Source organism: Moschus berezovskii, chromosome 1, assembly GCF_049115385.1.
Source record: "Moschus berezovskii isolate FMDL1 chromosome 1, NW_MosBer_1.0, whole genome shotgun sequence".
Lineage (NCBI taxonomy): Eukaryota > Metazoa > Chordata > Mammalia > Artiodactyla > Moschidae > Moschus > Moschus berezovskii.
Window position 1 is genome coordinate 78,233,603 of NC_142460.1, and position 61,257 is coordinate 78,294,859.

Sequence of the window (61,257 nt, forward strand, 5' to 3'; positions counted from 1 at the left end):
AACTCTTCTCTAAATTTTTGGTCGAGTTCAGCTGTGAAGCCATCTGGTTTGGGCTTTTTTTTGCTGGAAGTTTTTGATTACAGTTTCAATTTCTGTGCTTGTGATGGGTCTGTTAATATTTTCTATTTCTTCCTGGTCAGTTTTGGAAAGTTGTACTTTTCTAAGAATTTGTCCACTTCTTCCAAGTTATCCATTTTATTGGCATATATTTGCTGATAGTAGTCTCTTATGATCCTTTGTATTTCTGGGTTGTCTGTTGCAATTTCTCTATTTTCATTTCTAATTTTGTTGATTTGATTCTTCTCCCTTTGTTTCTTGATGAGTCTGGCTAATGGTTTGTCAATTTTATTTATCTTCTCAAATCTCAGCTTTCAAATTTGTTGATTTTTGCTATGGTCTCTTTTATTTCTTTTGCGTTTATTTCTGCCCTAATTTTTGAGATTCCTTTCCTTCTACTAACCTCGGGGTTCTCCATTTCTTCCTTTTCTAGTTGCTTTAGGTGTTGTGTTAGGTTAGTTATTTGACTTATTTGTTTCTTGAGGTAAGCCTGTATTGCTTTGCACCTTCCCCTTAGCACTGCTTTTACAGTGTCCCATAGGTTTTGGGTTGTTTTGCTTTCATTTTCGTTCTTTTCTATGCATATTTTGATTTCTTTTTTTATTTCTTCTGTGATTTGTTGGTTATTCAGAAGTGTATTGTTCAGCTTCCATATGTTGGAATTTTTAATAGTTTTTCTCCTGTAATTGAGATCTAGTCTTACTGCATTGTGGTCAGAAAAGATGCTTGGAATAATTTCAATGTTTTTGAATTTACCAAGGCTAGGTTTATGGTCCAGGATGTGATCTATCCTAGAGAAGATTCCATGTGCACTTGAGAAAAAGGTGAAATTCATTGTTTTAGGGTGAAATGTCCTATAGATATCAATTAGGTCTAACTGGTCTATTGTATCATTTAAAGTTTGTGTTTCCTTGTTAATTTTCTGTTTAGTTGATCTGTCCATAGGTGTGAGTGGGGTATTAAAGTCTCCCACTATTGTTGTGTTATTGTTAATTTCCCCTTTCATACTTGTTAGCATTTGTCTTACATATTGCGGTGCTGCTATGTTGGGTGCATATATATTTGCAATTGTTATATCTTCTTCTTGATCCTATGATCATTATGTAGTGTCATTCTTTGTCTCTTTTCACAGCCTTTATTTCAAAGTCTATCTTATCTGATATGAGTATCGCTACTCCTTCTTTCTCTTGGTCTCTATTTGCATAGAATATATTTTTCCAGCCCTTGACTTTCAGTTTGTATGTGTCTTTTGTTTTGAGGTGGGTCTCTTGTAGACAACATATATAGGGGTCTTGTTTTTGTATCCATTCAGCCAGCCTTTGTCTTTCAGTTGGGGCATTCAACCCATTTATGTTTAAGGTAATTATTGATAAGTATGATCCCGTTGCCATTTACTTTGTTGTTTTGGGTTTGAGTTTATACACCCTTTCTGTGTTTCCTGTCTAGAGAAGATCCTTTAGCATTTGTTGGAGAGCTGGTTTGGTGGTGTTGAATTCTCTCAGCTTTTGCTTGTCTGTAAAGCTTTTGATTTCTCCTTCATATTTGAATGAGATCCTTGCTGGGTACAGTAGTCTGGGCTGTAGGTTCATCTCTTTCATCACTTTAAGTATGTCCTGCCATTCCTTTCTGGCCTGAAGAGTTTCTATTGAAAGATCAGCTATTATCCTTATGGGAATCCCCTTGTGTGTTATTTGTTCTTTTTCCTTGCTGCTTTTAATATTTGTTCTTTGTGTTTGATCTTTGCTAATGTGATTAATGTGTCTTGGGGTGTTTCGCCTTGGGTTTATCCTGTTTGGGACTCTCTGGGTTTCTTGGACTTGGGTGGCTATTTCTTTCCCCATTTTAGGTACGTTTTCAACTATTATCTCCTCAAGTATTTTCTCATGGTCTTTCTTTTTGTCTTCTTCTGGGACTCCTGTGATTTGAATGTTGGGGTGTTTAACATTGTCCCAGAGGTCTCTGAGGTTGTCCTCATTTCTTTTAATTTTTTTTTCCTCTCTGTTTCATTTATTTCTACCATTCTATCTTCTGCCTCACTTATCCTATTTTCTGCCTCCGTTATTCTACTGTTGGTTCCCTCCAGAGTGTTTTTGATCTCACCTATGATGCTAAAGCTGAAACTCCAATACTTTGGCCACCTCATGCAAAGAATTGACTCATTGGAAAAGAGTCTGATGCTAGGAAAGGTTGGGGGTGGGAGGAGAAGGGGACGACAGAGAATGAGATGGCAGGATGGCATCACCGACTCTGTGGACATGAGTTTGAGTGAACTCCGGGAGTTGGTGATGGACAGGGAGGCCTGGCGTGCTGTGATTCATGAGGTCGCGGAGAGTCAGACACGACTGAGCTACTGAACTGAACTGAACTGATTGCATCATTCACTGGGCTTCCCTGGTGGTTCAGAGGGTAAAGCGTCTGCCTGCAATGCAGGAGACCTGGGTTTGATCCCTGGGTCAGGAGGATCCCCTGGAGAAGGAAATCAGAACACTCTCCAGTACTCTTGCCTGGAAAATCCCACAGACAGAGAAGCCTGGTAGACTACAGTCCATGGGATTGCAAAGAGTTGGACACGACTGAGCAACTTCACTTCACATTGCATTATTCATTGTATATTGACTCTTTTTTATTTCTTCTAGGTCCCTGTTAAACATTTCTTGCATCTTCTCAATCCTTGTCTCCAGGCTATTTATCTGTAACTCCATTTTGTTTTCAAGATTTTGGATCATTTACACTATCATTATTCTGAATTCTTTTTTCAGGTAGATTCCCTGTCTCTTCCTCTTTTGTTTGATTTGGTGGGCAAATAGCCTGTCCCTCTACCTGCTGAGCATTTCTCTGCCGTTTCATCTTGTTTACATTGCTGTGTTTGGGGTGGCCTTTCTGTATTCTGGCAGTTTGTGGTTCCTCTTTATTGTGGATATTCCTTGCTGTGGGTGGAGTTGGATGGGTGGCTTGTCAAGGTTTCCTGGTTAGGGAAGCTTGTGTCAGTGTTCTGGTGGGTGGAGCTGGATTTCTTCTCTCTGGAGTGCAATGAAGTGTCCAGTAGTGAGTTTTGAGATGTTAATGGATTTGGTGTGACTTTGGGAAGCCTGTATATTGCAGCTCAGGGCTATGTTCCTGTGTTGCTGGAGAATTTGCATGGTATGTCTTGCTCTGGAACTTGTTGGCTCTTGGGTGGTGCTTGGTTTCAGTGTATGTATGAAGTGGCCACAGGATTGGAAAAGGTCAGTCTTCATTCCAATCCCAAAGAAAGGCAATGCCAAAGAATGCTCAAACTACCACACAATTGCACTCATCTCACACGCTAGTAAAGTCATGCTCAAAATTCTCCAAGCTAGGCTTCAGCAATATGTGAATCGTGAACTCCCAGATGTTCAAGCAGGTTTTAGAAAAGGCAGAGGCACCAGAGATCAAATTGCCAACATTCGCTGGATTATGGAGAAAGCAAGAGAGTTCTAGAAAAACATCTATTTCTGCTTCATTGACTATGCCAAAGCCTTTGACTGTGTGGATCACAGTAAACTGTGGAACATTCTGAAAGAGATGGGAATCCCAGACCACCTGACCTGCCTCTTGAGAAACCTGTATGCAGGTCAGGAAGCAAGAGTTTGAATTGGACATGGAACAACAGACTGGTTCCAAATAGGAAAGGGAGTACGTCAAGGTTGTATATTGTCATCCTGCTTATTTAATTTATATGCAGAGTACATCATGAGGAACGCTGGGCTGGAAGAAGCACAAGCTGGAATCAAGATTGCCGGGAGAAATATCAATAACCTCAGATATGCAGATGACACCACCCTTATGGCAGAAAGTGAAGAGGAACTCAAAGGCCTCTTGATGAAAGTGAAAGAGGAGAGTGAAAAGGTTGGCTTGAAGCTCAACATTCAGAAAACAAAGATCATGGCATCTGGTCCCATCACTTCTTGGGAAATAGATGGGGAAACAGTGGAAACAGTGTCAGACTTTATTTTTTTGGTCTCCAAAATCACTGCGGATGCTGATTGCAGCCATGAAATTGAAAGACTTTTGCTCCTTGGAAGGAAAGTTATGACCAGCCTAGATAGCATATTAAAGAGCAGGGACATTACCTTGCCAACCAAGATCCATCTAGTCAAGGCTATGGTTTTTCCCGTGGTCATGTATGGATGTGAGAGTTGGACTGTGAGGAAGGCTGGTCGCCGAAGAACTGATGCTTTTGAACTGTGGTGCTGGAGAAGACTCTTGAGAGTCCCTTGGACTGCAAGGAGATCCACCCAGTCCATTCTAGAGGAGATCAATCCTGGGTGTTCATTGGAAGGACTGATGCTAAAGCTGAAGCTCCAATACTTTGGCCACCTCATGCGACGAGTTGACTCACTGGAAAAGACTCTGATGCTGGGAGCGATTGGGGGTAGGAGGAGATGGGGAAGACAGAGAATGAGGTGGCTGGATGGCATCACCGACTCGATGGACATGAGTTTGAGTGAACTCTGCTAGTTGGTGATGGACAGGGAGGCCTGGAGTGCTGTGGTTCATGGGGTCGCTAAGAGTCGGACACGACTGAGCGACTGTACTGAACTGAACTGATGGAGGCTTTTGGATGAGCTTTTAACGATTAATGTTCTCTGGAGTCAGGAGTTCTTTGGTGTTCTCAGGTTTTGAACTTAAGCCTCCTGCCTCTGGATTTCAGACTTATTCTTACAGTAGCCTCAAGACTTCTCCATCTATACAGCACTCATGATAAAATATCTAGGTTAATGATGAAAAGTTTCTCCACAGTGAGGGACACCTGGAGAGGTTCACAGAGTTGCATGGAGAAGAGAAGAGGGATGAGAGAGATAGAGGTGACCAGGAGGAGAAGAGGGGGAAACAAAAGGGGAGAGAGCAAGCTAGCCGGTAATCACTTCCCTGTGTGCTCTCCACAGTCTGGATCCCTCAGAGATGTTCACGGAGTTACACAGAGAAGAGAAGAGAAGAGGGAGGAAGGAGACAGAGGTGGCCAGGAGGATAAAAGAGGGAGTCAAACAAAGAGAGACAGATCCAGCCAGTAATCAGTTCCCTAAGTGTTCTCCACAGCCCGGAACACACACAGAGATTCACAGAGTTGAGTAGAGAAGAAAAGGGGGAGATAGAGGTGATCTGGGGGGAGAGAAATTAGAGTCCAAAGGGGAAGAGAGCAATCCAGCCAGTAATCACATGCCCAGGTAAAAATGTTTACTGAAGATTGGGTTCTTAAAGGTACAAAATTGACAACAAATACCAAAAAGCAAAGATTAAAAATCTAGAGCAGAGGTTAGACTCTCAAAAATACAATATTTTTTTAAAAAGTCACAAAAATTACAATATATATATATATAATGGTAGATTATAAAAATGAAAATTAAAGGAATAATAGAGGGCTTCAGTTCAGTTCAGTTCAGTCACTCAGTCGTGTCCAACTCTTTGCGACCCCATGAATCACAGCACGCCAGGCCTCCCTGTCCATTACCAACTCCCGGAGTTCACTCAAACTCATGTCCATCGAGTCGGTGATGCCATCCAGCCATCTCATTCTCTGTCGTCCCCGTCTCCTCCCACCCTCAATCCCTCCTAGCATCAGACTCTTTTCCAGTGACTCAACTCGTCGCATGAGGTGGCCAAAGTATTGGGGTTTCAGCTTTAGCATCAGTCCTTCCAATGAACACCCAGGATTGATCTCCTTTAGAATGGACTAGAGGGCTTAAAAATGAAGAAAAAGTTTTTAATTTAAAAAATGATAATAGTAAAAATATATCTAGGAATTTCTCTGGAGCTGTTGTGGACAGTGTGGGATCAGTTCAGTTTCACATAGTTCCTTGGTCCGCCTTATACTTCTCAAGATCTACAGACCCCTTCCAATGTCATTGGTGCTAACTACAGGCTTTTAATCTGTTGCACCTATCACTTCCAAAGTGGTTTCCTCTGTATATTTTCATTTCTTCTGTTTGCTGGTCTCTTCAGTGTTTAATTTCTGCCCTGACACAAGGGGGTGAAGGTGGTCAATTATTTAGGCTCACTTGTTCAGTCGTGCTGTAGGGAGGGAGAAATAGTGCAAACAAATATCGCTGGCATGTATGGGGAGCGCTTGCAGTGTTTCAGCCACACTGGGTTTTCCTCCCGCTCACTGTGTGTGTGCTTTCATGGTCTACACTTCTCAGGCTCTAGGTTGCTCTGCTGGGAACTGTCTGAGGCAGACCCTGTGTTGCATGCGCTGTCCAGATCTAAGCCACTCAGGTTCAGGTTCTTGAGTACTCCCCAAAGGCACAGACTCGATTGGGCCTGCGTTTTGTGCCCTTCCCAGGTCCGAGCAGCTCAGGTGACCAAGTGTTGGTGAGTGCAGTTACCCCCAGGTGGGCAGTGCATCTTATTGCCTCCCCTGTCCCAGCGTTCATTTTTCTGGGTGTACAATGGGTGTGCCTTCTCAGGTGTGCTGTGTGTTTCTTCTGGGGAGGTGATCTCTGGCTGCGAACCTCCCGGCAGATGTCAACTGTCCAGAATCCCAAGAACTCTTGGTTAGCAACGGAGCCTGTTTTCCGTTTGGTAGAGGATGCCTCTCTGGGGCCGTGATTGCCCCTTTCCGGCTCTGGCTCCACCCTCCCCAACCCCTGCTTGTCTCTGGTGGGGGATGGGCCGGTCCGCAGCCTGCTAGCTCTTCTCTGGTGTTTGCTCAGTCTTTTGCTCTGTGAGCGGGCCTGGCAGTGCCTCAGGTTAGGGCTTTTCGCAGAATAGTTTTCTCTCTCTCTCTGGCTATATATATCACAGTTTGAGCTGATATCTTAGTTCCCGCAGATAGCCCTCAGGGCATTCAGCCCAGTCCTTACCCTAAGCAATGCAGCCCAGGCCTCCTGTTCAGCCCCCCCTTGCTGGTGGCGGCTGCGAGTGCTAGGAGCTGCCGTTAGGCATGTAATCTGTGGGTTTTAATTATTTATTTATTTATTTTTCCTCCCAGTTATGTTGCCCTCTGAGATTCCAAGATTTCCCACAGACCCACCGGTGAGAGTGTTTCCTTGTGTTTGGAAACTTCTCTTTTAAGATTCCCTTCCCGGGACGGATCTCTGTCCCTACCTCTTTTGTCTCTCTTTTTCTTTTATATTTTGTCCTACCTCCTTTTGAAGACAATGGGCTGCCTTTCTGGGTGCCTGATGTCCTCTGCCAGCATTCAGAAGTTGTTTTGTGGAATTTGCTCAGCGTTCAAATGTTCTTTCAATGAATTTGTGGGGGAGAAAGTGGTCTCCCCATCCTATTCCTCTGCCATCTTCTCTAAATATTAAAATGACATAATTTTCTATAGACTTTAAATAATTGTTTTCAAGTTCCACCTGATAATCTTCTAAAACTAAAATCTTTAAACTCTCTAAATTTGGTGTAAGTACTGATATGTTGGGATTTTAATCTACCATCTTATTATTTACTATCTGACCAGTTTTATGTCTCTTTTTCTCTCTTCCTGAATTCTTTTAGATTTATTATTTGTTTTTATTTCATTTCCCCCCTCTTTGTTAATTATACATTCCTATACGCTTTTGAACTGTGGTGCTGGAGAAGACTCTTGAGAGTCCCTTATACTGCAAGGAGATCCAACCAGTCCATTCTAAAGGAGATCAATCCTGGGTGTTCATTGGAAGGACTGATGCTAAAGCTGAAACTCCAATACTTTGGCCACCTCATGCAACAAGTTGACTCACTGGAAAAGACTCTGATGCTGGGAAGGATTGGGGGCGGGAGGAGAAGGGGAACGACAGAATGAGATGGCTGGATGGCATCACCGACTCGATGGACATGAGTTTGAGTGAACTCCGAGAGTTGGTGATGGACAGGGAGGCCTGGTGTGCTGTGATTCATGGGGTCGCAAAGAGTCAGACATGACTGAGAGACTGAATTGATACCCTTCTATACCTTTTAAGTGGTTGACTTGGAGATTGTAACATATATCCTTGAAATCTTCTCTTGCTATCAAGTTTTATACTGGCCATGATTTATTCATCTTTTGTAGCTGCATTTCCACAGCTTCAATGTCAACAGGGCTCTTGTCACCACATTCAAGAATTAATATGCTTTGATTCAAGTTTCCAGAAATTCAAAAAAGGAGTTTCCTGCCCTCATTGCATAGCCTTAAATATTTTTAACAGAAAGAGAAGGGCTCTTCATTTATCTGCCAACTAGAGTTCACAGAAGAAATCTACTATTAAGTGTTTACTATTTAGAGAGTAGTACTTCAAAGCCTAGGCTTTATAATGAGTGAAATATTTTCTTTCTTCAAGATACACATGGAGAAGGCAAGTCATTTATTACTGAATATTTTAGGGAAAAAACTATAGCACCTCTGCATATCATTTGCAGAAATCACAAGCTAATAACTTTTCCAGAATCTTATTTGACTGGACAGCTTGCGGTATAATTTAATGCTATATTCAGAGTTGGTGACAGTATTGAGTAAGTCACATCAGTTAGCCTATTTATTCTACTTTATTAAGATATCTTTAACATAATCTATATTTTTGGTTTTTATAAATGCAAGAAAATGAAAAGGGTAAAGTATCTCCATAATTTGTCACATCTACCCAAGAAACAAAAACATCACTAGCCTTCAGTGATGTTGAATCATAAATTTTAAATGAGTGAAGAAGACATCATATCTTTTGGAAATCTGACAGTTTTGTATATAACCAACTGTAAAAGTATTGAAATGAGTAGTCTAGCAAGCAGTCCAAATGAGCTAAATATAACCTCATTTAGGCCTAGGAAATCTCATCAATCTCTGAATTAAAAACAAAAACAAAAACTCAGGGCTTCCCAGGTTGCTCAGCGGTATAGAATCCACCTGCCAATTCAGGAGATGTGGGTTCAATCCCTAGGTCAGGAATATCCCCTGGAGAAGGAAATGGCAACCCACTCTAGTATTCTAGACTAGTAGTCTAGAATTGAGTTCAAAACTCAATGTTGTAGATTAGAACAAGCAGCTGTTTTCCTAGGGACTCTGGTGGTTATGCTAAAAGACCACAGGATCTATCCTATGGTCTTAGAATGTTTTTACATGTGATGATATCTTGCTTGTTATACAACTTTAAGCATCGTTCTGACCTCAGAACAAAGTATTTCTCTGTTACCTTGACCATCTATTGTTATTGCTGCTGCTGCTGCTAAATCACTTCAGTCATGTCCGACTCTGTGCGACCCCATAGACGGCAGCCCACCAGGCTCCCCTGTCCCTGGGAAACTCCAGGCAAGAACACTGGAGTGGGTTGCCATTTCCTTCTCCAAAGCATGAAAGTGAAAAGTGAAAGTGAAGTCTCTCAGTCGTGTCCAACTCTTAGCGACCCCATGGATTGCAGCCTACCAGGCTCCTCCGTCCTTGGGATTTTCCAGGCAAGTGTACTGGAGTGGGGTGCCATTGCCTTCTCCATTAAACAGGAATTGAACCCAGGTCTCCCGCACTGCAGGCAGATTCTTTACCAGCTGAGCCACAAAGGAAGCCCAAGAATACTGGAGTGGGTAGCCTATCCCTTCTCCAGGGGATCTTCCTGACCCAGGAGTTGAACTAGGGTCTCCTGCATTGCAGGCAGATTATCAGTTGTTATTTATAAGAAGCCAAATGTCAAGCTGATATTTTTGATAGTAAATATTACTTCTCATTGGTAACACAGACTCTTCTATTAGACTTTTGAAACTTTCTAGAGTTATTTTTATTAATAGTTGTCTTTTTAATAATCCTTTAATGTGATGGGCACTTATTTAGTAGGTTCATTCAATCCAGAGACTCAAATCCTTCAACTCTGACAACTTTCTCATATCTTTGAGACTTTCCCCCCATTCATATAATATTCTCTTTTGATAAACTTTATTAGGCAGCCATTAAAATATTTAGCTTGGATTTTATTTTTTCTTCAACATTTGTGTCTCTTTTCCTTTTCTTCAGACTACTGAGAAAGTTTCTAAAACTTGTCTTCAAACTCTTCATAAACTGTTTCCTTCTTTTAATAATCAAGTTTATAATTCTGAATTGCTTTTTATAATTTAAAATTAATTTTACAAATTATCTTCCTACTTTCTTCTCAAATCTAAGAATAATAATTTAGGGGTGCTTTAATTATCTTTAATTATCTCTACCTGCTCCTGCCTCACCTCCACTACCATGATTTTATGTTATTTTTACTCAGTAATTTCCACTTTGATTACAGGCTTTCTTCAAAGTTTACAGATTCTTGACTGGGAGTTTAAAATATCTTCATTTGGTTTATTGCATCTTGTGAAGAGCTAAACTTTTATTTGTAGAGAACAGGCAGCAATTAACCAGAAGACTCTGAAAGCCAGAGTGTAGAGCCTTTACTCTGATGCTCTGATCCCCTCTACCTTGGCTATTTCTGCATGTTTAATGATTACTTGAACCTCCATGATTTTTGCCTGAGGGGTAAACACTTGGCTGTCCAAAGTTATGCTTTGGATATGGAAGTGATGCTTTTGACTCTGACCTTTATTCTGTGATTCACTATTCCTTCCTTTGTCATCTGAATCCTGAGCCCCTTCCCCCAAGTCCTGCAGGGCTCTCTGTGCAGGAATAGTCTGCTTTGTACATACATGAGCTTTCAGCTTCTTTCATCCTGCACCTTCATAGCCCATTCTGTACTTTTTACATCTTTCATGCACTTGTTTAAACTTCTTGTTAATGGAGGTCTCTCTTCTGTCTACTTGTTATTTTTCATTTAATCATTTTAGTTTTGTTACTATTTTAATGAAGTCTCAGGAAAGAGTAGAGATAAGTATTTTAATGAAGTCTCAGGAAAGAGTAGAGATAAGTATTTCTGTTACATGTATCCTTTCAAACTGAAGTCAGTCAGCCTTTTTCTCCTGATAATTTTCCCCAAATCATGAGACTGAGTTATAGCAACTAAATGGCATATATATGTCCCATCAATCTATTGAGTAGATTATTATGGTTAATTTCACTTCTTTTTTAAAAAAAATTTTCTCACTGAGATACAAATGTCTTCAAAGTTGTAGCATCAGTTCAGAAGAGGATTTTTCCATGTTTATCTTTATGATGAGGCTAATGGAAAAGAACTCACCTGCCAATGCCAGAGACGTAAGAGACTCAGGTTTGATCCCTGGGTCAGGAAGATCCCCTGGAGGAGGGCATGACAACCTACTCTAGTATTTTTTCTTGGAGAATCCCATGGACAGAGAAGCCTGGTGAGCTACAGTCCATGGGGTCACAAAGAGTTGGACATGACTGAAGCTACATAGCACTAGCTTTATAGAACATATTTGGGATATAAATCCCTGATTTTGCTGAAATCTTATTTAGAGTTTCCTCCCCCGCCCCATTTTTGTTGCCATTGACTTCAGGTCTCTGTTCAAATTTTTGTGCCGGATTCTTTCCATTCAGCTTCCTCCACCCATTTGAATGAGCTATGCAGTGTCTCACTGAAAAAAAAAAAAAAAAGAGTTAAAAATAGAAACTGAGGCAGAGTGATATTTGACCAATCAAAAACAAATGGCATAAAGTTTTTCAACTAAAATCTGTGATTTTCTAATAGTACCTCAGGCATCACGGACTCTGTGGACATGAGTTTGAGTGAACTCCGGGAGTTGGTGATGGACAGGGAGGCCTGGCGTGCTGTGATTCATGGGGTCGCGGAGAGTCGGACACGACTGAGCGACTGAACTGAACTGAACTGAACTGAACCTCAGGGAAGAAGCAATTGCTAACAAGAATTTTTTTTTCAATGATAATAACTGAAGCAGCAAATTAAAAAGGAATGAGAGGTTACAATAAGCAGACAAATGACATCAATCTGACAAACAGAAAGAGGACAAAAACAAAGATGCAAAATACACAGTAGTTCATCCACTTAACATAAGTGAAAATTTCGTTAAGATCCATCCACCGTGAGATACAGGTTCATTTTTATGCTACACCTAAGAACTATTATTGATAATCATAATGATGGTCTTTTGTTAAACTGAAGTAATATATAAAATATAAATTATATTCAGAAGGCTATATGGAAAGAAGGAAAGTTTATAGTACAACTTAAGTACAGTGTAATCAAAACAGCTATTGTAGAAAACGTTGATACTCAAAGTTTTACCATTTGTGTTTTTCTTAAGTAAGCAGACCCTGGAATCAGACAGAGAACTACACTTGCTTCTCAGTTTTGCCACCTAATCACTGTGTAGTTTTGGGGCAATTTTCTTACATCTTCAGTTCAGTTCCTCCATTTTCCATTTTGTACCAAATAATTGTGCTCATCTAGTTGATGTAAATAATTATAGGAATGGAAAAGTTTTCCCTTCTTCCCTTTCAGGTTCTTTGGCTAGTCTAGTAATTAAAATGACACTACATATTAACAGGAGACAAAGAAACACATTTCAGTGTATGTATACATGGGAGAGAACCAAGAAAACAGAGCCTTTGAAAGGACTGACACCATCACCTTAAGCACTATCTTCAGCTTTTTAAAGAAAAAAGATGTTAGGGATGGGGAGTCAGTTATGGGAGGTTACCAGAAAAGACACTGTAAACAGCGGTAAGGTTGTTATGCAGATTTAAGTTGTTGCTTTCTCAATTGATAAGAATCTACGGATTTAGCATCATCCTCTTCTTCCTGGTACAAATGGAGATTTCTCTTACAGATTCTCTTACAGATTTATTTTTCTTATGAACATCTTTCTTACCAAAGAGTAACTTCTACTTGGTTTTCAGTTGTATATCCTGTTTTCAGCTTCTTAAAAAATCAGCCTGAAATAATCCTTATGTGAAAGAGATGTATTTCAGGGTGGCAGCTACTACTACCTTACATAATCCTTATGAAGTGTCTATGGCATCACTAAGAACATTAACTTAAATACTAATTATCATTGTAAATGTATTTTCTAAGGTTATTACAGAATCTTTGGAAATTCAATTTTAGTAACAGGATAATATTTCATTAAGTGACTATACTATATTTTGCTTAATAATTTTTAAAGTTATAATATCTAAGTGGATATTTAGGTGGCTATATATTTTTTTTAATTCTTGAGAGTGATAGAATGATAGTAAATATTGTCTGTCTTCAATTTGAATACTATTAGTATATTATTTTATAAAATGAAATGTGACAGTCTTATAATATCAATTTGAATGTCAACAAACCAATGGTAAATCAAAAGAACATTACAGATTAAAGGTACCAAAATGTCAGTATAGTATATAAAAAGAAGTATAGTCCCAAAGAACATGTTTCTGCTTTGTGTTTTCTAGGTACTGTAGGTTTTTCTTATAATTGGCTACGTACATTTGGTACATTCTTTACTGTTTCATGTATTTTATTTTTCATCTTCTGTATTGTTCAGAGAAAGAAAAAGTAAGTTTGTATTATTACTGCCTGTTTTCATAGAAAACGTGGATTAAATAGGGTTAGTTTTAAATCTGAAAAAAAATTCCAATGGCTCTGGGAAAATTAATCATGGAAAGAATTATCATGAAAAACTTTTGTATATTCTTGGTAATTTTTTGCAGTCAAAGGATTTATCTTTATTAAAATGACATGCTACTTGGGATTGTTACAGAGGCAGGCTGTTAGTAATCATTCATGCTTACAGTAAATAGAAGGTTTCCCAGGTGGCGCTAGTGGTAAAGAACCCATCTGCCAACGCAGGAGACACAAGAGATGGGAGTTCAGTCCCTGAGTTGGGAAGATCTCCTGGAGGAAGGCATGGCAACCCACTCCAGTATTCTTGTCTGGAGAATCCCATGGACAGAGGAGCCTGGTGGGCTACAGTCCATGCAGTTGCAAAGAGTCAGACCCAACTGAAGTGATTTGGCATGCACAGTAAGTTAAGTTTAAGATTCTTGAGGACAGATTTTGACAGGAGAGAATCATATGGACTTCAGACATCTGGTGGGAGGATGACCACTGGGTGGTAAAAACGGTGAGGACAGGAAACGAGATAAGTCTACCTGACAAAGCCACAGTAAGGTGACAGTGGTGTTACTTTATAAGACTAATATAATAAAATATTGATTCAGTTATTCAACAAATACTTCTTCAATGCCTATATATTGCTGTGCATTGTTCTCAGTGTGGGAGACAGAGTCACAGCTAAAACCTACAAGTTCTTTGCCTTTCAGAAGCTTGTGTCCCAGTGGGGAGAGGCAGTCAAGGAAAGATACAAGGAAATGAGAAAATACTGGGTAGAGATAAGTACTATTTAGAAAATAAACAGAATGATAAAATCGAAAGAAATCATGGGGCCAGTTTATGTTGAGTGGTCTCTTTGAGGAGGTGACTTTTAACCTGAGAACTGGGTAAGAAAAAAGCTGAGTGAGGTTCTAGCAAAGAATATTCCAGACAAAAAAGGAAGAATTAATATAGGTCCTCAGGTGGGAATGAGTTTGAAGTGTTCAGAAAATAATGAGAAGGTCAGTGTGACTAGAACAATGACTTAGAAATAGAAGTGGGCCAGAATAGGTGAGACCCACAGGCCTGGAAAGGCATTTGAGCTTTTAAGTATCTGCAATAACAATCCATTGAAGCAGTTAAAAGAGTAGAAGGATCTAGATTTATGAATCTGGAATTTACAGAGCATGAAAGACCAGAGGTATAAATTTGGTAGTATACAGGGAATATTCTCCAAGGATACAAATCATATCAATATATTATTAAAAATCAATGATCAAAAACATTATTGAAAAGATATTTTGATCTGTCAAGAGAATTTGAATCTCCCTTTTCTATTCGTAGCATGCTTTACAATATACTGCCACTAGGGGGAGTGTTTGGGTTGTATTCATCTAATGTATCCTCAGTCTGTATCTGTAGGTCTGAGAATGCGCTGGAAACCACACTCCAGCTGCTGCTGCTGCTGCTGCTAAGTCGCTTCAGTGTCCAACTCTGTGCGACCCCATAGACGGCAGCCCACTAGGCTCCTCCATCCATGGGATTCTCCAGGCAAGAACACTGGAGTGGTTTGCCATTTCCTTCTCCAAAGCATAAAAGTGAAAAGTGAAAGTGAGGACGCTCAGTCGTGTCCGACTCTTAGCGACCCCATGGACTGCAGCCTACCAGGCTCCTCTGTCCATGGGATTGTCCAGGAGAGTGCTGGAGTGGGTTGCCATTGCCTTCTCCGAGACACCCCTAATAAACCACACTCCTTAACGAACACAGGTAATTGGCGAATGTGTGACTTTTGCTGTCATTGTGTATATTTCAAATTTAAGACTTAACCTTCCATATTAAATCATGCCTTTGGTTGCAGCAATTGTTATTTTAAAAATAAATGGGAAAAAATTGTTTATATATAGTTTCATGAATTAGTAATTTCAAATGAGGTTATAGTGATAATCATGTCTTTGAATGTTTCATTCCCTGATTCACAGTCTATTCCCACCTCCCACTGTCACCAATTGAATGCTTTATCTGATTTTGGGTTTTCTTTTTTCATGAGTATTAATAAGTATGAGCATGCTTTATATAGGTTTCCCCTTCTGAGAAGTTATTGTCTACATCTTCATATGACATTGGGTTGGTTGTCTACATCTATAGATATTCCTTATATCCTAGATTCTGTACATACTAGATATTGATTACTTCTCCCTATTTGGCATCACTCAAAATAAAAGAAATCTTGAATGCTTTCATGCTGTTAAATTCATCACTTGTTTACCTAATAGCTTGAGTTTGGCATCTTATTTAAGAAGTCCTCATCTACCTAAACTCACAAAAATATAATCGTATTTACTAGCTCTCTATTTTTCTATTTTTTATTTAGGTCTTTAAACCTTTATACCTAATGTAGACTTGATAATATAGTGTTAATTTTCATCATATAATGATCCATATTTCCTGATATCATCTACTACATGATCTATCCTTTCCTTATAGATAAGCTTTATTTTCAGCTCTCTTAGGTGGACTTTTGTTCCACTGTTTTTTCTTCATGAATGCATATTTTTATTACTGTGGTCTTTTGTTATGTGTTAAAATGTGGTAGGGTGAGGTTTCCCTTTTTTCTTTTCAAACTTGATATTTCAATTGAAGGATACACAAAGATATAAATGTATCATGAAATAAGTTTAAATTCTTTAAAAAATATAACTGGAATTTTGGTTAGTCCTACATTGAATTTATAGACTAATTACTTTTGGAAGTATTGGTATCTTTATGGTGTAACTTGCTCAACCTACAAATATGTTATTCCTTTATTCAAGTCTTTATGAATGTTATTTAAGAAAGTTTAAAATTTTTCTCTCAGTTGGTTTTGTGGATCTTTTCTAAGTTAATTCTTTGGTACTTTTCATTTGTTTGCTATAATGAATAGTAACTTATTTTTTTAAATGAAATTTTCTAGCTTGTTATTAGTGGCTTAGGAACAGTTATTGATTTTGTGAGTTAACCTGTAGCTGGAAACCTTGCTAAACTGTTTATTTATTCAAAGTTTTTCTGTTGATCTAATGATTTTCCACATAGATCACCATCTTGCTTGTCTGTAATGACATTTTCGCTTTAAAACACTTCTGAATTTAAAAACAACGTCTAAAATTTCTCTGTGATATCTGCTGCAGTGTTTGGCCTTTAAGCATATTATCAACTTAAGGAGAAGTTTCATTATTTCCATTTTCTGTGGTTTTATCATATATAAGTTGTTGAACTTAAGTAATTCTTTTTGTACTTGCTGAGATAGTGACATGAACTTTCCAAAGTAGTTCATGAGTACAATAAATTCCATTGACAAATTTTCAAATGCTAAACCATTTGGGGAATTTTGTCTGCTTTATAAATGAAACTGGACTATACTTCTATTGTTTTGAGTCATCTTTCCTTTCTTTGAGATGAAATTTCAAATTGAGGTTTTGAAGTTAACACTCAAAGAAAGCTTAGTCATATAGTATTTCTCCTTTTAAAAACATGTATAAGATAGAGATTTCTATTCCTTAACAGCCATCTGGATTTATAGAACTTTTTTTTGCAGGGGAATTCTTTGATTTCAGTTGAGTTCCTTTCAAAGTTACTAGATTATTCCATTTTAAATTTCTTATAATGTATATAAATTCATTTCTATTTTTACATTTTACTTCATTGTGGTAAGAACATTTAACATGACATCTACACTCTTAATAAAAATTAAAAGCATACGATATAATACTATTGATTATTAGTACAATGTTGTAGAGCAGATCTCTAGAACTAATTCATGTTGCTTAACTTAGACCAATTAACTAGTAACTTCCCATTTCTCTCTCCCCAGCCCCTGGCAACAACCATTTCACTCTGATTCTATGAATTTGACTATTTTAGATCACTCACATAAGTGGACTTATACAGGATTGATCTTTTGTGACTGGCTTATTTCCCTCAGAATAATGCCCATAATGTTCATCCACATTGTCATATATTGCAGAATTTTCCTTTTTAAGGCTGAATAATATTCCACTATATGTAACACATTTTCATTATCATCTATTGATCTGCAGATGAATATTTAGGTTGTTTCTGCACCTTGGCTAATGTGCATCATGCTACAATTAGTATAGGAGTGCTAATATCACTTTGAGATCCTGGTTTCTATTGTTTTGGATAAAAACCCAGAAGTGAGACTGGATCACATATGGTTCTATTTTACATTTTTGGAGAAACCTCTTTACTGTTTTCCAGAATAGTTGCATCATTTTGCATTCCTATTAATAGCAAGAAAGGGTTGCAGCTTTACCATATTCTCACCAACACATGTTGTCTTTTGTTTTTTGAGGATAGCCATCCTGACAAATGTCAGGTGATATCTCATTGTGGTACTGATTTGCATTTCCCTGATAATTTGTGACACTGACTAATTTTTCATATACCTGTTGGGCATTGTATCTTCCTTGGAGAAATATCTATTCAAATTCTCAGCCTATTTGTCCATTGGGTTACTAGGGGTTTTTGTTATTGTTGTTGTGTGTGTGTTTGTGTGTTGCTATGAGTTGTAGGAGTGCTTTAAACATTTTGGAGATTAACTTTGTTGGATATACTGTCTGCAAAAAATTTTTTCCAGGGTTATGTTCATTGGAAGGACTGATGCTGAAGCTGAAGCTCCAATACTTTGGCCACCTCATGCGAAGAGTTGACTCACTGGAAAAGATTCTGATGCTAGGAGGGATTGGGGGCAGGAGGAGAAGGGGATGACAGAGAATGAGATGGCTGAATGGTATCACCGACTCGATGGAGGTGAGTTTGGGTGAACTCCGGGAGCTGGTGATGGACAGGGAGGCCTGGCGTGCTGTGATTCATGGAGTCGCAAAGAGTCGGACACGACTGAGCGACTGAACTGAACTGAACTGATGTTATCTTTTATTACTAGCACTGATTAATTTAAAAACACATTTGGAAACACATCCCAAAGAAAGTGAAAACTAATTTTAGAAGCTCATTAGGCCAGATGATATGACAATAAATGGAAGAAATAAGGTGCAGAAGCTCAGGATAGTTTCCTATACAAGCACTTTGGCTCTGAGGCAAGAGCTTTAAGATTGAGATGGAGGACAAACCCTGACGCTGACCAAATGTCAATGCTTATCCTGGAGCTACTTGTGTGTGTATCTGAGTAATTGTTTCCTCTTCCATTTCTGGAACATACACGAATGGGTTATGGTATTAAATGTCGTTAATGACACAGAAAACATTTGCATGCTTGTGATGGTTTTATGACTGTTGAAGACTACTGGAAGTATTTCTCACATTCTTTAGGTTGCACTTTCCCACTGTTCATTGTTTCCATTGTTGTACAGAAGCTTTTTAGCTTGATATAATTTCATATATCTACTTTTGCTTTTGTGGCCTGTGCTTTTGGTGTACATCCTTGAAATCATTGCTGAGACCAATGTCATGAAGTTTTTCACCTATATTTTTTCTAGGATTTTAACAGTTTCAAATCTTACATTTAAGTCTTTTGTTGATTTTGAGTTGACTTTTCTATATGGTATAAAGATTCAATTTCAGTCTTTTGCATGTGAAGATCCAGTTTTAACGTTATCATTTGTTCAAGAGACAATTCTTTCCCCATTGTGCATTCTTGGCACCCTTGTCAAAAATCAATCAACTATGTATAATATATGGGTTTATTTCTGAATTCTCTATTTAATTTATTCATATGTCTGTCATTACCACAGTTCCACAGCTTTAATTACTGTAACTTTTGTACTATACTCTAAAATCAGGAAATATTATACCTCCAGGTTCACTCTTCTTTCTCAAGATTGATTTGGCTATTATGGCTTTTTGTGTTCCATGTGAATTATAGATTTGTTTTTTTCTGTTTATGTAAAAAATACTACGGGAATTCTCATAGTCAATACATGAAAAACCCAATTCTACTCCTTAAGGAGCTAGAAAAGAAGAAAAAACTGAACCCAAAGTTAGCACAAGGAAGGAAGTTACAAAGACTGAAAAAATAGAAAATTAAAAAAAAAAAGTAACAAAACTATAAGTTGGTTTTTAAAAAGATAAAAATATTGACAAACCATTAACTAGACTAAGAAAAAAAGAAAGACAAATAAAATCAGAAATGAAGCAAGAAACATTATGATTGATGAACAGAAATAAAAAGGATCATAAGAGACTGCTGTGAGATATTATATGCCACAAACTAGATAATCTAGAATAAGTAAATTCCTAAAAACATACAACCTTATCAAAACTAAGAAAAAATAGAAAGTCTGAACAGATCTATAACTAGTATGTAAACTGAATCAGTAACCAAAAGCTTTCTAATAAAGAAAAGTTCAGGATAAGATGACTTCACTATTTCCCTGGTGGCTCAGATGGTAAAGAATCTGCCTGCAATGCGAAAGACCCAGGTTTAGTCCCTGGGTCAGGAAGAGTCCCTGGAGAAGGGACCAGTTACCCACTCCAATACATTCCCTGGGGCTTCCCAGGTGGTGCTAGTGGTAAAGAACCCACCTGCCAATGCAGGAGATGAAAGAGACATTGGTTTGATCCCTGGGTTGGAAAGATTCCCAGGAGGAGGGCATAGCAACCCACTCCAGCATTAATGCCTGGAGAACCCCATGGACAGAGGAGCCTGGCAGGCCATGTTCCATAGGGTTGCAAAGAGTTGAATATGACTGAAGTGACTTCTAAACATTTAAATTCTACCAAACAGGCACCAAATTCTACCAGACATTTAAACAACAATCAATGCTCTTTCAAGAAATTAAAAAGAAGGGAACAGTTCCAATCTTATTTTATTAGACCAGATTTACCTGATACCAAAGGTAAAGACAACACAAGAACAGAAATGTATTATATAACAAATATATTCAGTTCAGTTCAGTTCAGTTCAGTCGCTCAGTCGTGTCCGACTCTCCGCGACCCCATGAATCACAGCACGCCAGGCCTCCCTGTCCATCACCAACTCCCGGAGTACACTCAAACTCATGTCCACAGAGTCGGTGATGCCATCCAGCCATCTCATTCTCCGTCGTCCCCTTCTCCTCCCGCCCCCAACCTTTCCCAGCATCAGAGTCTATTCCAGTGAGTCAACTCGTCTCATGAGGTGGCCAAAGTATTGGAGTTTCAGCTTTAGCATCAGTCCCTCCAATGAACATCCAGGATTGATCTCCTTTAGAATGGACTGGTTGGATCTCCTTGCAGTATAAGGGACTCTCAAGAGTCTTCTCCAACACCACAGTTCAAAAGCATCGATTCTTCGGCGATCAGCTTTCTTCACAGTCCAACTCTCACATCCATACATGACCACGGGAAAAACCATTGCCTTGACTAGACGGACCTTGGTCGGCAAAGTAATGTCTCTGCTTTTTAATATACTATCAAGGTTGGTCATAACTTTCCTTCCAAGGAGCAAGCGTCTTTTAATTTCATGGCTGCAATCAGCATCTGCAGTGATTTTGGAGCCCAAAAAAACAAAGTCTGACACTGTTTCCACTGTTTTTCCATCTATTTCCCATGAAGTGATGGGACCAGATGCCATGATCTTTGTTTTCTGAATGTTGAGCTTCAAGCCAACCTTTTCACTCTCCTCTTTCACTTTCATCAAGAGGCTTTTGAGTTCCTCTTCACTTTCTGCCATAAGGGTAGTGTCATCTGCATATCTGAGGTTATTGATATTTCTCCCAGCAATCTTGATTCCAGCTTGTGCTTCTTCCAGCCCAGCGTTCCTCATGATGTACTCTGCATATAAGTTAAAAAAGCAAGGTGACAATATACAACCTTGACGCACTCCTTTTCCTATTTGGAACCAGTCTGTTGTTCCATGACCGGTTCTAACTGTTGCTTCCTGACCTGCATACAGGTTTCTCAAGAGGCAGGTCAGGTGGTCTGGGATTCCCATCTCTTTCAGAATGTTCCACAGTTTATTGTGATCCACACAGTCAAAGGCTTTGGCATAGTCAATGAAGCAGAAATAGATGTTTTTCTGAAACTCTCTTGCTTTCTCCATGATCCAGCGGATGTTGGCAATTTGATCTCTGGTGCCTCTGCCTTTTCTAAAACCTGCTTGAACATCTGGGAGTTCACGGTTTACATACTGCTGAAGCCTGGCTTGGAGAATTTTGAGCATGACTTTACTAGCGTGTGAGATGAGTGCAATTGTGCGGTAGTTTGAGCATTCTTTGGCATTGCCTTTCTTTGGGATTGGAATGAAGACTGACCTCTTCCAGGTTAGTGCAATGTAATTATGGTTTTGGATTGTGGATTTTAAATCATTATAACTAGGCTCAAACACATCTTTATTAATCAAAACAGTAACCATTAAAATCAACACATTTTAGCCAATATTCCTGTAACGTAAAAATCCATGCTTCAAGATTCAGTGAACTCTCGGAAAGCATTTTCTGCCTCCTGCTGGTTTGTAGAAGTGTTTTCCCTGCAAAAAGTTGTCAAGATGCTTGAAGAAATGATAGTCGGTTGGCAAGAGATGAGGTGAACATGGCAGACAAGGCAAAACTTCATAGCCCAATTCATTCAACTTTCGAAGTGTTGGTTGTGAGACGTGTGGTTGAGTGTTGTCATACAGAAGAATTGTGCCCTTTCTGTTGACCAATGCCAGCTGCAGACATTTCAGTTTTTGGTGCATCTCATTGATTTGCTGATCATACTTCTCAGATGTAAAGTTTCCACTGGAATTCAGAAAGCTGTAGTGGATCAGACGGACAGCAGACCACCAAACAGTGACCATGACCATTTATTGGTGAAAGTTTGGTGTTGGAAAGTGCTTTGGAGCTTCTTCTTGGTCCAACCACTGAGCTGGTCATCACCAGTTGTCATATAAAATCCACTGTTCATTGCACATCACAATCCAATTGAGAAATGTTTTGTTGTTGTTGCATATAATAAGATCACACTTCAAAAATGACAATTTTTTTGATTTTCAGTGGGCTCATGAGGCACCCACTTATTGAACTTTCCAATTTGCTTCAAATGCCAAATGACCATAGAATGATTGATGTTGAATTGTGCAGCAACTTCTCATGTAGTTGTAAGATGATCAGCTTCGATGACCACTCTCAATTTGTTGTTGTCAACTTCCAATGGCCAGCCACTGCATTCATCATCTTCAAGGTTCTTGTCTCCAGCAGTTTCTGGAACAAACGCATTGCTGATGTTGTGAGTTGTCTCTGATGCTTTATAACCCATTTTGAACTTGAGTATGAAAATCACTTAAATTTGCTGTTTGTCTAAAAGATGTCATTTCCCTAGTCTAAAATAAATATGCAATATACAGCGAGTAATGTCATTAGCAAAAAAAAAAAGCATAAAGTGAGAAATGTGCATTAAAATGATACATAACATAACCACATTTATTTAAGAATGTATTCCAATATCAAACAGCAAAGTTCAATAATGCAAAACCACAATTACTTTTACACCAACATAAATATATGGAAGGACTTCCCTGGTAGCTCAGATGGTAAAGAATCTGCCTGCAATATGGGAGACCAGGGTTCAATTCCTGGGTCGGGAAGATCCCCTGGAGAAGGGAATGGCAACTCAATCCAGTATTTTGCCTGGAGAATCCCATGGAAAGATGAGCCTGGTGGGCTATAGTCCATGGGGTTGCAAAGAGTCAGACATGACTGAACAGCTGAGCAGTAACAGCAGAAATACATGGAAAAGTCCTTGACAAAATACCAGAAAATTAAATTCAATGGCACATTAAAAGGCTCACACAGGCTTGAACTTGGCCAAGATAGTAGAGGAGAAAGGCCCTGAGCTCACCTCCTCCAATAAGCACACCAAAATTATAATTTTCAGAGCCACTATCAATGAGAACAACCCAAAGACTAGCAGAGAAGATCTTCTACAGCTAAAGAAATACAAATGGAACCACAAGGAGATGGATGGGGAAGTGGAGACTCAGTACAGTCGAGACCCATACCCCCAGGTAGATGCCTCACAAACAGGAGGAGAATCACAATTGCAGAGGTTCCCCCCAAGAGTGAGTGGTACAACTTCCATATTCAACAATCTACCCTGGGGGTCCTGCACCAGGAAGATGAGCCCTAGAAAATCTGGATTTGAAGGCCAGTGTGATGTGCTTTCAAGTGAGCCTAAGGGCTGTAGGAAGTAGAGACTTCATTGCTAAAGGTACACACAAAATCTCACTCAACAGAGACCTGGGGAAGAAGCAGTAATTTAAAGGAGTGTGGAAATTACTCCTTTCACAGAAAAAAAAAAGCATTTTAATAAATAAGGACAGTTTAAGAGACTTCTGGGACAACATCAAGTACACTAATGATGTCATTATAAGGGTCTGGAAGGAGAAGAGAGAAAAAGACAAAGACAGAGAACATATTTGAAGACATATTGGCTGAAAACTTCCCCGAGTTGAGAAAGAAAACAGACATCTAGGTCCAGGAGGAACAGAGTCCCAAATAGAATCAACCCAAATAGAAACACAAAGACATATATTGTAATTAAAATGACAAAAATAAAGAGAATATTAAAGGCGTCAAGGGGAAAGTAACAAATTATATACAAGGGAACTCCCAAAAGACTCTCCACTCACTATTCAGCAAAAATTCTGCAGGCCAGAGAGAGTGGTACTATATATTTAAAGAGATGAACGGGAACGCCTACAAACAAGAATACTTTATCTGGCAAGACTTTCATTCAGATTTGATGGAGAAATCAAAAGTTTTATGCAAAAGCTAAAAGAGTTTACCACCAAAGCAGCTTCACAAGAAATGTAAAAAGAATTTTTCTAAGCAGAAAAGAAATGAACAAAAACTAGAGGTTTAAAAATTACAAAAGGAAAAATCTCATTTGTAAAGGCAAATATACAATAAAGGTAGTAGATCAACTACTTATAAAGTTAGTAGAAAGGCTAAAAGGCAAAGGTACTAAAATCAACTATATTCACAATAAATTGTAAAGGGATACACAAAAGACAAAGATAAATAATAAAATGTCGAAACAGTAAATTTGGAGGAGTAAAAATACAAGGCTGTTAAAATGTATTTAAACTTAAGAGTTCAGCAACCTAAAATAATCATGTATATATAAATAATCTATATATAGATTCATATATATATATATATAAACTTCATGGTAATCAAAACCAAAATTCATGACAGATACACTCACAGAATGGAGAAATGAATCCAAATATAAAACTAAAGATAGTCACCATATCTCAAGGGAACAGAGCAAAAAAAGAAATGAATAAAAAAGGACCATAAAAGAACCTGAAAACAACTAACAAAATGATAATAAGTACAGGTGCATGTGTGCATGCTCAGTCACTTCAGTCATGTTGCGTTCTTTGTGACCCTATGGGGTGTAACCTGCCAGGCTCCTCTGTCCATGGAAATTCTCCAGACAAGCATACTGGAGTGGGTTGCCATGACCTCCTCCAGGGGATCTTCCTGACCCATGGATCAAACCTGTGTCTCTTACATTTCCTGCATTGTCAGATGGGTTCTTTATCACAAGTGCCACCTGGGAAGCCCAGTAAGCACATGTCTATGTCTGTGCTAAGTCACTTCAGTCGTGTCCAACTCTTTGTGACCCTATGGACTATAGCCTGCCAGGCTTCTCTGTCCATGAGGTTCTCCAGGCAAGAGTAGTGGAGTGGGTTTCCATGCCCTCCTATCAATAATTACTTTAAATGTAAATGGAGTAAATGCTTTATCTTTATTAAAAGATAAAGAGTGACTGAATAAAGAAAACAAGACCCATATATATGCTCTCCATAAGAGACTCACTTCAAATCCAAATCTACGCTAGCCTGAGAGTAAGGGGATAGAAATAATATCCCATGCTAATGGTAATCAAAAGAAAAAAAGCTGGGGAAGCAATACTTACATCAGACAAAATGGATTTTAAAACCAAGATATAATAAGAGACAAAGAAGGACATTACAAAATAATAAAGAGATCAAACAGCAAAACCATATAACAGTTATATACATTCAACATAGGAATATCTAAATATATAGAACAAATATTAACAAACATAAAGGGAGGGATTGACAATAATACAATAATAATGACATAATAATAGTAAGGGACTTAAACACCTCATTTATATCAATGGACAGATTATCCAGACAAAAACGTCAAGAAAACAATTGCCTTAAACAACACATTGGACTTAATAGATCTATATAGAACATCCCATATAAAGCAGCAGAATACACATTCTTCTCACATATGCATAGAGCATTCTCCAGGATAGATCACATGCGAGGCTACAAAGTAAATCTCAGGAAATTTAAGAAGGTTGAAAGTTTATCAAGCAACTTTTCCATCCACAAGGCTGTAAGACTAGAAATCAACTATAATAAAAAGCTGCAAAAGCCACAAACATGTGGAGGCTGAACAATATTCCACTAAACAACAAATGAATCACAGAAAAAATTAAAGAAGAAATAAAAAATACCTGGAGACAAAAAACACAATCCAAAAATATATGTGACATAGCAAAATCTGTTCTAAAAGGGAAGTTTACATGATAAAAGTCTACCTCAGGAAGCAAAAAAATCTCAGGTAACAATCTAACTTTACACTTAATGAAACTAGAAAAAGAAGAACAAATAAATGCCAAAGTTAATAGGAGCAAAGAAATCATAAAGATTAGAGCAGAAATAAATGAAATAGAGATTTAAAAAATAACAGAAAAGATCAATGAAACTAAGAGTTGGTTCTTTGAAAAGATTAACAAATTGCTAAACCGTTAGACTGATCAAGAAAAACAGGATGGGTTCAAATGAATAAAATCAGAAATGAAAGAGAAGTTACAACTGACACCACACCAATACAATCTCCTAAGACTGAAACAAGAAGAAATTGAAAATAAAAACAGACCATTTACCAGTCATGAAATTAAATCAGTAATTAAAGAAAATCCTAGCAAAAAAAAAAAAAGACCAGAACTAGACAGCATCATAGGTGAATTCTAACAAACATTCAGAGAACAGTTAACATATATATTTTTCAAATTACTTTTAAAAAATTCAGAGGAAGATATGCTTCTAAATTCATTTATGAAAACTAGAATCATTTGGATACCTAAAGCATACAAAAGCATCATAAAAAAGAAATTATAGGTCAATATCACTGATGAACATAGATGCAAATTTCCCCAACAAAATATTAGTAAACTAATTCAACAATACATTAAAAGGATCATATAACATGATCAAGTGGGAATTATCCCAGGGAGATAAGGATGGTACAATATCAGCAAATCAATCAAATGCGATACATCACATTAATAGATTGAAGAATAAAGATCAGGTGATCATCTCATAGATGCAGAAAAGCTTTTACAAAGTTCAACATTCCTTTATGATAAAAACTCTCAACAAAGTGAGTAAAGAGAGAATATATCTCAAATAATAAAGGTCATATATGACAAATCCATAGCTAACATCATACTTAATAATAAAAAGCTAAAAACATTTTCTATAAGATGAGGAACAAGACCAGAAAGACCACTCTTGCCACTGGTATTCGACACATTATTGGAAGTCCTAGCCACAGCAACCAAATAAAAAAAGACATAAAAAGAGATCTGGATTGGAAAGAAAGTAGGAAACTTATCACTGTTTGCAGATGACATGATACTATATAGAAAATGCTAAGGATGCCATCAACAGACTATTAGAACTCATTAATGAATTCAGTAAAGTTTCAGTATACAAAATTAATATATAGAAATCTGTTCCTTTTCTACACAGTAAAAAGGGATTATTGGAAAGAAAATTAAGGACATAATCCTATTTACAATTGCATTAGAAAGGATACAATACATAGAAATAAATCTAAATAAGGAGGCCAGACCTAGAGCCAGACATCCTGGAATGTGAAGTCAAGTGGGCCTTAGGAAGCATCACTATGAACAAAGCTAATGGAGGTGATGGAATTCCAGTTGAGCTATTTCAAATCTTGAAAGATGATGCTGTGAAAGTGCTGCACTCAATATGCTAGCAAATTTGGAAAACTCAGCAGTGGCCACAGGACTGGAAAAGATCAGTCTTCATTCAAGTCCCAAAGGAAGGCAATGCCAAAGAAAGCTCAAACTACCACACAATTGCACTCATCTCACACTCTAGTAAAGTCATGCTCAAAATTCTCCAAGCCAGGCTTCAACAGTACATGAACTGTGAACTTCCAGATGTTCCAGTTGGTTTTAGAAAAGTCAGAGGAACCAGAGATCAAATTGCCAACATTCGCTGGTTCATCAAAAAAGCAAGAGAGTTCCAGAAAAACATCTATTTCTGCTTTATTGACTATGTCAAAGCCTTTGACTGTGTGGATCACAATAAACTGTGGAAAATTCTGAAAGAGATGGGAATACCAGACCACCTGACCTGCCTCTTGAGAAATCTATATGCAGGTCATGAAGTAACAGTTAGAACTGAACATGAAACAACAGACCGGTTCCAAATAGGAAAAGGAGTACGTCAAGGCTATATACCGTCACCCTGCTTATTTAACTTATATGCAAAGTACATCATGAGAAACGCTGGGCTGGAAGAAGCACAAGCTGGAATCAAGATTGCTGGGAGAAATATCAATCATCTCAGAAACACAGATGACATCACTCTTATGGCAGAAAGTGAAGAAGAACTAAAGAGCCTCTTGACAAAAGTGAAAGAGGAGAGTGAAAAAGTTGGCTTAAAGCTCAACATTCAAAAAACTAAGATCATGGTATCCAGTCCTATCACTTAATGGCAAATAGGTGGTGAAACAGTGGAAACAGTGTCAGACTTTATTTTTTTGAGCTCCAAAATCACTACAGATGGTGACTGTAGCCATGAAATTAAAAGACACTTACTCCTTGGAAGGAAAGTTATGACCAACCTAGATGCATATTAAAAAGTAGAGACATTACTTTGTCAACAAAGGTCTGTCTAGTCAAAGCTATGGTTTTTCCAGTAATCATGTATGGATGTGAGAGTTGGAGTACAAAGAAAGCTGAGCGTCGACAAATTGATGCTTTTGAACTGTGGTGTTGGAGAAGACTGTTGAGAGTCCTTTGGACTGCAAGGAGATCCAACCAGTCCATCCTAAAGGAGATAAGTCCTGAGTGTTCATTGGAAGGACTGATGTTGAAGCTGAAACTCCAATACTTTGGCCACCTGATGCAAAGAGCTGACTCATTTGAAAAGACCCTGATGCTGGGAAAGATTGAAGGCAGGAGGAGAAGGGGACAACAGAGGATGAGATGGTTGGATGGCATCACTGACTCAATGGACATGAGTTTGCGTAAACTCCGGGAGTTGGTGATGGACAAGGAGGCCTGGCATGCTGCGGTCCATGGGGTCGCAAGGAGTCGGACACAACTGAGCGACTGAACTGAAGAAGGCAAAACACCTGTATTTGCAAAACTACAAGACAAAGATAAAGATGGGTAACAACACAAAACAAATAGAAGGATAAACCATGTTCATGAATTGGAAGAATTAAAATTGTTAAAATGACCATACTACCCAAAATGTGCTACAGCTTCAGTACAATCCCTAACAAAATACCAATGGCATTTTCACAGAATTAGAACAAATGTTCCTAAAATTTGTATGAAAACACAAAAAACCCCAAATAGCCAAATCTATCTTAAAAAAGTAGAACAAACCTGGAAGTATCATACTCCCTTATTTCAAACAGTACTATGAAGCTACAGTCATGAAGGCAATATGGTACTAGCACACAAACAGATACATAGATTAATGGAACAGAATCAGAGCCCAGAAGTGAGCTCACACTTATATTGTCAGTGAATCTACAACATAGGAGACAAGAATATACAATAGCAAAAAGACAGCAACTTCAATAAATTATGTTGGTAAAAGCTAGACTGCTGCTGCTAAGTTGCTGCTAAGTCGCTTCAGTCGTGTCCGACACTGTACGACCCCATAGACGGAAGTCCACCAGGCTCTCCCGTCCCTGAGATTCTCCAGGCAAGAACACTGGAGTGGGTTGCCATTTCCTTCTCCAATGCATGAAAGTGAAAAGTGAAAGGGAAGTCACTTTTAGTGACTTTTAGTGTCCAACTCTTAGCGACCCCATGGACTGCAGCCTACCAGGCTCCTCCATCCATGGGATTTTCCAGGCAAGAGTACTGGAGTGAGGTGCCATTGCCTTCTCCGAAAAGCTAGACAGCTATATTCAAAAGAATCATACTGGACTACTTTTTACACCACATGCAAAATTAAGCTCAAAATGGATTAAAGATATAAATGTAAAACTGGACAGCATAATACTCCTAGAAGAAAACATAGGCATTAAGCTCTTTGACATCAGTCTTAGCAATGTTTTTTTGACTCTGTCTCGTCAGGCAAGAGAAACAAAAACAAAAATGAACAAATGGAACTACATCAAACTAAAAAGCTTTTGTACAGTGAAGGAAACTAACAAAATGAAAAGGCTATCTACTGTTTGGGAGAAGATTATTCAAACAATATATCTGATAAGAGGTAAATATCCAAAATACATAAAGAACTCATGTAACTCACCATCAAAAACAACCCAATTAAAACTGAGAATAGGACCAGAATAGACATTTTTTCCAAAGAGCTAGAGATGGCCAACAGGCACATGACATCAGGATCAACATCGCTAATCATCAGGGAAATGCAACTCACAATCACAGTAAAATATCACCTCACACTTGAGAATGGCTCAATAGAATGGCTATTATGAAAGAAACAATGAAAAAATGTTGGTGAAGATGTAGATAATAGAGAACACTTGTGGAAATGTACAGTCACTATGGAAAATAGTGTGTAGGCTCCTCTCAAAATATTAAAAATAGATCCACCATATGATCCATAAATTCTGCTCATGGGTATATATCCAAAAAAAGTGAAAACAGTAATTTGAAAAGATATGTGCCCCTATGTTCACTGCATCATTAATTGCATCATTATTTACAATAGCCAAGATATGAAAGCAACCTAAGGTCTCATTAATAGATGAATGGATAAAATAGATTTTGTACTATGTACAAATCTGTACTATTTGTACAGATGTACTATTGCTAAGTCACTTCAGTCACGTCTGACTCTTTGCAACCCTATGGACCTAGCCTGCCAGTTTCCTCTGGAACCTGGATGGAACTCTGAACCTGCATGGAATTCTCCAGGCAAGAATACTGGAGTGGGTTGCCATTTATTACTCAACCATAAAAAGAATTAGATATTTCCATCTGTGACAACATGAGTGAACTTAGACTGTATTATGCTAAATGAAATGTCAGACAGAGAAATATCAGTACCACATGATTTCATTTATATGTGGAATCTGAAAAACAAAACAAAGGAACAAACATAACAAAATAAAAATAGTCATAGATAAAGAAGGTTGCCAGAGGGGATAGAGTGGGAGGATGAAAGAAACAGATTAGGGAGATAAGGATGTACAAACTTCCAGTTATGCAATAAATGAATCAATCACAGGTATGAAAGGTACAGTGTAGAGAATATAGTCAATAATTATGTAAACTTTTTATGGTCTAGATGATAACTAAACTTATTGTGGTGAACATTTTGTAATGTATATAAATATTGAATCAGTATGTTGCACACTAGGAACTAGCGTAGTGTTGTAGGTCTATTATATTTCGAAAACAAACAAACAAGTTCATAGTAAAAGAGATCAGATTTGTGGTTGCCACCAGCAAGAAGGTGGGGGAAGAGGGAATTAGATGAAGCTGGTCAAAAGGTACAAATTTTCAGTTAAAAGATAAATACTAGGGATGTAATGCACACCATGATAAATATGACTCTTTGCGACCCCATGGAATGTAGCCCACCAGACTCCTCTGTCCGTGGAATTTCTCAGGCAAGAATATTGGAGGGGGTTGCCATTTTCTTCCTGACCCGGGGATTGAACCTGAGTCTCCTGCATTGGGAAGCCCAATTAATGTGATACTTCACATTAACAGAATAAAGGATAAAAATCACATGATCATCTCAACACACTATAGAAAAAACATTTGACAAAATTCATCACCCTTTCATGATAAAAACTGAACAAATTAAGAATAGAAGGAAAGTATCTCAACATAATTAAGGGCATATATGAAAAGCCCATAGCTAATATCACACTCGACAATGAAAAAATGAAATAGTTACCTCCAAGATAAGGAACAAAGTAAGGATACCCACTTATGTCACTTCTATAGTACTGGAAGTCCTAGCCAGAGCAGTTAGGCAAGAAATAAAAAGCATAACAATCAATAAGGAAGAAGTAAAACTGTCCCTTTTGCAGATGGCATGATCTTACATATAGAAACACCCCCCTCCAAAAAAAAAAAAAAAACCCTGTTGGAACAAACAAATTCAATAAAGTTATAGGATATGAAATTAATAGACAAAAATTTGGTGTTTCTACATATAAATAACAAATTATTTTATTTTCCAAAAAGAAAATTAGGAAAAACAATCCCATTTACAATAGCATCAAAAGGACTAAAATTCTTAGAAATATATCTAACTAAAGAAGTTAAAGAATTATAGGTTATCATATTAAGTGAATTAAGTCAGAGAAAAACAGGTATTATATAAGATCACTTATATGTGGAATCTAAAAAAGTAATATAAGTAAATTTATTTACAAAACAGAATTAGACTCACATAGAAAACAAACTTATAGTTACCAAAGGGGATGGCGGGGACAGGGGGAGAGAGATAAAGTAGAAGTTTGGGATTAACATATATTCACTACTATATTTAAAATAGATCAACAATAAGGACCTACTGTGTGACTCAGGGAACTGTATTCAGCATCTTGTAATAACCTATAATGGACAAGAATCTGAAAAAGTATATATATATATATACACACACACACGCGTGCGTATGTATGAAAGTTGAAAATGTTAGTTACTTGGTTGTGTCCAACTTTTTGTGACCCCATGGACTATAGCCCTCCAGGCTTCTCTGTCCTTGTAATTCTCCAGCCAAGATACTGGAGTGGGTTGCCATTCCCTTCTCCAGGAGATCTTCCCAACCCAGGGATCCAACCCTGGTCTGCAATGCAGGCAGATTCTTTACCGTCTGAGCCACCATGAAAACCCACACATATATATGTATGTATGTATGTATGTATAGTATATATAAATGAATCACTTTGCTGGACCCCTGAACTAACACAACACTGTAAATTAACTACACTTACATTTTTAAAAATTTTTATTGGAGCGTAGTTGATTTATACTGTTGTATTAGTTTCGGCTGTACAGCAAAGTGGATAAGTTATACATATACACATACCCACTCATTTTTAGATTCTGGAGGAGGGCATGACAACCCACTCCAGTATTCTTGCCTGAAGAATCCTGTGGACAGAGGAGCCTGGTGGGCTATAGTCTGTGAGGTCACAGAGAGTCAGATACAACTGAAGTGACTTAGCACACACACATAGTTCATTTCAGAAACTGAGTGTGGCTCCGTGTGCTATATGGTAGGTCTTCATTAGTTCAGTTTTCAAAATGTTAAACTGAAAACTATAAAACATTAATGAAGGAAATTAGAGAAAACACAACAAATGGAACAACATTCCATGTTTATGAGTTGAAAGGCTTTACATTGTTAAAATGTCAATTTTAAAATTCTTATGACCAATCTGTCATTTTCAGAATTTTTTCCATCTTGTATTACATTTTTATGTCTATTTCCTAAACATATACATCTTGGCATAATTCTCACCTGTCTCTCAAAATCTCATTATCGATCCTCTTAATCCCTTCCATGAAGATGTGAATTATTAAATTGTTTAATTATAAACATACAATTTTGGGGATTTTGCTTTTTTTAGGCAGCTATAAGTTTTGATGAGTTATCCTTTCTGCTTATCTTTCCATGTAGCGTCTACCTGGACTAATTTTTTCTTTTTCATAGAATACTTCTTTTGAAAATATTTTAAAGAAGAATCTCAATATAATAAAATTTCTGAAATTTCTATGCTTAACAAAATTTTGTTTTCATCCTGTCATTTTATACTATTTTGCTAATAAAATTTAGGACAGAGTTCTTCAGTAGATTTTAAGAATTGAGGTCCAGCAAAATATCACCCACAAAATATCATCTACGTACTTGGTAGGGAAAAAAAATAAAGAAAGTTTAAAAATAAAGTGATAGAAAAAGATAAAACTGGCAAAGTCAAAGAATAATCTAACAATGATGTACATATGTTTAGGAAAATCACATATAAGAATGTTTATAGCATACTATTAAAAATAACTCCCTAAAATGGAAAACAAACAAATGTCTAGTAACAATAGTATAGATAAATAAATGTGGCATTTAAAGAATGGGATCATATACAGCAATGAGAATGATTGAGCCACAATTACATGCAATAACATGGATAAAATTTTCAAATTTACTGTTGAGTAAAAGAACCAAGATACAAATGAGGACATCATCTATGATGCTATTTATATGGTTCACAAATAGGTAAGTCTAGCCTATGATGTTGAAAGTAAGAGAGTGGTGGAAAGGTGGCAGTGACCAAAAGGGTAGTCAAAGAGAGGACAGGCTCTGATGAACATGGAATAGTAAGTTTTTATCTGCTTCTGGCTATGCACATATGTTCACTCTGTGACGAATATTGGGTGCTTATGATGTATGCATTTCACCCTGTGAACAACACATTTAATCAAAAAATTTAAAGTATTAAAAAAAATACCTTTGTAGCAATTGTTATAAAAGACAAAGTAGAGTTCAAAGTTATTTTTTCTTCCATATTTCGTGTTTTTTTAAATTTATTTTATTGGAGGCAGATTACCTTACATTAATATATTGGTTGGTTTTGCCATACACTGACACGAATCCGCCCGGGGTGTACATGTGTTCCCTTTCTTGAACCCCCCTCCCACCTCCCTCTTCCCCATATCCTCCCTCCAGTTCATCCCCGTGCACCAGCCCCAAGCATCCTGTATCATGCTCGAACCTGGACTGGTGATTCATTTCACATATGATAATATACATGCTACAAGGCCGTTCTCCCCAGTCATCCCACCTTCACCCTCTCCCACAGAGTCCCAATTCTTCCATATTTTGAAAGTTAACTCATTGCCTTCCTGCAGCCAGCGCTCCTCTGTGACATTTAAAGTCACTGTGATTCTTTTTCTTGGTGTCTCTACTTGGCATGTTTGAAGCTTTAAGAGTTTTCTTTTAGTTTCCTTAATTTGACCTTTAATTTTGCTATATGAGTTACCTTTCTCTTATGTATCTTGTTTGCCACTCCATGAATATTTTAGTCCTTTCAGTGTTTGTTTTTCTGGAAAAAAATCAGTTATTATTTTATTTACTGCCCTGGAATTTGCAGCCTTAAGTATAAGAGAAGCTCTGTCCCAAAACCTTGTCGTAGGTGTGGTGGTCGGGAAAACAGAAAAGGCTATAGGAATTGAACACTTCATTGATCTGTCTTTTGTTCGTTTTAAGAGCCAAGAACTCGTTAAAATAAGAAATATCCTCATCATCAATGCAAGTGGAAGAAAATTTCTCACAGAGGAAAAAAATTCCAGTCACATCGATAAAGGAGAGATCATTACAGCATTGATAGTTTAAATACATAATTTGATTCTGGATAAAAAGAAATACACATTTGCTTTGCAAATTGTCTATAGGTTAAATTCAGCTTCAAAATATTTGGGTTTTCCGCGATGGTGACTGGGGAAACTGTAACATTTCTCAAAAATCATTTCATACTTGCGTGGTTCACAATGCAGCCTGCCATTCCTCCGAGCACCACGCAGTGAGGCAGTTCCTGTCTGCCCACCTCCTCCTTTCCCTTTGTTTGTATAATGAAAACGGAAACGTATCTTTTCCCGAACACTTGCTCAGCCTTCCCAGTTGCAACCTCTGAAAACAGCTAAATGCTTTGAAGACAGGAAAAGATGAGTACTATCTAATCTCCCTTTACGCCTCAGCGTTGCGGGGTAGGGTAGGCGGGCAGAGGAGTAGGCGGGGCGGAGCCGGGACGGAGCAGGAGTTAGGCTGCGAATCCGCGGGGAGCAAGGCATCTTCGCTCCGCGGCACTGGAGGGGCTCTGCCTACTCTGACGTGAGATCCGTCCAGGGCTCTCAGCAGCAACCAAATAACCTGCGCGGCCAGGAGCGAGGATGGAGTGTCTGGTGAGCTGGGCCAGGAGTGGGAAAGAGGGCGCAGGGTGGGCGACTCCTCTCCGGTGGCCCTGGGGCGGTGGCGAGCTGCGAACGCTAGGCTGCGGCTTTCCCCTCTCAGATTCAGAGCTGGGATTCCTGCTTGCGCTTTCCTCTCAGTTGTGAACCTTGCAGAGAAGCGGATCTTGCCTTCCAAAGCGGGGTTTATAGGCCATACCTCCATTCCTGGGGTTGCGATTATCTGTCGCGGTAAACTGGAAACAGGATGCTGCCAGGTGCAGGCTCCAGAGACGCTCTCTCGGATCGATCACTGACATCCTTGGAGAGGAAATGGGCCTGGAGGCGGACGCTGGCTGCGTGGATAGAGGGTGCTGTATTGGCTCCATTTTGGTCCTGAAATCTGGGGTGCGGTTGCAGAATTTCAGGATCAGGCTGGCTCCTCTGTGATGCTCCAGCCTCTTTCTGCATCCTCTGGGCCTTTGCCGTGGGAAGCCAAAAGAATCGGATAAATCAGAGTTAAAACCCAGGGTATCCGTGAGAGACAGGCATTTTGTTATCCAGGATCTAGGTATATGACAAAATGAAGGAAGGAGAGGATTTTCATTTACATTGGTAACTGATATAAAATAATAATTAAAAAATCTAAATACAAGTAATGCCTCAAGGTAATTTTTTTGCATATGGTTTATTGGCTAGACTACACAGCCAGTTATTTCATTGCCTTCCTTAACAAAGAAGAATGGTGGCCTTCCAGCTAGTGTTTACTGAGTGCCAGGTGCTCTCAATCTTCACCACTGTCCTTCAAAGAAGGAGTTATTACCCAATTTTACAAATAAAGAAACAGGCAGACAAGTGAATTTTTCCAAGTCCATATGACTGTGGCAGCTTCAGGATTTGAACCTAGAAAATAGCTGCCAGATGGACAGCTGTCAGGTAAGACCCAGGTCTCTGGACTCTGGCCCTCTTGGCAAGGGTTATAAGTGGACTTCTCTATTTCCATTATTGTGTGATCTGATTAATGAATTTTTTAAGCAATGTAACACATACTGGCATTTACCATATCTTAAGCACTGTATTAAGTACTTTAAATGCTTAATTAATTCTCAGTAACTTTAGGGAGAGAGCAACTGGCCAGGTGGCGGTGGTCAGGCTCTCTCACTCCACTCCACTCACGTCCTACAGCTGGGCTCATTTGTGGTACTGCACACACACACACCATGGTGTGGTCCTATATAAGCACTACCTAAAAAGCTCTAGGAGAGTCAAGTTGAGTCAAATGTTGGTTGTTGCTGCTGTGTTATCCATTAGAGAATAAAGCATGTCTGCCTTGCCATGGTGAATAAAGAATGAATGCAGTTCCTATGACTCCTTGCAGCTTCTTCCAGTTTCTGCACTTATGCCTTGCCTACCCTGGGTTCAATGAATAGTGAGATACAGTGAGACAACTGGCTTAGTTGGCAGCATACGCAGCAGGTAGAGGAGCCTGAGGCTCCACAGAAGAGTCATCAGGGAAGCAGTGGATGGTTCACCTGGTAGCACTGAAAAGGTATTACAGGAGATGAGTTCCCATTTGCCAGACAAGGTGGCATGGACTGCCACTGGCACCATGGGGTGACTTTTCCTGACTGCCCTGAAGGTGAATATGGATAGTGCCATGATGCCATGCAGGTGTGTAAGTTGCAAAGAGAGAACTAGAGCAGTGTCTGCATACGCTGGAGTAAGAGGTGAGTGGCCTTGATGAGACCGCAGGTCCTATTAGCAAGGCCCATTGGGCAACTGAGACCAGAGCAGCAGTTTAAGCACCTATAGCAAGAGATATGGGTGGTTGCATAAGCTGGTGATATGGGTTATGACCCTGAGATAGAATAGTGTAGTGTAAAAGCTGTGTCTTTTGATGTAGACTTAGAACAGTGTACTGAAAAGGCTATGTCCTCAGATTTAGAAAACTGTAATCATGTTGGTGGGCTGTGAACACCCCAAAGATCCCCGCTTTGAAGGGGTGGGCCCGGCACTTTTTGGGGGGGGCGGTGTTGGTGGGTCCTAAATGAGAAAATCCTCAGGGTTAGAGTTGCCCCTGTGGAGGTTTCTTGCCAAGGGAATATCATGGAAGATGGGCACGTAGATTGTGTGGCGAGAGACCCTGAAGGGGTGGAATGTAGGGAGTGAACAATTGGCCAGGTGGTGGTGATCAGGCTCTCACCTCACTCCACTCAAGTCCTACAGCTGGGATCATTTGTGGCACTGTGCTCATGCATCATGGTGTGGCCCTATATAAGCACCATCTAAAAATCTCGAGGAGAATCAAGTTGAAGCGAGTTGCATTGAATTGCGTGGTCATTGTTGCTGCTATGTCAGCCATAAGAGAGTAAAGCCTGTCTGCCTTGCCACGCTGAATAAAGAATGTCTGCAGTTCCTATGGTCTTTGTATCTTCTTCCAGCATCCCACTCACGTCTTGCCTACCCTGGGTTCAGCAAATAGTGAGATACAGACAGTAACCTAACGATATATCAGCTGATTTAGTGTGTGTTTGTATCGATCACTTTATAGGAGCTTTACATATACCATCTCATTTGACCTTTTTAACAAAGAACTATTTTTTTTTCTGTATCTCCAAGAGGTAAAATGATTTGTCTAAGCTTACACACCTAGTATTTGTGCTAGCCTGAATTCAAATTAGCCAGAAGAAATGTGTGCCTAATTAATGGCAAGACTTTCTAATTCTTTTCACCTCAATCATTGTGCTTCTGTTTCTTAAATGTTACTGTCTCCCAGTTCCCACATCTTGTGTTTTGGTGTGTGTCTGCTTTTTCTCTTATCCTAAAATACAGATTTTTACTCTGAGAGCTAAACTATTTGCATTCCTCATCACAGGCTTTACTAGAACCTGGATTTCCATGTGGCATGATGGTGTGCAATCAGAATGCCAAAGAAAACTTCTGGGTTCAGAAACCAAAATTTTGAAATAACAAGAGCCTAAGCATTTGAGTTTTAAAAGCCTAAATGATGAAAGACCAAAGACAGGCATTCATCCCAGAGAAAGCTGATGGGAAGAATACAAGGTGATGGAGGAAGCAGCTTTTCTGACCTTAGTTGGGAGAGCAAAGAGAGACTGATTAGCATTGGTTTGTGTCCTGAGAAGGATGCTCTGTGCCTGGCCCCAGGAGTGGGGAGTTTAGGAGGATGGTGAATAGAACTACAGGTAGGTGCTGAAATCACAGAACAGAAAACAGCTGTGCCTTGCTTTCCTAGGGGCAACTGTGGGAAGAGGCAAGCCTACCCACCATGGCAAGGGAACAGTAAAACAGAGATGGATAGATAGATGGGAGTCTAGTCAGAGACCCTTGTATAATTCTCCTTTGTTCAGCATAGGAAGGATCCAGGAGCACAGAATCCGGAGAACTGGGAAACATGAGAGAACACCCTGTAAGCACAGGATTTAATTGCACAAACTAATGATCAGGAGAATGACTGGAGGGGAGCACAATGCCAAGATGGATAGATGGTTGTAACCAAGGATTAATAGTCCTGTCCAATGGCTTGGCGTTCCCAAGACTGGATGCAGTGCCAGAGACTGGGACAATCGTGAAGTGACAGTCGATTGAACTATCAGACAGAGATTATGTAACATCGACTGAAATTTAGTCTCTACCTCTAGTTAGATTAGCAACATGAAATAAAATTGAAGTTCAGTTAAAGAAAGATACAGAGAAATCTACATTTCTTAAACACCTCAATTATAGAAAAATATAGAAATATAGGGAAAAATTACCTTACAATGAACACACTAATGTAGACCAAGACTGTGGGACTGCTGCAGATTAAGATTACTCTTAATCTGTCTCCATTCCACTCTTCATTTTATAGCAAAATGATTCCCAGAGTAATACTTTCTTAAATACCACAATGATTTGTTTAAAAAAAAAACACACACAAGGCCAAGGATTTCTGCCCAGATACATGAAAATAAAGCAAGGGGGAAGAAAAAATGCCAAATACTGGTTTTAAAAGGTACAATTGACGTAAATTGTGCAGAATTTGCAGGAAAATCTCCCTCAGCAAACATCAAGGCATGTTCTGCAAAGTGGTTACACCTGAGTTACATTTTTAATATTAACAGATGTGGATTATTTGGGGAGTAAACGTTCTTCAACATTTGCAGTCTGTGTTTTCTGGGTATATTTTTGGCATTTTGTTTTCTCAGCAGTCTTGACAGTGGTGGCTTTGGGAGTACAGCCTCAAATTGCTGGGAATGGCCATAACGAAAGAACCACATGGCTGCTTTTCCCGTCCCACCCTAAGCACCCTTTGTTATTTCTTCCATTTATAGTCCCTGGTTCTGCTTCCACAAAACCAAAGGCTCCCAGTGGTTAAAACTTTTGCTGCTATTTTTCCTGATACAGCAATTAGATTGAAGCTCCCTTAGCTTTGTCCACATTCAAATGCCCATTTCTGTACTTGCTCTCTGTCTTCAGGTGTTCAGAAGGCTCGTCTGTCATCTATCTACCTTCCAACTGATTTGGTTCTTGGCAGCACTGATGTTATGCAGGGCACAAGGTAAAGATACTCAATTCCCCTGCGTGGAATTCAGGAAACACAGTTTCTGGAGTGGACATCTGACCACTCTTGTCTGTGCTGTGTGCATTTGTCTGCATGAATTATTTAGCCATGTAATTCGTTTGGAAGACTGGGAGTGGTTCTTTCTGCTTTACACTTTTTTAAAAAAAAATCTTTAATATTAAGAAACTTTTCATAGATAAAACCAGACATGAAAAAAAATGCTTTCTGAATTAAGACATTTTTTACCTATCAAAGTGAATAATGTTTAATAATTCCTTACGTGTGTGAAGACATGGGAATGCGTGGTGGAGCAGGAATGAATTTGGCCTCTAGGGCAAGTAATCTGGCAATAAGCCTTAAAACTGGGTGTATCCCTCTTTCAGAAAAATATTAAAAATAGTGAAATATGAAAGCTACATGGGTTCACAGTCTATTATATAAAACACACCTATGCTGTCCACTTATCTGCTGAATTTCCTACTTCTGCCAGACCTTTCTCCTTGGTTCCATAGGAGACCACACCTCACTTACTGCTGGCCTTTTATTACCTTTTGTGTGGTGTGTTCTATGGGCTTGTCTGATAGCTCAGTTGGTAAAGAATCCGCCTGCAAGGCAGGAGACCCCAGTTCAGTTCCTCGGTTGGGAAGATCTGCTGCACAAGGGATAGGCTACTTACTCCAGTGTTCTTGGACTTCCCTCGTGACTCAGCTGGTAAAGAATCCGCCTGCAATGCGGGAGACCTGGGTTCAATCCCTGGGTTGGGAAGATCCTCTGAAGAAGGGAAAGTCTACCCACTCCAGTAGTCAGGCCTGGAGAATTCCATGAACTGTATAGTCTGTGGGGTTGCAAAGAGTCGGACACGACTGAGTGACTTTCCCAACAATGTGGTGTGTACTGTAGTCATCAGCCTTCACAGGGGTACAAAATGGATGCTTCACACCATGTATCGTTCAGGATTTATAAACTGGGGGACCCTAAATGGAATTTCATATAAGCAGAAATAATTGTAAATTTTCCATTAAATTATTTCTTGCATAGTCAAAGAGAAAAATCACCCTAGAAGTTAAAACTCTGGTTTTGATACCTTTTTTTACTCTCTCTTCTAAAAGCAGCAATTTATTCAAATCTATGCTCTGCTCTCAGCAAACCTTTAGGAAACCCCATCCTAACAACAGCTATTCCCCTAGAACTTTTTGCAACTATCAAGAGTGTACCTCACTAAAATTGGAATTTTGGAACACTTGACAGTTCCAGTTTGTATTTGTTGCTATGCCCATCTTTTCGTTCTTGATGTTGTAGAGCACATATTCTTTTTTTCTAATTACTCTAGTCATTTTATCTGTATTATTAGTCTTAAAAAAACAGATTTTGATTAAGTCTATTTTGTGTACTATTTTATTAATTTGTGCTTTTAACTTTATTAATTCACTCCTTTTATCAACTTTTGGTGTGTGGGAATTTTGAAAGCATGTAGCTATTCATTTTTCAATCTTTCCTGTTTCCCAATAAATTAAGTTAGGATTAAATATTTCCCCCTGAGAACTGCTTTATAAGCCTCTATAGATTTTAATATATGATATTCTTATTGTCATTCATAGTGATTTATAACTTTTGTTATGATTTCTGGTGTGACTAAGGAGACAAAAATATGTAAATTTCTAATTTTATTGCATTATGGACCTGGTTCAAGATCATTTTTTTTTTATACTACTTTAAGTTTAATTTGGGCTTCCCTGGTGGCTCAGAGGTTAACGTTTCTGCCTCCAATGCGGGAGACCCGGGTTCGATCCCTGGGTCAGGAAGATCCCCTGGAGAAGGAAAATGGTAACCCACTCTAGTATTCTTGCTTGGAGAATCCCATGGATGGAGAAGTCTGGTAGGCTACAGTCCACAGGGTCGCAAAGAGTCGGACACGACTGAGCGACTGAACAGAACAGAACAGAACAGAAGTTTAATTTGGGGGTATGTTTCACACGTGGTTTGAAAAGCGTGTATGTTGTCTTTTGGGTAAAGGTTTATAAATACATGCTTTTATGCACATATTACATGTACATGTATCAATATATGTTTTTAAAGTCTTCTATATCCTTGTATTTGATTTTATTTCTTTACTTATTTTTTAAAAGATGGAAGTGAGAATTCTGAGAGAACAATGAAAAATTCTCCCATTATGATTATGGGTTTATGCATTTTCCTTTGCAGTTCTATTAGCTTTTTATATATATCAGAGTTACGTTGTTAGGCACATGTAGGTTCATGACAGATACATCTTATTTCAGATTCCTCCTTTTATCATTTTGAAAAAATACATTTTTGTTTCTTACAGTATTTTTGTCTTCCATTTCCCCTTCTCTTTCCTTTTAAAAATCTTACTTGGACTAATATTGAAATATCAGTCTATCAGTATTTAATCTTGTCTGCATTTTTAACCCTTCCAATTCTGGAAGAATTCTATGATCTGGTCTTGCTACTTACTAATTTATTCTTCAGTGACACTCATTCTGCTAAGGCAGCCAGATTGTGAAAAGAGTTTACATTTCTCATTTGATACATCTCTAGTTTCTACTATTTACAGTGCTGGTTCCTTTTCACACTTAAGATATCACATTTGTTCATGTAAAAATGTTTATTTATTCATTTGTAGAGTTTATTATTCCTCTGTCATTGTGTTAGCTTACTCAGATGTTTGTCTATTTGTTATTGTATTGAGATTTCCCATTGAGTCATCTATCATATCAATATGAGTAGCCAGCATTGGAGGGGGAAGAAATTATTGCCATACCTTATATTCTATACTACATTCAGTAAAAATGGGGGACTGTGTAGATTGTAATTTGGTTGTCAGAGCTCTCTGGTACTGTCAGCCTCCTGGAGCATTGTCCTGTACATCTCTCTGTCCATGTTCCTATATTTACCACCGCTTCCTGATGGCACACGTCACTACTGCTGCCCCTTCCTTTTCAGATGTGTGTGTGGAATGTATAGGGCTGCTGTAACTTCTTCACTTAAACTAATCACTGCATATTGTCCATTGGCCCTTTCTTATTCCTAGCTGTTACTGTTCCAGGCATAAACTCACTTGGTGATACTTCTATCCTATCTGGCAGTTTCCATCTTCAACCTCACTTCACCTAGTTTCCAGCCTACAGGGATTCTTCATGTAAATTCTGGTCACTGGGAGTTTGCTTTCTTATTTTTCTGCTCTGCTACTCTTAAAGACTGAACAAACATATTTGAACTTATATTTCTCTAGCAACATCAGGAAGGTAGGTAAATGTTGTTTTCTTTTTTTGTATTTTTCTTTCTTTCTAAACATGCATTGTTTTTTTAATCAAAAATGTTTATTTGTGTATGTATTAAAATATAAAATGTTCTTTTATGATTCCATGATGAAAGTGGTGACCCAGGATGTAAGAGGGATGCTGAACACACCTGCTTCTTTAAGATGCTCTCTGCAAAATCCCCAGGAAGTTTTGATTGTGACATGGCAAAAAATCAAGGCTGTAAGCCCAGAAAACATGATCACCTACAGCGAGAACCATGGGGTTGTAGTCCAGCCTGCCTACAAGGACAAAATAAACATCACCCAGCTGGGACTCATGAACTCAACCATTACCTTCTGGAATACCACCTTGGAAGATGAGGCGTGTTACAAGTGCCTCTTTAATACCTTTGGTTCTGGAAAGATCTCAGGAATAGCATGCCTCACTCTCTTTGGTGAGAGTCTCTGAGAATACATTGTCCTTAGCTTAAAATGTTATTTTGAAGAATGTTTGAAATGTAGTGGTAGTAGTACCTAGTCTTTCAGGATCCTAGCCCCAGAAAGGTTCATTGGAGGACACTTGACCTTTCATGTCTACTGTGTAACTGTAGTTATGGTTATTTAGAGAGTTCATAGAACTATGTTGAATCTTTGCCTGGAGTTATCTTTGCCCTGAAGAATACTGTTGTCAACAAGAGTAAACTAAGGACCGTAGTGAGGATAAATTCTCCCTAAGTAGTGCTATGGTTTGGACCTGGCATTGCCATTAGGAGTCATGTGACCCTAGAAGAGTCCTGTCCATAGTGTACCAGAGTTTATTTATCTGCACCATAAGTGTGAAATAGATCATCTCCGAGGTCCCTAAGAGCTTTCATATTTTTGAACCTAAGGACAAAGCCAGATTGGGCTAAACTGGAGCCAGTTATGGGGGTCCCTCTCATTTTGCTTCAGCAGAGCTTTCGCAAAATTGATAAGCAGCCCTGCAGCAGAGGTTCTTCATACCCAGTGCCTGCTAGGGACTTAACTGAAAAATAAACATTCTTCTAAAATCTAAGAGGCTTAGTTTGACAAGATTCCTTTCCTGTTAATTGATGCTTAGCTGGGATCAAGAACTGAGGATTAGGAATAAGGGGTAGCTTTGGAGGATGCACACTTGGTGGTGGTTTTAGAAGGGAAAAGCCAAACTTGGGGGTATTGGGAATGTTAAAATGAGAGTTTGAACACACCAAGAATATTGGACAAGGGATAAGGAGAGGCTCAGTAAATAATGCAAGGGAGGTAGGACGACACCAGATAACACGTTTCTTTCACTTATTTTGTCCATGAGTTGTCTCTGCAGGATCTTGCATCAGGCTTTTCTTCTTGATTTCTATTTCTTTCATTCCTTTGTCTCCTTCTGTCTCCCTGTTTTTCTATGTCTCTTCCCTCCCCCAACCCTTCCTCCCTCTTCTTTTTTTTTCTCCTTTGCTCTTTTTCCTTCCCTCCCTCCCTCATTTCCTTTCACCCTTCCTTATTTCCATCATTTTCTTCCTTTTCCTTCTTTGTGTCATGTTTTTCTCATTGCTGTTTCCTTTCTCTGTTTTGTTCATCACAGGGTTGTATAGGCCAGTCTCCACCCTGCTGTTCAGAGAATTAGACAGGAAGAGAAGGCCCCAGTTTGGATTGGATGTGCCACATTATCTCTCTAGCTCCCACTGTCTTTCTTTACTTCTTCTCTCTTGCTCCCTTTCTTTACTCATTAATCTTTGAATAATTTGTATGCCTGAAACGCAGACTCCTCTGTCTTCTAGCTGGTAATTCTGTAGTTCTTTTCCACAATGACACTTTCCAGCCATAAGGTAAAGCTTTCATCCAAGTGATTTTTTGATACACCAGAGAACCCTGCTAGCCAGGCTGGCCATTTCAGCCATACTGGCCCTCCTTTACTTTTATTTCTCTTCCCCCAGGGCTCACTGTTAGTAATCTGGGCACTCTGGACAGAGCCACAGTCCTCCTATAGGCTCATTTCCTCCAGCCTATTCCCACCCACCCACCTCTTGAACTTCTAAACACAGACAAGCTTTTATTTATCACTGCCCTTTAATTTTCTTGTGGGCTCCAAAGCCAACCATAGAAAGACGTTTGCATTGGCTCAGCAGAAATAAACTGTATATTCCAAGGAAAATGAGCTCATTAGTCAAGGGACTTTTGAAAGGGAACAGGGTACAGCTGACCTAAAAATGTCCTTTTTTCATAAGCTATTTATTTTCTGTTAACTCCATAAGGTGATCTCCAAGATCCTTACAACTGTCATTCTGTGATTTTTCTGACGACTAATTGTGAATACCTAATTTGCATTTTATATAGGTATTTCAAACAGGGACTTTCTAAGTCTGCTCCATGCCTCTTATTCCCTGGCCCAGTTCCAAACAGAAAAAGGTTTTTTCTAAGTGGCAGCCCCTCTACAGGCTCTCTGTTCTGAAACTGCTCTGGTTTTCTGAGGCGTGCAGACCACCTGTGTGGAGGTGCTGATTGATAGTTGTTGTCCAACTACTTGAGAGGGATACCCAGAAGAAGGCACAAATACTGCATTGCCCACAAAAGAGAAAAGAATAATTATTCTCTGCACTGTTTGGGAGGAAAGGTACCCTCTGTCCATCTAGCTAATTCTCTTAGAGACAAACTCCATGGAGGATCATTCTTGTCACAGAGTTGTATAGTCTAGTCTCCACCCTGCTGTTCAGAGAATTAGACAGGAAGAGAAGGCCCCAGTTTGAATTGGATGTGCCACAATATCTCTCTAGCTCCCATTGTCTTTCTGTAAAGATCTTTCTCTCATCTCTCTGAGGAGAGTGTGGGACTCACACCAGATTTTATAACTGATGGCAGATCATTTTTTTGTCCCAGTACAGCCCACAGTATTCCTTCACTATAAATTATCTGAAGACCACCTAAATATCACTTGCTCTGCCAATGCTCGCCCAGCCCCTATGATCTCCTGGAAGGTCTCTGGGTCAGGGATTGAGAACAGTACCGAGATCGTCTCACACCCCAATGGAACAACATCTGTCACCAGCATCCTCCAGATCAAAGACCCCAAGAGACAGGTGGGGAAGGATGTGATCTGCCAGGTGCTACACCTGGGGACTGTGACCGACTACAGGGAAACTGTGAACAAAGGTAAGAGAGTTTTTCTGTGGTCGCATTTGTGGACACACACCTGCAAGGTGGTGAATGCTCTGCAGAGCCCCTTGGCCTTTTAGCAAAGAAGCTGATAAGGCAGAGAATGGGATATAAGTAGGGGAAGAAAAATAGAGTTGAGGAAACCAATATAGCCTGTTTTATTGCTTTGGCAATTGTGGTATGTTGCTCACACACTGAATGCTTTTACTGAGATCCATTCCATTGACTTATTCTTCTGTGCTCCTGAGTATTTGTTATGCCAGAAGTGTGACAGCAAGGGCTCAGTCTCCAAACACAGGGAGCTTCCTGTCCAGGAAAGAATGCAGAAGGAGCTGGGTAGTTGTGAAAATGCAGGTTAAATGCTTCAATAAGAAAGCTATGGTAGGAGTTTGGGGTTTTTGAGTAGGAACCACCCGTTCTCCTTGCTTGACCCTGCAACAAACCATTCTCTGATGAAAAAAAAAAAAAAAGAAAGCTGTGGTATAACATGGGAAGGTTGAGAATGCAGAGAAGGAGCATCAGTGCAGTCTGGAGGGATTACAATGTTTTCCTGGAAGAAGTCACATCTGGCACGAAACCTTTGCATCATCGACACTATGGGAAAGGGGCAATAGATCTTTTAGGAAAGAGGCCAATCTGAGTTTTTCCAACTTCATTTTAAAATAAATTGCCTCCTGCACAGGACCTCTTTTGCTGTCTTATATTTCCATCTAAACTGCTATCTCTGGATCTCATTGATACAAAAGGTAAAGCTGATGGGAGAGAGAATAAGGAAAGCAGTGGTCTTAGAGACAAGACACTTCAGTGACAACAGCCATAGTTTCCTTTCTCTGCGTAGTTTTGAAGCACTAACTCTGGATGAGGCACTCAGTTAACAAGCCTCCCTATAAAAAGATACTGCTGCTTTTTTCAGGGTACGTTGTGAACCCCGAAAAGTGTATGCCTCACTGTCATGTGCTCAGTTGCTCAGTCATGTCCAACTCTTTGCGACCCCATGGACTGTAGCCCACCAGGGTCCTCTGTCCATGAAATTTTCCAGGCAAGAATTTTGGCACAGGTTGTCATTTCCTACTACAGGGGATCTTTCCAACTCAGGGATCAAACCCATGTCTCTTGCATTGGCAGGAGGATTCTTTACCACTGCGCCACCTGGGAAGCCCAGGTAGTCTCTAATGAACATGTCCTGTAGTCATTTCTGGGGTCCTTGAAAAAGCAAACTAATCAAAAAAGTAAACATTTAAGTAAATTTGGTCAAGATGTTTGTGGTGTTAGATTTGGACATTTATGACAAGATCCTCAGATTTCGCCAAGGTGAAGGGTAAATTTCCCTGAAAAGCAAGAATCTGAAAAGGAACATGTCTTCTTTTCCAAGAGTGCCAAAATTGACTTATTATCATTTATAACATTTATATATCATTTGTATAATATTTGTTTATTCTGCAAGCATTTACTAAAAATCTTTCACACTTAAACCATTATGTCAAGTACTAGATCTATTGAAGACAAATCTGAACTCTTAACTAGTGTCTAACACTGGTGAGACCAATCTGAAGGTGCTCAGTTAAATTATAACATGACAAATCCCATTATAAAGGTATGGAGAAGATTCCAGAGACTCCCAAATCAGACAATGCTTTTTCTGACTTTGTATTACACAGTGACACTGAGGAACTGATATTTAGGCTAAGTTGCATTTACTGACTACGAGAAAGAATAACAAAGACGTTGATTAGAAGGAGCACAATTAAAACATGGAGATAATTATTCCTGGAGGTTGGAATCGTGAGATTCGTTATTTTTCCTTTATACTTTTCTATATTTTCCAAAAATTCCTCAATAAACATATTACTTCAGTGGACAGTATGGCAAAGAGTATGTGCTTTGAAGGCAAACAGATCTCTGACCAGGCCTTGTTCTACCAATTACTATACTAATTTGGGTCTTACCCAACTTCTCTGAGCCTCAATTGTTTGTTTTTTTAATCTGTTAGATGATGGTAATAATACCTAACTCTTGAGCTATTTTGAGGATTAAAGGAGGTAACACATTCAAAGCTCTTACTACATAGTAACCACATAAAACATGTTAATTACTATTATTATTGAAATGCTATTAATATGAGGTCATGAATGTAGACCTTTATATACTTAAGAATAATTTTCATCAAAAGCACAACTCTAGTAAAAACTCATTACAACTATCTCTTTATTACTTTTTGCCTCTATAGCTTCCACTTATCACTAGTTTTTCCTTTTCTCCCATCAATATCCACAGGCTTTTGGTTTTCAGTTCCACTGCTGTTAAGCATCGTCTCCTTGGTAATTCTTCTGGTCTTAATCTCAATTCTACTCTATTGGAAACGTCATCGGACCCAAGATCGAGGTGAGTCCCATGGGAAGTAAAAAGAAGGGAAAAATTATTTTTTAATGACAATCCAGGGTTCAAATGAAGATATAAATAAGGGATGAGTGTTTAGTCATGTCTGACTCTTTGTGACCCTGTGAATTGTAGTCCACCAGGCTTCTTTGTCCGTGGGATTCTCCAGGCAAGAATACTAGAGTGGGTTGCCATTTTCTTCTCCAGGGCATCTTCCCAACCCAGGGATTGAACCTGGGTCTCCTGCATTGCAAGCAGATTCTTTACCATCTGAGCCATCAGGGAAGTCCTAAATAAGGCGTGATAACTGTGAAATTAAAAGACACTTGTTCCTTGGAAGAAAAACTATGATGAACCAAGACAGGTTCATAAAAAGCAGAGACATCACATTGCCGGCAAAGGTCTGTACAGTCAAAGTTATGGTTTTTTTAGTAGTCATGTATGGATGTGAGATTTGGACCATAAAGAAGGCTGAGCACTTAAGAATTGATGCTTTTGAACTGTGGTCCTGGAGAAAACACTTGAGAGTCCCTTGGATTGCAAGGAGATCAAACCAGGCAATCATGAAGGAAATCAACCCTGAATATTCATTGGAAGGACTGATGCTGAAGCTGAAGACCCAATACTTTGGCCATCTGATGGCGAAGAGTCAGCTCATTGGAAAAGAACCTAATGCTGGGAAAGATTGAGGGCAAGGGACGGGGACAACAGAGGATGAGATGGTTGGTTGGCATCACTGACTCAATGGATATGAGTTTGAACAAACTCCAGGAGACAGTGAAGGATAGGGAAGCCTGGCGTGCTGCAGTCCAAGGGGTCACAAAGAGTCAGAAATGACTGAGTGACTGACCAACAGGTCAGCTATCCCACTGAAGAGACTATGAACTTGTCCAGTGAGATCACCAACTGAGTCGTGCTTTCTATGTTATATGCTCACTATGGCTCAGACACTCTAGGCAATACACAGGGGATAACAACTGCATCATGTCATCCTGCCCTTATACACTGTTAATTTCTTTCCATCTCCTACAACATCTATCACCGTGCCTTATGTATACTCACTAAATGTTCATTAAAAGAATGAATGACTGAATGGAAAGTTAGATTTTCAAAGGGATTTTTTCTATTCCACTTTTTAAAAATTGAGTACCTCATAGATGCTGAGTCTAAACATTGTGAAAGAATATAAAACAAGAGACACTATCAAACAAGAGGCGTCAGCCAGAGGGGAAGAATTAAATTTCTTTGGTTTCTGAAGACACTGCATAATTTATTAAAGCTAATGAAAAGGTGCAGTTTATGTAGTATGTAGTGGGAATTTTCTAGGATGAAGCAGTGCTATGGGAGTTTTCTCCTCCTCCCATGACTGACAGAAAGGGGAGGGAAACTGTTCACTTTGAGTGTTACTTATATTTCTATTAAAAGTATCACTCATGTGCTACCTTTTTTCCTCTCTTTATGTCTCATAGACTAATATCTTTCATGCTGTAAGCTTTTTGAACATTTAATTTTGCATAGTTCAGTTCAGTCGCTCAGTCATGTCTGACTCTGAAACCCCATGAATCACAGCACGCCAGGCCTCCCTGTCCATCACCAACTCCCAGAGTTCACTCAAACTCATGTCCGTCGAGTCGGTGATGCCATCCAGCCATCTCATCCTCTGTCATCCCCTTCTCCTGCCCCCAATCCCTCCCAGCATCAGGGTCTTTTCCAGTGAGTCAACTCTTCGCATCAGGTGGCCAAAGTATTGGAGTTTCATCTTTAACATCAGTCCTTCCAATGAACACCCAGGACTGATCTCCTTTAGGATGGACTGGTTGGATCTCCTTGCAGTCCAAGGGACTCTCAAGAGTCTTCTCCAACACCACAGTTCAAAAGCATCAATTCTTCGGTGCTCAGCTTTCTTCACAGTCCAACTCTCACATTCATACATGACCACGGGAAAAACCATAGCCTTAACTAGATAGACCTTTGTTGGCAAAGTAATGTCTCTGCTTTTTAATATGCTATCTAGGTTGGTCATAACTTTCCTTCCAAGGAGTAAGCATCTTTTAATTTCATGGCTGCAGTCTCCATCTGCAGTGATTTTGGAGCCCCCCAAAATAAAGCCTTATATAAACACTAGATGAATTCTTGTGATTTTGTAAGAAAAACAACAAATCATCAGCATCAGTGACCATTTGCAGATGTAGATAAAAGGATTTGTTCTGTAGGGGACAGGAGATTGCAAATCAGGTAGTCTTATTGCACATAAATTTAAGCCCATAGAGCTCCTTGTGCTCAGTCACTCAGCTCTGTCCGACTCTTTGCGACCCCATGGACTGTAGCTTGCCAGGCTCCTCTGTCCATGGATTATCCTGGCAAGAATAGTGGAGTAGATTACCATTTCTTTCCCCTGGGAATCTTCCCAACCCAAAGATCAGGGATTGAATTCAGTCTCCTGAGGCTTCTGCATTGGCAGATGGATTCTTTACCACTGAGCCACATGGGAAGCCCTTAGCTCTCTGCAAAATGTCAAAGGCAGAAAGCCAAACATTTTGCTTTTCTGGTTAGGAACTGAAGTTGACTTCCTTCTCTTAACACAGTTAACAGCAGGCCTAAAATTAGAATCCTGGTCTCTTGACCTCTGCTGGAATATTCTTCCAGTAATGGTTTCCTGACTTGAAAGGCACAGTTGTTAATTGTGTTTATTTCAACCTGTGCTTGCTGATATTGCTCTATACTTCTGTAAATGTATAAGCAGAAAAGTATGACATGTTCAAATTAATTTTAAAATGTCCCCTTGAACAAGAATCTCATAATACAGTCCATTCAAGCCCAAGGAAAATTTCACTAGAAAGGGACTTTTGCAAAATAATTGTCCTTTGTTTATTAAGTCTCGTATTTTCTGGGAAATAAAATTGTTCAATGCCTTATTCAGTTGCTGAAGTGAAGAGAGTCAGCTTAAGGTTATTTGGTCCCATATACTTAAATAGCTAGTAAAATCAAGTGTCAGCTATGCTGGAGACAAACTCTCAAGGCTGAGAAAATACAGGTTTGTTAAGACCAAAAGTTAAGTAATCCAAAAATTTGGAAGAAAAGGAAGAAAATCATCAAATATAGTGACTTTTTACAATTTCTTTAAGTAAAAAGTTTTGATTGTCAATTTGTGATGAAAGTGAATAGTCCTACTACATTTGCTTGTCATCTTTAATTTTTATTTTATATTGGATTATAGTTGATTTACAATGTGTTTCAGGTGTACAGCAAAGTGATTCAGTTACACATATATCTATTCTTTATCAAATTCTTTTCCCATTTAGGTTATTACAAAATATCTTTCTTTACCCTTACTTTGTGTTTTTTTCTCCTCTCTTTTTCTTTCTATTATCTTCTGAAACATAAAACTTTTGGATGGACAGGGAAACATGATCAGTCAAAATGACCCCAAGATTCTGGACCTCAGTGACCTGAAAAAATGGTCATGTGAACAGAAATGGAAGTGGAGAGGGGGAACTGAGAGTGAGTGTGTGTGTGATCAGTTTGTGGGGAAAGAAAAAGTAGAGGTGAATTAGTTTTTGAGCTTATTGAACATGAGTAGACAAAGAATCATCTCCATGGAGCAGCCAGTAGTAAGACAAATCTGGTAAGAAAAGTCTGTTAAGTTCAAATCTTTGTTAGATAAATGACCAAAAGTGTTTATTGTAGATTAAAATCACTGATTTATTGCTCACAAAAACATAAGCAAATTTATAGGTTGTAGACAGAGGAGTAATCTCTAATGACAGATGTTATTTTCATAGAGAAGTCAGGCCCCTTTTTCCTGTGATTTGGTATAATGCCAGAGAGTGTTACTTTGGGTTTTTTTCAACAGTAAAGCTGTTCTCTGAGGAAGGTGTGATGAGTTAGAGGCAGTTTCTCTTTGCACCATTCCTAGTGAGATCATCACAGTTACTTCTCATGAGACTACAGCAATATGATAATAGATTAATAGGTTTTCAAAGAATGTTTTTTTTTCTTTTATGAATCAGTACTCTATTACTAAATAGAAAGTGAAAAGAAATTAAAATTTCCTAGGGAAATTTCTTGATAATTTTTTCTATTAAAACCCAGTTGATGTCATAAATTTGCCCCTTACATATACTACAAAAACATTAAATTTGAGATTAAGAATAATCTTTTATTTCTCATTATCCAAACCACCAATGATTACAAGCTTCTCAGAAATAACTTCACTTTGGGGCATATTATCATAGATAATAACCTAATTTTTAGAAATTTTTATTTTGAGTAACAGTTTTCTATTGTTTGGGTCACGGTTGAATTAGAAACCAATAGAAGACTTAGACAATCATGTGAAATGCATATTCCAAACTTCATTTTTCTTCAAAATATCTATGTCAGGTAAAAGTGATTTATTTAAACTGATCTATATAATTACCTTGATTTTTCCTACTTTGCTTCACAATAACCTAACCTTATAAATGGGTTCTCTGCAATGTTAGTGAAACGCTATATCTTGAGTAGAATCAAGTCATTTTCTCCTATTTTACGCTTAGAAATCTATCAAATAACAGTGGTACTCAGTAAATAATTGGTGATGCTGAAATTGGAGATTAATTGGAAGAATAATATAAAAGATATACGTTTCAAAAAAAAATCTTTGCTTTACTAATAATTGTATTTAAGCTTCCCAGATGAAGGCTGGCTGAGTGGTAATTCTCAGTCCATCCCAGTATAATTATAGTTTCAAGCAGAAGAAGGGATGCTTTAAATGAGAAAAGTGTGAAGCAGTTATTATTGAACAACCTAGGTTAGAACTGCTGGGAGAAATCTTGCATCCCAGGGCTATCTGTCTATAAAATTTTACCCTTGAATCAGTACCAATGCCACCCATCATATCAAAATGTCATTACCAAATCCAGTCATAAAGTAGGTGGTTAACAGACCTGCAAGTCTGGGCATTCTTGCCTGAGCTGTTCTGTGTCTTTCACCATGGAACAAATTACTGGTACTAGAAATGTTGACACAGTTAAAACATGCAAAACTTCAGGTTCCAGTAAAGAATTACTTAAGATTACACAGAGAGTGAGATTTGGAGCCAAGATAAAATCCCAGATCTTTTACTTCACTGTTTACCTGCCTTGTAGGAAGGCCCACATTCTCCCAGTTTAAGGGTTAGAAAGCTAATAGTCTTGTAAGGGCCTCCATCTGTCTAGTTTATGACCGTTCCCACCTTGATGTCCAATAAGTGAGTATCCACAGGAAACAAAGGTCAAGGTCTTATAAATAAAATACATGTGGATCACTTGGAATTCTTGAGCCTATTCTTTTACTTGTAGTTTTACATGTATTATTAAGCAAATACAATCTTGCTTAAGAATACATGCTAAGTAGCTTCAGTTGTCTCTGACTCTGTGCAACCCCATAGACGGCAGCCCACCAGGGTCCTCTGTCCACAGGATTCTCCAGGCAAGAATACTGGAGTGGGTTGCCATTTCCTTCTCCATTGCTTAAGGATAGTAAGCTATTATGTCCTAGAACTACTCATATCCTTTTAAAGAGAGTCACAGTGACTCACAGCACTCTGGGTCAGAGGTATCTACTTCCTCCTCTTTGCTGATGAAATATGCACTGGAGAATTCTGTTTATTGATCCTTCTATTATCTATCTTCTGAAAATCTATTAGAATAGAAATTATAGATGTTCAAGTTTGTATCTTGATCTTTCTTTTACCTAGAGCCCTAGAGGAGTCGCACAGAACCCTGAAAGTTATTTCCTGGTCTACTTGAATCTGACTCAGGAGGCAAGCAGAAGAAAGAGGGTCATTCTCCAAGGAACCTAAAAGAGCAAAAAAAATCGGAGTCAAAGGCCTAAGGATTTCAAGACTTTCCACTGCCACGTAGGCCACCCAGTGCTTCTGTGAGTTCCCAGAGGAAGTCATTTTACCTCTCAAGTCTGTTGTAGGACTTGGTTTTGTAAAACGATACAGTGTTGTGCTGTTGAAAGGATACCGGACTTGGAGCCAGGAGCCACCGCTCGGAGGTTGACTTTGACTCCAACTGGTGGCAACTCTGTCTTAATCATATCTCAATGAACTTTCACATTCGCATCCAGAAAGTTAAGAAGTTGGACCAAATAATTTGCCATTCTGCTCTAAAAACAGATGTAATTTAAGAAAAAAAGAAGGATAGATAAACAGAAAAGAAATGAAAGAGAGAAGAATACAGGAAGGTAGGGACCAAAGAACTTTTCTGAGACTGCCTTTTGCCTTTCTGTGGATATGCCATCTCTTCTCTTCTTCTTTGGTCCATAAGTCTATTTCCTCATCACTGGGTATCTTGTCCACTGCCTGCTTACTGTTTTTGCTATTAACTTGTCTTTCTAGAAGTCTCACTAGAAAGTTTCACTGCTCTTCTTCATGTATTTCTGTGATGTTTACCACAATGGAAGTGGAACTGAATTTATTGTGAAGTAACATTGGCAACCTTAACTTTGCTTATCTGTTTTTATAGCAGACTAAATATTGTTAGTCTTAGACAGCAGCTTGCATTTTTTAAAAAGCATGCATTTCTCATCCATTGTCTCATAATATGACCCAGCCCTATTTTAATCATTCTAAATTCAACCTAGTGTAATGAAATATATTATGAAAAGATGTTTAGAAAGTTTTCTGAATAGCAGTCAGTTAATTCAAATGCTTTGCCTCCCCCAACTTTTTTTCTCATAAGGTAACTTGTCACAATAGCAGAGGAAGCATGTATGACTGTACAAATTCCTTTGTCATAAACATAGTGTTCTAACTAGTGGAACAGTTTTGAACTCTTAAATCATCGTTGGACCAAGCTGGTGACTTTTTCAGTATCTTTTGCTTTCTTGTCTGTATCCAGTGACCTAGGAATTAAAACTTAAGTTGTCTTTATTGTTGTATTGAATATTTATATATTTAGTAAGCTTTTCGTATGTTATTTAATTATGTATTATTTCATATATTTGTATTAATATACTAAATAATTAAAAGTGTCTACTCTATTTGGTTCATGATATTCTCTTGGGGAATGTGGAAAATGTGGATGTTAATGATAATACTTATATTTTCCCTCTGTGTGTGAAGCCCTTCCCTCTCTCTCTTAGTCTTCTAAAAGATGCTGTTGACATTTCTGATTTCTCACAACATCACAAGTCGTATGTCCTTTTCTGACCAGTGAGAGCTCCTTCATGTTGGTGATAATGACCCGGTCAGTTTTGGAGCACTTCCTTATATATGCTGTTTTGATTTTGCTTTTAGATACTAACCTTTTCAAATGAATTAGCTCCCACAGCTTTGAATTTAGTAGGACTTAATATCCTGCTTCTGATTTTGCTATATTTCTGGCATCTCAGTTACCAGATCAGATTGTGTAACTTAAAGCAGTAGCTCCAAACATTTAAAGGTCTCAGGGCCCCTTTACACATGTAAAAACATCATTGAGGACCCCAAAGAGCTTTCTTATATAGCAAATTATGCCTGTTGATATTTACCATATTTGATATTAAAACCAATACATTTTAAAAACAAAAACCTATAAGCATATATTTCATTGGGTCATCAGAGTGATAGTAACATTATACATCAGGTAACTTCTGGAAAGCTCCACAACACATTTGTAAGAGAATCGAGAAATAAGGAATTGGTGTGATTATGGCAGTCATTTTGACTTTGTGGAGCCCCTGAAATGGTCTCAAGGGCAGTTTTAAGGACCTCTCACTTAAAGGATAGGCAAAGAAGGAGACCATCTTATGAGATTTCATGAGTGCCCAAAGGCACTCCTTTATGAAATAGCTATTCTCACAGTGCCTAAGCATTCCACCATAATTTTATTTAGGCCATTACCTTTCTGGAAATTCCATTGCAGAGAAGTCTTGGTCTAACCCTTCTTCCTAATAATTAAATTGATGTATTAAATGGCTAATCAGTTACCTTGGAGGATATTGAGGGACTTGGACTTAGAATTGGTAGGCTTTGATGGGAAAGACTTGGGAGGGTCATAGAAAGTGAAATGAGGCGGTGGAAGGCATAGCTCAGAGTGCCTAATTCCGAAAAGGCAGATCCGAGTGGAAAACCAGTGTTTCCCTGTGAGTGCTGTCCTCTTGCTCTTGGGAGGGGCTCACGAGTTCCCCCTTAACTCCTCCTGATCCTTTCAATTAGGAGAGCTTTTTCCGAATTTGTGAATTAGAAAAATACATTTTGGGCTTTGTATATTTAATCAAGGTTGGGAAAGTTGTAAACATTTGAGTCACTTAGAATAACTCAATCACAAAATTTTCTTGGCAGTAAAAATTTACAAACTTTCCAGGGCGATGGTAAATGAGCTCAGAGATAAGAGAAAGCAAAAGAAGTTTTCTGTGCTTAAATAGAACTAAAACTCAAGATGAGAATATTGGGGGAGGGGTTGGAACTTTTTAACCACCAAATAGGTAACATTTCATACATACAAGTTCAAAGAATACAAAAAATACAAAATCCACATGATGGCCAGGGACTATGAGGCTTTGGTTAAGAGAGTTTATTTACTTGGACCAACTTTCTTCTATGGTTATTCAGCTCATCGAGAAAGAGATTTAACTTTCTAAAAATAAAGCTTCCTAAAGTAATTCCTGACAACTGTAATGTTTTTTTTTTCATTTGCTCTCAAAGTGCTCCAGATTTGACTTCAGTCTCCCCACCACAGTCACTTAGGCTAATGAACTTGGATAACGTCACACAGTGCTGTGATTCAGTTGTAAGCAAGCCAGCTCTTACATAGACATCATATACATTTGAACCTTGTGAGGTGGGGAACGTTTTCAAGCCCATTTTTATTGTAAGTGTGAAAAATGAGGCCCTAAGTTTTCCAGTGACTTTCTTTGGGTAACACTGAACACATGTTATTGTTGTTCAGTCACTAAATCATGTCCAATTCTTTGTGACCCTATGGACATAAGATGGGACTAAAACTCCAACTCAGAATCCCAGACTTCCTGCCCAGTGCCCTTTCTGTTCCCTCCACTTATACTTTCATTCATCCGATATCCTATCTGTCAGTATATTCCTATTTGCTCTAATTGATATACTTAGAATCTAACTCTTACCCCTAATCTTACCACCTGGCCCAAAGTGTCATTCTCATTCTCATAGACTGTTGACATAGGAATAGCTTTTTTTTTCTTTTTTTAAAATTTATTTTTAAAAAATTTAAAATTTATTTTAACTGGAGGGTAACTGCTTTGTTGTGTTGGTTTCTGTTGTACTGCAATGTGACTCAGCCACAAGTAAACATATATCCCCTCCCTTGTAGGCCTCCCTCCCAACCCTTCTCCCCCAGTATCCCACCCCTCTCAGTCAGCCTAGAGCACTGAGCTGGTTCCCTGTGCTATACAACAGCTTCCCACTAGCTAGCTATTTTACACATGGTGGTGTATATATTGACATAGTTTTCTAATTACTCTCCCTGCTTCTGCTTTCTTCCCCTTTTAGACTATTCTCATATCTGTCTTAAAATATAGGTCAAGACAGATCTTGTCATTCTTCTGCACAAAATCTCCAAGTACTTCCTGTCTTTTTTAGAGAAGAAGCCAAAGTCTTTACATGGGCTTTATGGCCCTTCATGACTGGGCTCCCTGATACTCTAAAATCACCTTCTACTGCTCTTTCTCCTGTTTATACTCTGCCAGGCACACTACCCTTTTCTTGCTATTTCACCAATATTTAGACAGATTTCCACTACAAAACCTTAGCATTTAACTCTGTCTAGAATGTTCTTCCTGAAGGTGGCCACATAAGCCTTTTCCCCTACAAACCCTTTCTCTCTCCCTCTTCTGCTTCATTTTTCTCCCTTGCATCCATCACTATCTAGCATGCTATCTGCCATACTCATTTATTTTGTTTATTATCTGTCACCTTCCAATAGATTGTAAGCTTCATGAGGGCAGAGGTTTTAATCTGTTGGCTTGCTTTTCCCTAGCATTTAGTATAAGCAGTCAAGGAATATTTCTTGAGCAAATCAATTTTGTGACAATACATTAGGGGAGGGAGGGAGGAGTAGTTTAAACAGCTTTGCACTGGAGCATCACTCCTGCCCTAGGAGAGAATACGATTGAACTAGAGAATAGAAGAGGACTTTTAGAAATCGATGATCATGAAGCATAGAGACAAGTATAATGGATTTAGAACCAAAAGAATGGTGTTTAAATTTCATCCCTGGTATTCAGTAATGTGTGATCTTTGACCAGTCACTTAATATCTCTGAATTTACATGTCCTCAATTATAAATTGGGAGTGCACCAAGTTTGTCTTACTGAGTATCTGTAAAGACTCAAGTGAGGAGCATAGCTCTCAACATGTGCAAGCTTACTGCTGAAGCATGTCTGCTCTGTGACCTCAAAACCCACACTGAAACACCACAGATGTCATGTTCTCAGTTGCTCTAGTTCCTTCTCACAGTCGGCTCCACCCTCATCTGGGAGTGGATGTGGGGTTGAGGTGGCAATAGGAGTGCTGGCAGTAGAAGCTGGCTAAGCAGAGATAAAAACTGCTGGGCTTTGTTTCAAAAGAAGCAGGGACCCTAATATATCATCCAGGATGACACGGCCTTTCTTTGTGCTGAGGATAAGACCAAAAGAATAGAACACACAAAAGTCAGGGTCTCAGCATTTTCACTAGTTGCTTTTCAGGCAAAGTGAATCTGGTCAGTAAGAATGTGGTTTTCTGTAAGCCAGGGAGAAACCCCTCCCAGCCCTTGATCATGTTGGCACTCTATTAAAACAAAACAAAACCCCAAAGAATAAAAACCCACAAAAGTTAAAATCTTTTCTACTGGGCATCAGCTTTCTGAATACAGCTTTGCCACATTGCTCCAGAGTATTAACAGCTACCAATCAGAGATGGCAGAGAGCCCTCCAACACTTAAAAAGGATACAAAAATTGATACCCCTGAAAGCTCTCCACAGAATTATGTTGCTTTACCAGATTTCCATGCCATGATGGAAAGACCTTTCCAGGATTTGAAAGGTTCCAGAGAATTCAACAGATGTTTAGATGCTTTTCACCTAAATCATATGAGCCTAGAGAGGGGAGTGTTCAAATCAAAGAGTTGGAACTCAAAAAGTGAGTTGTGTTTTCCTGAAAGCAGCTTTCACTTTGTAATTCAAGGGCAAAAGTCACTGAAGCCTAGCTGCCCTGATGATGCACTTCAGATACCACGTGATTCTGGATCTGCTGTTGCTATTTAGCTTTGTATGTAATATCCCCTGAACTTGTATTCACCTTGCTTTCCCTTCTTATTGTAATATTGTAAATATTGACAATATTATAAATATCAATAGCTTTAATTAAGTGCTCTTAGGTAGTATATTGATTAATAAACCATGTGGTTTCTAGTTAAGAAACGTCAGGAAGCACTAAAATTTCAGAAACAGTGACCAGGTGGGTGGAAACACACTGATATCTTTAGGGGTGGGTAGGCCAGTGTTCATGAAATACAGCATACAGCTCAAAGATGGCTTAGAATTTTATCTCCCGTGTCCCAATGAGTTGCCGAGAGACAAAGCTAGTTTTGCAGCTGCCCGAGCTTGGTTGGAACCACTTGGGAGAAGAAGATGCTTTTCTCTACTTTGTCTTAGAGCTAACTTTAATCTACAAATCCTTTGGAAAGAGAGAATGTATTCCTCAAGGGAACTCCAGGCCTACCAAGCTGTATTTGATTTGACAGGCTCCTATCCCCAAAGCGTCATGAGTAGCCACCATCTTGTGTAAACAAAGGATTAGCAACCATTCCTGAGACCTCAAGAACTGACTGACATGCCCTGGGTAAGCTGACATTTCCTGATGCACGCCAAAAGGCATTGAAAGAAACCATGTGACAACCACAGAAAGAATTAAAAGAGCTTTTAGAGATCAGGAAACAGGCCTCAGAATGCCACGTGATTCACTAAAATCACAAAGCTTCACTCCTTTACCGGGACACCTGAAAGAACCAGGAGCTGAAACTCCTTCTGTAATTACAGACCAAAGGCTCTTACACAGCCTGAGGCAATCCGCTTAGCCAAGAAAAACCATTTCCTAAGTTTAAAGATATTTGCTGGCTCAGGGCTTACTGGAAACACAAACTTTCCTGCACCGACTCCATCTGCATGATATTCAAAGCTATTCCCATCACTGGTGTTTGATGTTCCTCCAGCTTCTTTGGCAGTGAACAGGTAAACATCTGGTTTGACAGAAAATATGTAGTTTTGACCTGATGCTTAAATTCTGGAAAATTTTTTCCCCTGACTAGAAGAGTTTTGATTATTTT

General features: G+C 38.8%; 1 protein-coding gene across 4 annotated transcripts; it reads left to right on the forward strand.

The window, feature by feature from the left end:
* Positions 1–15,028: 15,028 nt before the first annotated feature.
* CD200 (CD200 molecule) lies at positions 15,029–55,978 on the forward strand. Of its 4 annotated transcripts, XM_055421997.2 has the most exons (7): positions 15,029–15,206; positions 18,073–18,245; positions 40,083–40,164; positions 43,564–43,884; positions 46,316–46,588; positions 48,866–48,973; positions 54,687–55,978. In XM_055421997.2, exons 2-7 carry the CDS (start codon positions 18,210–18,212, stop codon positions 54,692–54,694), a joined length of 828 nt encoding a protein of 275 aa, XP_055277972.1. In that variant the 5' UTR covers positions 15,029–15,206; positions 18,073–18,209; the 3' UTR covers positions 54,695–55,978. The 4 variants fall into 4 exon arrangements, with proteins under 4 accessions (XP_055277972.1, XP_088693012.1, XP_055278044.1 ...); XM_088836886.1 differs by lacking the exon at positions 40,083–40,164 and having other exon boundaries at positions 15,035–15,206; XM_055422069.2 differs by lacking the exons at positions 15,029–15,206; positions 18,073–18,245 and adding an exon at positions 35,188–35,621.
* The last annotated feature ends 5,279 nt before the right edge of the window (positions 55,979–61,257 follow it).

Excerpts from the sequence above, each read along its gene's own strand:
- CD200 (XM_055421997.2), top strand. The coding sequence starts at position 18,210 with ATGAGATGGCTGAATGGTATCACCGACTCGATGGAG. Across the intron at positions 18,246-40,082 it reads GTATCACCGACTCGATGGAG|GTGTTCAGAAGGCTCGTCTG; the intron begins GTGAGTTTGGGT and ends CTCTGTCTTCAG. Across the intron at positions 46,589-48,865 it reads CAGGGAAACTGTGAACAAAG|GCTTTTGGTTTTCAGTTCCA; the intron begins GTAAGAGAGTTT and ends CAATATCCACAG.